At 39.2% G+C, this 72,089-nt stretch overlaps 2 protein-coding genes across 2 annotated transcripts; one reads left to right on the top strand and one right to left on the bottom strand.

Annotated features, from left to right (window-relative positions):
* The first annotated feature begins 15,954 nt into the window (after positions 1–15,954).
* On the top strand, positions 15,955–17,116 carry LOC121400433 (vomeronasal type-2 receptor 26-like). Its single transcript, XM_041583539.1, has 2 exons — positions 15,955–16,826; positions 17,044–17,116. The coding sequence occupies exons 1-2, from the start codon at positions 15,955–15,957 to the stop codon at positions 17,114–17,116; spliced, it is 945 nt and encodes a 314-aa protein (XP_041439473.1).
* An 11,186-nt stretch (positions 17,117–28,302) lies between these two features.
* LOC121400431 (vomeronasal type-2 receptor 26-like) lies at positions 28,303–45,529 on the bottom strand. The gene is made up of 3 exons (XM_041583534.1): positions 44,658–45,529; positions 29,203–29,438; positions 28,303–28,481 (listed from the first exon to the last, which is right to left on the bottom strand). The coding sequence occupies exons 1-3, from the start codon at positions 45,527–45,529 to the stop codon at positions 28,303–28,305; spliced, it is 1,287 nt and encodes a 428-aa protein (XP_041439468.1).
* Between the last annotated feature and the right edge of the window lie 26,560 nt (positions 45,530–72,089).

Raw genomic sequence — 72,089 nt, 5'->3', positions numbered from 1 at the left:
ATTTTAAAGACCTTTTTCTCTTGGAAATTTCTCACCAACCAGTAAAAAAAATTTGTCTGCTCAATCTATGCCAAGCACTTTGTGTATTGTTTTTCTCCCAATTCAACTTTCACATTTCCTTGGCTTCTAAAGAGGCCTCTGCAGCCTTTTCCTGCCATATTATTCCCCTCAAGTGGTTATTGCTACTTTTGCTTTTGTTTTGCCTCTCTCTGAGGTGCTTTAGGCAAGACCATCACTTCTCAAGCTAAGGTCTCTCAGGTTCTCTCATGGGACCATTTCTCCACAATCGCTGGTCATTATGGTACTAAGTACATTTTTTAACTCATTCCAATTATAGGTATGGGACCTGTTGTCCAGAATGCTCGGGACCTGGGGTTTTCCGGATAATGGAGCTTTCCACAATTTGGATCTTCATACCTTAAGTCTGCTAAAAAAAACATGTAAACATTAAATAAACCCAATAGGCTGGTTTTGCATCCAATAAGGATTAATTATATCCTATTTTGGATCAAACAGAAGGTAATGTTTTAATATTACAGAGAAAAAGAAAATCTTTTTTTTTAAATTTAGATTATTTGGATAAAATGTAATTTATGGGAGACAGCCTATCCATAATTTGAAGCTTTCTGGATGAGGGGTTTTTGGTGGTCTTCTCTTGTTTTAGAGGTTTGTCTCTGCCTGTACTATTTGTGCACAGCAGAAAATGCCTTGTTCTCTCCCTTGTGTGTTACTTTAGCCACTGCCCATTACTTTGACTTGGTTGGATATCTGTATGGATTTCAATTTGCAAATGTCACTATCATACTACCAGTAGTGGATTGTTTTCAAAGCTGATTCATTTTGTTCTACTGAGGGAGCTCCCATCTGCTGCTCTTTTGGCTAAGATTTTCATTAAGAGAAGTGTACACCTGCATAGGTTTCCTTCCTCCATTGTTACAGATTATGGAGTCCATTTTTAAGATGGTTCTGGTGTATCTTCTGTAAGCTTCTAGGCATCACCTTGAATTGTTCCTAAACTTACCATCCTCAAAGCAATCACTTGACTAAGAGAACTATTTAAGCCCAAAAGCAGTATGTCTACTGTTTAATACATCTTAAACCTGATAACTGCTCCAAGCTCTTTGCCTTGGGTCAAGTTAGGCCATAATTAGTGATGGGAGAATAAATTCACGGCAAATTCATCTGTGGTAAAAAAATTTTGGACACTCGTGTCAAAATCAACACACGTCAACACTATTCGGACGCCCATTAAGTTTAACGCCTTTGTCGAAATTGAAGCAATCGACTATTCGACATGCGTCCAAAATAGACGCTGCCATCAATCTTTGCACTTTACAAATTTTTCACGAGTTTTTTGGCAAAGCAAAATGGGAGAAATTCACCCATTACTACTCATAATGATTGCATCATGATCAGATAATACAGATTGTTATTATAAACTAACAACATAAACTGTCCCCATAAAGGAAGAAGCCCCTTGACTAGATGAGCAGCTGATTCATTGCCATTGTATTTGAGCACAATGACATTGCAAACAGGTCTTCTAAAGCCATCATGTGGTGATAAAAAGACTGCAAACATACAAACATGAGGATATTGATCAATATATATATATATATATATATATATATATATATATATATCTATATTCTCCAACCCAATATTTTATCAGCAATTTAATATCCATGCAAGTGCAGATCTTTTTTAGTTAATCATACATATATAGAATCATAAAGTTGCAAGCCAATATACTAACAGAAATATTTTTCCATAATCTGGCACCTCCCTGCACGGTTGCATTTCTTGGGAAAAATGTCTCCTGATCAAAGCATTGGTCTCACAGGCTGATCCTTCTCAATGTTCCCATTGTAGCTTTTATAGGAGAGACAGCTGCAAAATGACTACTGATGTCATTGACTGCTGATGTCATCATTGACAATGATTGACCAGATTAATCAAAATCCATTCAATTAATCAAAATCCATTCAATTAATCAAAATCCATTCAAGCAGAATGTAGTTTGTGCAAGATCTATTGCATTTTAATCAAGATTATTTTTTTAATATTTTGATCTCATGTGGGCCAAAGTCAAGATATTATCAAATTACATTACCAAGAAGTACATATTTTACATTAATTTTATAATTCTTGAAAATTAAAACTGTATTAGGATGGAACATTAAAGTGAAAAGAAATACGTTGAACATGATCATCCAACACTATGTAGAGTTAAACTTCAGCTAACAAAAAAAAACTAATTGCAAACACTGACAAATATGGACATTATCTGTAAAGAGCATTCACAAGGGGGCATTGTATATTTTAAGAATGATAGGATTTACAAACAGCTCAGTTAAAATATCAATGGACAGTGAGTATAATGACACACATAAATACATCTACCCTGTGGAAAGAGCATTAGCTTTTCTTTACTTAAGAGAACACATTATATGAGGCTGAAGCTGTATTACCAATGTCTCTTGTTTCATCAGTTGAACATGATGTTCTACGTGGCAGCCATATGGGTAACACTCTGCAGTACTGAGCTGAGTGGGTCAGACTCACAGTGCCATAGTCACATCACCAAGCCCAAGAATGAATACAATTATATTCAGGATGGAGATATCATCATTGGAGGAGTGTTCACTGTATACAATAATGTGAAATATACTTCTGATGAACTTATTAGATCTGCACCCATCTGCAAAGAGTCAGTGACTTTGCCTTTATTGCATAAAAAAGAAACTGATGAAAAGAAACCTTTTTAACAGACCAAAGAAAATGTTACTTAAATAAAACTGTATTTGTCTCTAATGAAGAAGTCTAAAAAGCTTTACTATTGCATTTTTACGTTTTTTTCTGGTGTTTTAGTGTATCTTTTCTATAACCCTCTTTCTTTTCTTGAAAAATACATTGCTAATCGTTATTTTATTGTAGAAATGTATTTTTACTGTACATATGTATGTCTGTCATAAGTAATAAGGTTAAGTCATAAGGATATAGTGTAGTAAAATGCATAATGTAAAGAAATAGCAACAATTTTAACATAAAGATGCATTATAATATATATTATTACATTTCAATACACAGATAAAGGGGGAGAGAGAAAGGCTGTGTTTGTTGACTCCATGTTTGTGGGACAGTAAAGTCAAAAATATTTTGTTTTTTATTTGAGATTTTATTCAAAATTGAACTTTTTTCTAATGCATCACCATTATTTATTGTTTGTGCGATGATGCGTCCAAGTTCCTTATACCTCTGTCTTCTCCCTCTAGTCACTGCCTATTCACTAATAATCATGCATGCACACTAACCTATAACACATCTGATTCCTATGATACTACAGTTCTACTAAGAAGATTTGGCCCCCTGCTCATGACTTGCTGGTGTGATCCTTTGTTAGAGGCCAGAAGCAAACTGTGACTCTCCTCAATCCTTGTAATGAGTTTGTACTTCCTTCTCTCCATGATATCCCGTATCCAACTGGACATTCCATAAATACAAAGAGAAACAGCCACACAAACAACAGCAGCTCATACATTTATTTTATAAGCAAAACAATGTTTTTGCATGTGAAATATCAATAAAACATAATCTAGGGTTTTGTACAATTTGGATTTTGGTTTCAAACAATGTCTTTGGGTTGGGATGTCACATTTTGCACTTTTCCTGCAACTTTTCCTGCACTAAACTTCATCCAGTTGCAAATACACAAACCCATGTGGATCTGATAGCTTTATTTTTTATATTTTCTGAGCTAGGTTTTTTTTTAATAGAGGAATGCTTATCCCATAAAAATGCAAATTGTAGGTGAAACAAGATTTGAGTGAGGCCAGGTTATTGTGTTGCTCTATAAGGATTTAAGAAAAACTGTGTTGGGTTCCCTTTTCTGTCACTGAGATAAGGGGAAGTTTCTTGTTTCTTTTGTTATTGTTGATTGTTTCTCACAATGTTAAGGTTATTGTTTCAATAATTTAATAAACATAATGAACACACATTTTTTAGAATTAGAATTGTTACTATATTTCTTACTGCTACAGCAAATGACCTGTAGAGTTGTTCTCTATGAGACTCAAAACTTTTTCTCTAAAGGAGGATTGCTAGTGCTGAACTGAGCAACATCACGACACAACACTAGAATTTGGATGGCACAAAACCTAAAAGGCTAAATTTCACACAGGAGATTTTGTCAGTGAATGAAGCCAGGGAAGGAGGTAGAGAAGTGGGCCTGGTGTCCCCCGCTGGCCCAGTCCAACCCTGGTTGTGTGGGTCAAAATATAATGGGACTGAAGTGTAAACAACATTAAAAAAACTAAACAACCTGTCAACACTCTCACATATTGTTATAATTAAAAATGCTCCTGTTTCTTACACAAGGTTTGAAGCATTTATGTTTCCTGAAAATAATTCTGTCCTCCTTTCTATCTATTCTATTCATATAATACTCTTTTCTGCTACTGAGTTTCTTTTGGTCTTAGATGTAGGTTTCCGATAGACTTGATTTTTATGGCCCTTAGAAGTTGTTTACTTTTTACATTTTACTCTTTTTTTCTGCTTCTTTTAAATATAGTCGCAAACTTTTTGGGGATTTATTATGCAATAAAACTGCAACAAATCCAAAATACTCCAGCTAAATCCTGTCGAAGTCATGTAGAAGTCAATGTCAGATGTCCCTTTTACAATTGGAAGATGTTTCTTGCTTTCATGGTGTTTCACGCTAGTTTTCAGGAGTGAAATCATTAAAGTTGTAGTTTTCAAGCATCAAATTGAAAAGGTTGCACAATCTGATTTGATGCTCAATTTTGTCTTGACTTTTTTGTTCAAATTTATTGGTAAATTAAGGGGATTTGGGTTTGGGAGTTTGGCCAGTTGGCCACAATTTTTATTGTTACAGTGAGAAAAAGTTGAGTTTTAGTAAATAACCCCCTAAATGCCATAGAACAAAGCTCTCTTTTATCTGTTTCACCTAAAGACACATAACTATAACACAGTTTACTAAGCAGATAAAGAACTGGAAAACATTTTATGTTTGTCTCTACTGTCCCTTTAAGTCGTTAATCTTTTTTGGTTTGTATGCAAATGGTTAACTAGACTAGTATCAAAGCGCCTGCAATTTGGTCAAAGTCTCTCCAAGCAATTGTACAATTCAATGGGCCCCACAGGGATCTTCTGAAAAGACGGGAATGAGAGGAACTGTTTGTTTTATGTTGTTGCAGCTGAGGTTTTTGAATGCCCTTACCTGTTCTTGGTGTAATAGATTAGCAGTTTGAGAGGGGCAAGTTTTAGTTATCTACTAACACACAATCTCTTCCTATAGCCCCATTATACAATATTATAAGGAAATCCGCACATTCCTGTTTGCCATTGATGAGATCAACAAGAACCCGGATCTGTTACCCAACATCACTCTGGGATATCATGTATATGATTCTTGCTTGGATCCACGCATTGCTATAGGGAGTGTCCTGCAGATATTATCCGGCCCTGGGAATGTGGTTCCTAATTATTCCTGTAGGGACAAAGGGAAAGTTGCTGGATTTATTGGAGATAAATCTTCACTCACTTCTCTGCCTATAGCCCAGCTGCTGACTATATATGGATACACACAGGTATGTTTCTTAATGTGACTTTGAACATTTAAAAGTATTTTTCTTTGAGTGGAAAAAACCAAATTAATAGAATATAAAATATAAAAAATACAGTTGTATGCTGGGGAAGAATAGCAAGCATTAATTTTGTTATCATTTGCAGTGAAAAACCTTCACTCATATTATATTAGATCCCCAAATCCAAGTGCATAAGTATTAAGGGGTTAGAAATTTCAATACACAGTGATGGGTGAATCTGACACATTTTGGTTCACAGAAAATTTGCTGAAATGTACTGGAATCATTGGGCAAATTTTTTTTACCCATTGGAGACATTGGGCTTCATTTTTGTGGCAAAACTTGGTTAAAATGATTGCCCATTACTACTGCAGATTATTACCATAATGCCCTTTAGAGTAAAAATGAAAAGAAAACATTTATATGACACTGAAAGCATAGCAAGCATGGCAGCCAATATAGGCACAAGAAGTATGCTGATAGATTAGGGGCACGCCCAAGATGGGCTTTTAGTGTCATACCAAGCAGGGAATCCAGCAGGGCATCCTGAAAGTACTGGCCGACCCATTCATCTCCAGAAGCACCTACATGCCTCTTTGCACTCTGCAACATAACTGGCACTTGATTCAAGCCACATCCATGGGCAAATACATCCTGAAAATGAAGAGCAATGCCACAGATCAGTCGGAACTCTATGCACGTGGCTTTCAACAATTGCCTGGTAAAGATGGCAGCCGTGATTTACCTTCATTTTTACCACCATCCCCCCCCCAACTAGCTCTAGATGAACTACTGGGGATATAATAGAAAACTGCACTTCTGGTACAGTGAAGCTTGAAGGATATTTAACTGCCGAGGCACGACTTTCAGAGCATATGGAGAAGAACGGCAGAGTTTTGACACTAGAGGATCAGCTTTCTCCCCTTCAAAACAAGCATTGCAACAACAACTTAAACTCACCCTGAAATAACGTATGGATTTTTGGTCTACCGAGGGACATCAACCTTAACTATTCACATTATCTTGGCTAAGGAACTATTTGGTGCAAGCACCTTCTTCACTGTATTCATAGTGGAAAGGGACCACAAAGTCCACACCAGGGACCCTACCACAGCCTTTCCTGTTTAAAGTCCTCAACTACAGGAACAAGTATGACCACCCAAAAGATTAAATACACTACAATGGCTCCCGAATCTGCTTTTATCCAGACTTCTCAACAGCAGTGAAAAAGCAAAGAGCTAGCTTCCAAGGACACCTGTGAGATGCAAAGATCTAATACAGCATATCCCCGCCAAACTATGGTTATATGGCAGGATATTTAGGTCTAAGTCAACTCCATAAGAAGTGGATGTCTGGCTAGATGCTGCCACACACAAGTCCCGTACTTCCACCCTAAATCATGACAATTTTTTTAACAGACTATATTGTCTAGGTAAAGTTAGTAGATGGGGCCCTTCTGTCACCATCATGGGATACCCAGATACAACCAACCCCAACTCTTTATGGGGTAAGTTTCTTATCCCAGTAGGCATGTAAATTGTCAGTACTACAGCTGGGATGAATGGAGCCTGCCGGTATACAAACATCATACTAGTTTGACCATATTATTAGGGACACACACCCCACTGTTACATAGTTACATAGTTAAATTTGGTTGAAAAAAGACAAAGTCCATCACGTTCAGCCCCTCCAAATGAAAACCCAGCATCCATACATACACCCCTCTCTACTTTTAATTAAATTCTATATACCCATATCTATACTAACTATAGAGTTTAGTATCACAATAGCCTTTGATATTATGTCTGTCCAAAGAATCATCCAAGTCCCTCTTATAGTCATTAACTGAATCAGCATCACAACATCACCCGGCAGTGCATTCCACAACCTCACTGTCCTGACTGTGAAGAACCCCCTACGTTGCTTCAAATGAAAGTTCTTTTCTTCTAGTCTAAAGGGGCCGATTAACAAATAAGTCTTGTTATAGGTACTAACCTCACCTTGAGAGGTGGATAGGGAGGTAAAGGAGAAAATGTTGGGGTGTTGTTTATGTGTTATAGTAACTGTCAGTCTTTGCTGACACTGGTTATAATGCCCATATAACGTCTCATAGATACCCCCTCCAACTTTGCCAATGTATAATATTATCTCATGGAATGTAAGGGGTCTTAACAACAAATGTAATTGCAGCTTTATGCCCATCTACATTAAAACAAATATATGCTATCTATACTTCTTTTGTAGGAAACCCATCTTAGGGCAAAAAGATATTTCTCTTAAGAGGCCCTGGGTGGGATGATCCTACAGCTACCCAATTTCCACACCATCAAGTGGCACAATTATCGTGGTAGTATAGCTCACTTACATCAGTACTGTCTAAATTTGCAAGATTATATTAACATAATAATAACACAATACAACACAATTAGGACTCAGCCTTACCAGGGGACAGAGTGAATATCAGCCAATAAATGAGTGCAGATTAGCAAAAGCAGAAATAATGGCTTAGCCCTCTCTCATTCGTACATACATTTTATACCCTCATCCAAACATTATTTTTTTTTATTATGCATTTTCTTTTAATCGACATTATTCTATTATTTCTGTTAATCAATATTTTTTTTTTAAAAAAAAAGAACAAATTGTTTGTTTTCCGATGTCCTTGGTACTTTCCATCTCCAAGGATGAAACAACTTATCAACAAATTCCAGAAAAAAATATTAATGTTATTTCCTATAAGCAAAATAAAAATCATGGGCAGTTTGACTTGACTGTTTTAGCCCGTTGCTTTATTCTTGACCTTAACACCTCAGTCAAGAATTTAGCACCATAATCTCCCACTAAAGTTGCATATTGTTCAGAAACAGAACATGAATTTGCGGATCGCTGGCGCAACTACGAATCTTAGTGAATTTGCCCCTAAGTCTACTAGAAAAGCATGTAAACATTAAATAAACTAAACCGGCTGGTTTGGCTTCCAAAAAGGATTCATTATATCTTAGTTGGGATCAAGTACAAGGTTCTATATTTGGATTATTTGGCTAAAATGGAGTCTATGGGAGATGGCCTGTAATTTGGAGCTTTCAGGACAACAGGTTTATGGATAAAAAGGATCCCATTCCTGTGCTAAACTCAATGCGCATTGTGATAGAATGTTTGGTAAACACATCTGAACAGGGAAGAGAGCATTGAAGCCAACTTGGAAGAAGACTGTGTTGCCGGGTGATAGACCAGTGTCTAAGAGGCCCTGGAGCACTACAGTCTCATATGAGAGTGAGTAATTTTCTCTTTCAATTGAATCTGGCCCAATATGTCCATAAGGATTATCACATGGACTAAATTCAATTCAGGAAAACTTTTCTTGCTGTTTATCACTTGAAAACTCTATTGAACTTTATGGGAAAAAAACTGGAACTGAATTTGGAGTAAAAATTTTAGACTTGAATTTAATCTTGTCCACATGATAAACCACGTGATAACTTTTTCTCATTGAACTGAATCTGACCCATTATGTGCTGCAATGTAAAGACACACACCCTGTTAATGTATTTTTGAGTGAAAATAGTAATGGAATAATTTTGGCATTTTTATTATCCCTGCTTCTTCTCTGCATATAAAACCCACTAGGGTACCATTATACAGTAAAAGCTATTATTCTCATACTGACAAACCTTCCTGCTTTTTCTGACTTGGCTACCCCATTACTCAGTCAACATCTGGATAACTGAATTCACCCATAAAATCCACTGTTTTAATTCTCTTTCCATTTGTAGCTGGGACTCATTCTCCTCACTTTATCCTGGGAGGTTTGTATCATAGACTTATGACAATTTCTGAGGTCCGTCAGAAATGTATAACCATAGGGCCTCCACACTCTCCCCAGTGCTGTCCTGGTTGTTCTTTAGCCCATGGCTTTAATAAAGTAATTCAACAACTAAAGCCTGTTCAGCTTTTTATAGAAGATGTACTTTCAACATTCAAAATTAATGGAACAATGCAAATTTTGTTAGCCAGAATTTTGGCATACATTTTAACCTCAGTGTTGGTAAGAGATATCGGGCGGTAATTCTGGCAAAGCATACGATACTTTGGAGGTTTGGGTATGACTATTATATTGGCTCTTAGCATATCTGCAGGGAAACAGCTTTTATTATGTAACAGATCATTGAAAAGAGATAGCACGTCCTTTAACTGTTTATAGTATAACATAGGAAAGCCATCTGGTCCTGGGGCCTTCCATGATTTAAACTGCTTAATTACCTCTATGTTTTCTTCTCCTGTGATATCTTTTTGGAGGGCCTGGGCAGTTTCAGAGAATAGTTTTGGTAGGTCACATTCGGCTAAATATGCTTTTGCCTTTTCAGCAGCTCTGTCTTTCCCTGGTACCGTCTTCCCATCATAAAGTTTGGAATAATACTGAGTAAATTCTCCCAAAATATCATCAGATCTATGAATAATTTTCCCTTTGGGATATCTCAGAGATCTGATAAAGGTTGATGAGGACCCACCCGACAATAGTTTGAGCAACATGGAATCTGCTTTATTCCCTTTCTCATAAATCATGCGTTTTGTATAGGTTAGAGCCTTCTCAGCGTTTTCTATCAAGATTTGTTTAAGTTCTCCCTGCTTAGAAATCAACTGCGTGCGTATGAGGGGGTCTTGATCTATTTTATGTGAAGTAACCAGAGGATATCTTCTTTGAGTTGTTTAATTCTAGAGTCTCTCAATTTTCGGAGGCGGGAGGCATGCTTCATGAGTATCCCTCTCTTGACTGTTTTGTGTGCGGCCCAGACCGTCTCCTTGGTCACCTCCCCATTACCATTTTCATAAAAGTATTGTGGAATAGCTTGCGTCAACTCCTGGATAACTTCCTCATTATTGAGTAGTTGTTCATTTAATTTCCATTCCCCTCTAGGTCTAGAGTTACTCATTTGGAATACAGACACCATGATATCATGATCAGACCAAGTACATGGGATAATTTCAGTTTTTAGTAGTTTATCTATGAGTATGTTAGAAGCTAAAATAAGGTCTATTCTGCTATACGAGTGGTGCGGAGTAGAATAAAAGGTATAATCATTACTGTCTGGGATCAGAACTCGCCAGGTATCCAGGAGTAACTGAGCTTTAGCCAATGCGCATAAACTTTTGGTTGCCTTGGGTGTAGGGTGAGGTTGCAGAGAGGAGGTACTAGACCTATCGAGACTGGGTACAAGTACAGAAATGAAATCTCCAGCCACTTCAAGTTCTCCACGCCTATGTTTGTCAATAAAGGACTCTAATTCACTGAAAAATTCAGATTGTTTTTCATTAGCGGCGTAAATAGCTACCAGTGTCAAAGGCATGTTGCCAATGGTACCCAGCAGCAGCAGAATTCGGCCTTCAGAATTTGAATGAGTTTCTGTAATCTCAAAGGGACAATTTTTGTGCAAAAATACTCCAACGCCTCTGGTTTTACTTTTAGCTGAGGAAAAAAAATTGGCACAAAAATATTTTTGTGCCAATAGTTAGGCTTCCTTTTGCGCACTAAGTGCGTTTCAGTAAGAATAAGGATATGTGTCCCTGTTGCCAACAAGTCATGACAGGCCATCATGTGTTTAACTGGAGTATTGGCCATTTTAAGATCAGACGCTGACAATTTAGAGGGTGTCACGGCTTGAAGAGGATGCAGCATGGGTGGAGATTTCAGCAGGCGAAAGCCCTACTGGGGTGGGAAGGGGAACGGGAAGGAGGAGTATAGAGTAAAGAAGTCATGGAAAACAAGAGCAAATACAATACAAATATAAAATAAAATACGTTTTAAATTCAACCTGGGAACCTCCCGACTCAAGAAAAGTCTACGAGGGGGTAGGTCTGGCAACTGACGTTCCCCCCCTAGGAATCCATCTGTAGACATGGGGGCTCCGGGGGGTGATGGTATTCCGGAGTTGTTACTCGGATGACTAAGGTGTTTCTCCAACTCCTAACATGAGGAGAAAGTGCAAGAACCGAAGTCTAACAAAACTTGAGCAGAACTTCAGGGCCCAATTCACATGTGGGTATGTCAGGGAGAACATGATGCAGGGATTGAGATTTCAAACCTGAACAACCTTTACATTACCGTCCATGGAAGTTGGGGAATCACTCAGCATAGTTGAGGTGGTTTCAGGCGGCTGGGTCTAATCGGGGATGGTAGCTCATTCAGAAGGTGTAAGGCTCATAATAACTTGTCTTGTTCTTGCAGACTTTGAATAGTGAACAGTGCTACGCAATATGTTGGCGCTATATAAATACATGTTAATAATAGTGTAGGTGCGGCCTTGAGGAGATGCTTGTAGGGAGAAGGGATATCCCCAGCGATAGACTATCTTATGCTGTCTCAGGATCTCCATGATTGGCTTGAACTCTCTCCTTCTAGCAAAAGTCGCAGGTGCCATGTCAGGGAACAGAGCGATTTTGTGGCCTTCCACTTCCAGTTCACCTGTGGGCTTAACATCCTGCATGATGTCCGCCTCGGTCTTGTAATAATGCATACGTACTATAAAATCCCGCGGTTGTTCTTCCATATCCAGTTTAGGCCGCAGAGCTCTATGAGCCCTATCCATCTCAAGCCTTTCTGGCTGTGTGTCCGGTAAAACCTCCTGAAACATGTCAGTAAGAAGGGTATTAAGATCCGTCACTGTCTCCGGTATCTCTCTCAAGCGGATATTGTTTCTGCGTGAGCGGTTTTCGGCATCTTCCTGAGTGTACTGCAAGTGCTCAATTTGTGAGTGGATGGCTGCAATATCGTTATCAACTTGGTGAAGGTAGGCCACAGCACTATCCACATGGTTCTCTAGATCATCCACACGGGTTCCCAGGGAAGTGATTTCTGCAGCAAGTTCTTTAGTGGTTTTAGCATGTTCCGCCTTAACCATTTTCTCAATGTTTTGAAAGAGCAGGTGCAAATCTTGTTTAGTTATATTCTCGGGCCTCCTCTCCCTCCACCTGTTCCCCAGCTTGGGTGCCATCTTGGTCTTTCTGGCTAGGGTGGAAAAGGAGACGCAGGTCATTGGCCATCGGTTTCTTTACCTTAGGAGCCATAAAATCAGAAGCACTGGCGTTTCAGCGCCCGCAATTAGCAGTTAGATTCGGTAATGTTGAGATAGAAGCCGAATATCTCCTCATGTAACTCGGAGCTGGTCTAAAACACCTCCGCCATGTCTCGAAGTTGGCTCCTCCCCCCACAATATCATATTTTTATTATACTTGGGGAACGAAAAAACTATTTGTAAAACAATCTCGTGTTGCTATGCATTAATGCTTTAATTTTACTGGAAGAAAGATTCAACAACAAAATTGTTTACAGCACTTTGGTTTCCCTTTTTTAACATATTGTCTTGCCCCAGTGAGGCAGATTTCTAACACATGTACTAAGTTATATACATCTAATTAACAATTAGGAATGATAAAGTTACTATAGAAAGTTAGTAAAAGTATGGGACGTGTTATCTAGCATACTCAGGACCTGGGGTTTTTCGGATAATAGATCTTTCTGTAATTTGGATCTTCATACCTTAAGTCTACTAGATAATCATATAAACATTCAATAAACCCAATAGGCTGGTTTTGCTTCCAATAAGGATTAATTATATCCTAGTTTAGATCAAGTACAAGCTTCTGTTTTATTATTACAGAGAAAAAGGAAATCATTTTCAAAAATGTGGATTCTTTTTCCATAATTCAGAGCTTTCTGGATAACAGGTTTTTGGATAACAGATCTCATATATGTACATCTGATTATTGCTATAGGTATAGGGCACTACTAAAAGTTAATGTTCAGTTTCTTATTACAGACTCTAAAATCCCAGTGCTCCCCAAACTGCCCTCGAGGCTACAGAAAAATCCCAGGGAAATCAGGGGTCACCTGCTGCTATGACTGTGTTCCATGCTCACATGGGGAGATCTCAAATATAACAGGTACTGAATAGTTACATAGTTAAGACGGGTTGATGTTTAGCTACATTTCTTGTATATCCCCATGCAGATACTCAATCACTTTGCTTTCATAGGTTTCTAATGACAGACTGATCTCTTGGTGAAGCTTCTTCCGAACTTGGATATTAAAGGGATTCTGTCATGATTATTAGGGTTTCGTTTTATCACTATAGTACATTGTGTACATTGCAAATTATTCCTTCTACCATTTTAAATGTTATTCTTTAACCTATGTGTGCGTGTATGCACAGCCATCTGAGGTCATGGTGCCTTTAGAAAAATCCAACTTACCCCAATGCGACTGCTTTGAGAAAGCTATTGTTTCTTGTATTCAGTTTTATCTGGAGGAGTCATGGGACTGTGGTTCAATTTCTCCACTGCCTGGAGCACAGGAACATTTTCCGTATTGCAGTCTATTTCTGAGTCAATGTTGACCCAGAGAGCACTGGGAAGTCACCTCAGGGTGACACAGAGGCCAGTATCGCCTCTTGGGAGGTGACATCACTATACCTTGTGGTGCAGCAGTAAAGACTGACTGACAATTACCAAAGTACATGGCTGAGGGCACTTGGGAAAGTAAGAAAATGGCCAGCCTCACTTCAAATTTCAAAACAAAATATAAAAACAAATCTCTTTGATTTATGAATAATTGATTGCATTACAGGATTGTGCTAGAGGAGTGTTACTTAATGATGAATTTTGAAACGCATCAAGAACAAGAGTATTGGGACAGATATAAAGGTTCTCTAGAGGTCCTGATATTGAGTTTTTATAAAATGTTGGTAATTGGTAGTAATAAGATCATTTTTTTGCCAGCCCTGGATCTGTGCTGAAATTCCAAATTTTGCTACCTTCACATTTTTTGGTGAAACTGCGGCAAAAATATGCCATGGAAATTTTTTCTAAGCAAAAAAAGTCACCAGAAGAAAGAATGCCCATTGACTTTAATGCATTTGGCCAAATTAAGTTCAATAGGAGCTACTGTACATGTTGTGTTCAGTCGGAGTTACAGTTCTGATCATAAATATGCCATACTTTCTTATGTTTGATGTGGTTATTATTTATATTTTAAATCCGTGGTAAATCTTCTCACTAGTTCAATGTGTAGGGCCTATTGCTAAGTATAGTTATCATTGAGTCAGTCTCTAGTCTCTAAGTAATATCAAAAATAATGCCTAGAAGATACTTAGGAAAGAGATTTTTTTATGTAACATAACATGTTTTTATTTATCCAGTTATTATTAAACCATCTTAGAAGTCTTCCCTTGACCTCTTTTTATTAATTATGCATAAATAAGCTTGAAACTAGCATTAGCGCCTCTTTGCTAATATTTCTAAACTTGGCAAAACAAAACGATGTGCATGATATTTTCACATTGCAGAATACTTTTACCAAATCTGGAGATTTTGAATTTAAAGACACTGGACAACCAGGGGACATATAGATTAATCCAAAAGGAAAACCACCAGCACACCCTGGCCTCTCAAAAAATATAGGTCCGGGGGTCAGTAAGAAGGGTCGGCACCCTCCAATGAATGAAGACTAAAAGGAAAAACACTGGCACTCAGGACTCCATGCAAGTGGGCCAGGCTCTGCGTGTTTATTGCAAAGTAGTAACATTTTAGGGGGCATGTCTGATGAAGGGGGCGTGCCCCAAAACATTACTACTTTGCAATAAACATGCAGGGCCTGGCCGCTTATAAAAGAGTTATTTTTAGGCTTCATAAAATACATGGTAGATATGTTATTGTTTTAAGTTTGTTTATAGAATCTATACTGTGGCGTATTAGAGACTGGTACTAAACAGGGACACACCACACACTATGAACAGGGTTTACAAGGGGTTAAAATGCACCAGGGTATAAAAGTGGGAGAAACAGGAACAAGACAACACTGCATAAGACTTTCTGTATCATTCTGCAAGTTCTCAACTTGGAATAACATGGTGTGCAATTGGTTGTCCCAAATACATGCAGGCAAAGGAGCATAACAATAAAAAAGTCCTTTAATTATTTCATATTCATTCTTTTTTGGTGTAAAAACATTTATATAGATGTAAATATAGGCACAGAAGGAATTAAACACACTCTGAGGTCATCTTGGAATTCTCAGGAATGTGAAGCAACACGGTATTTCCTTTTACTTGAAATATTCTACTAATATAAAAATAAAAAACAACATTACATACAATCACTTATGGCATTTCTTAAATCTGCATTTTTTAATAAAATTCTTATTATCTATTACCAAGATTTTCTATAACAAGATAAAATAAAACATCTTCTCACTCACAATGGCCCCTAAAGAATGAAATAGAAAAGCATATTAACTTTATTTACAGTATGAAAATAGGAGATATGTACATAATATATTTCTCATTTTGCTGCAGATATGGAAAAATGCCTTAAATGTCAAGATAACGAATGGCCAAATCAAGAAAGAACCATGTGCTGTGAGAAGCAGGTTGAGTTTCTTTCCTATGCTGGTGATTTCTTAACCCTAGTCTTTATTATCTCTTCTGTAATATTATTTATAACAGCAGCAGTTATACTGGGAACATTCATTTCATTTCAAGACACTCCAGTTGTGAAGGCCAATAATCACAGTCTGAGCTTTATTCTCCTTGTCTCCATCAAGTTGAGCTTCCTCTCTGTGTTTCTGTTCCTTGGCCGTCCTGTTGTTATAACCTGCATGCTCCGACAAATCTCCTTTGGAATCACATTTTGTATAGCTGTGTCTTGTGTTCTGGCCAAGACCCTTACAGTTTACATTGCATTCAAAGCCACTAAGCCTGGGAGTCCCTGGAGAAGATGGATGGATATAAAATTGGCAAACTGGCTTGTTTTTATTTGCTCATCAATTCAGTGTCTGATTAGTGTTATCTGGTTGGTCACTTCACCCCCTTATGTGGAGAACATTCTGTCTGAACCTGGAAAAATCATCATTCAGTGCAATGAAGGTTCAGTAGTTGCCTTCTATATTGTCCTCTCCTACATGGGATTGTTGGCATCTGTGAGTTTCATTGTAGCTTTCTTGGCTCGGACATTACCGGACAGTTTTAATGAGGCCAAGTACATCACTTTCAGCATGTTGCTCTTCTGCAGTGTTTGGATCACAATGATCCCGGCCTATCTGAGCACCAAAGGCAAATACATGGTGGCAGTGGAAATATTTGCTATTATCTCTTCAAGCTGTGGCCTTCTCTTCTGTATATTTCTACCCAAATGTTACATTATTTTATTCAAACCAGAGATAAACACAAAGCAATATTTATTGGGAAAATAATTTTCCAAACAAATTAATTTTAACCAATAAATAATGTATTCATCACTTTTGTGTAATATTGTAATAAACAATCATAATGCTGAAAAAATTGATATTCCTTGACTTATTAAAGTGCGCCTAGTGGTTATTTTCTTGAAACTCAATCAATATTCTAATTCTGTAAATTTACATTATATTCTTTCCCTACACCTTCAGTTGTGGTGGCAACTCTTGCTGCAGCTGTGTTGGTAGACCTCCCTTACCTACCTGCCCTAACACTGAAGGCTAACCCCCACAAATGGCACCATCCCTGAACAGTTGCACCCCCTTCCCTATTATCCCAGCAGTTAGCACAATTTAGCCATGAAGACCACAATTGATCAGCCCTTGCCTGACTGGGAACTGCTGGTAAAGCACTGACCTCCATGACTTGACTCTGCGCTAACTTGTCCCTTCGGTGCTGGTCCAAGACCCTGGCCATGATCAAACCAAATCCCATATGTTCCCCTGTAAGCCTAGTCCTATATGACATAAGAATTACAATTGTATGTCTTTTGAGGCTCCACCTGCTACAGAACCCCTGAATGTACTACCCCCTGTACTCTCTTGATGGAGGCCCTGTCTCTATGCAGTGGCTCCAGGCAGGATCTGTGCCAAAGAATAGAGGGTATTCAAGTTAATTAAGGAATAAATCTTCATCTCCACCATAAATTCTTTGTGACTATCATTCTATATACATTAAATTGAGGCATATTGTACCATTCTTAGGGACAGATTTATCAACATTTTAACTGTTACTGCTATTAACACTGAATCGCTCCTTTAAGCAGCTGAATTTTATTCTTTTCAACAGGGTGTTACAGTTACAGTTCAGTAGCAGTGCTGAACTTTAAAACACTAATAAACTGAAAGCTCACCTAAAAAATGAGCATTGCTTTAATTGTAAACCAGTAAAAGCAAATTCAATTTGTTTATAAATGTGACCAAGATGCAGAGATGATTGAATATGATTGACAAATTAGCTCTGTGTTTGTGGCACATGTGTAGAAATTGCCATAAATACAGACTGACCTGCATGGCATGCTGGGCAATAATTTGCTCCCAGGGCCACTTTTTATGAGTTGACCAGAGATACTTAAGGTTTATTCAGAAAGTCTCACCCTCAAATAAACAAACATACACCAACTATATTTAATAGTCAGACATAAAGGAAAATGAAAGAAAGAAAGAAAGAAAGAAAGAAAGAAAGAAAGAAAGAAAGAAAGAAAGAAAGAAAGAAAGAAAGAAAGAAAGAAAGAAAGAAAGAAAGAAAGAAAGATCACTTGATTTCAGTGCAGTATGGAATCAGGAGCCAGGGAGATGGTACATGACACAGGGATAAAACCCAATCAGTAACACAGTACATAGTCAGAATCGAGAGAATGGTCAGTGACAGGCAGCAGAAGTCAGGGACAGGTAAGGGCAAAAACAGATAATTGGATTTGAATCACACCAAGGAACTAAATAGAAATAGACCTACATTAGACAAGAAACAATTGCCTAATTTTACTCCATGCATGATAAGGTCACGCACCTCATCAGCATTAAAGGACACGTGTGACCGACATATGAACCAGGAATAGCAGCACGCAGATGGTGAGCATCCCCCCAGGTAGTATTACATTACCCCCCCCTCTAGAGGGGGCCTCTGGACCCCTAGGCTTGTCACAAAATTTGGCATGAAATTGACATATAAGCTGATCGGCCCATACATTAGAGGCAGAGACCCAAGATCTCTCTTCAGGACCATAACCTTTACAGTGTACCAGAGATTGTAATTTAAATCTGGAAAGATGAGAATTCACTAACCTCTGTTCTTAATATTCAGGATGACCATAAAAAGAAATTTTTAGTTAAAATGGAAGTTCCTATTGGTCAGTACTGGTAAAAATGACAGCTACAGATAAAGGACCATTGAATTTCAGTCGAACTTCAGCAGAAGCGGACTTTTAAAGTAATGTTTTTAGTAAATAACTAAACCCTATCACCAGTCTGATACTCCGGAGACACTTTACAATGCCCATCAGAGGCTCTCTTTTGGGCAGCTACTGCAGAAGATAATGACGTTTGACCCCTCTTCCAAATTTTAGAAACTGGTCAACCAAAGGGTTGACAGCAGATAGCCAAGACCAGTATAAAACTGGTGCATTATGCAAATTCAGCCCACAGAAGAAAACATACCTATTGTGATTGATTACTGAAGACGTAACATCTGAGTTATTGCTCCAAAGACTGATTTGTCCTTTCCATCTGGCCATTAGTTTGCAGATGATATGCAGAGGAAAAAGACAAATCAGTGCCCATAAGTGAATAAAAGGTTTGTCTGAACCTTGAAACAAATTGAACCCCCCTATTAGAGACAATATTCAATGGAGCTTAGATATATCACATAGGAAATGTTCAGCAAGAAACTTAGCAGTAGGGATGTCGCGGACTGTTCGCCGGCGAACTTGTTCGTGCGAACATCAACTGTTCGCGCTCGCCGAATGTTCGCGAACGTCGCGCGACGTTCGCCATTTTGGGTTCGCCTTACCTGGCGCTTTTTTTTGACCTCTCACCCCAGACCAGCAGATACATGGCAGCCAATCAGGAAGCTCTCCCTCCTGGACCACCCCCACACCCCCTGGACCACTCCCCTTCCATATATAAACTGAAGCCCTGCAGCGTTTTTTCATTCTGCCTGTGTGTGCTTGGAAGAGCTAGTGTAGGGAGAGAGCTGCTAGTGATTTCACTGATTTGAGGGACAGTTGATAGTAAGTTTGCTGGCTAGTAATCTACTTGATACTGCTCTGTATTGGAGGGACAGAAGTCTGCAGGGATTTGAGGGACATTTTAGTTTAGGTAGCTTTGCTGGCTAGTAATCTACCTTCTACTGCAGTGCTCTGTATGTAGCTGCTGTGGGCACTGATCTCTTCTGATCTCATCTGCTGACTGCTGTAATAACCCAATAGTCCTTGTAAGGACTGCTTTTATTTTCTTTTTTGTTGTTTTACTTTGCTACTTTAACAGCCCAGTGCTATTAGTCTAGCTGTGTTGGGGAGTGGGACTGGAGTGCTGCTGTGCTGCTCCTAGTAGTTCAGCAGCAGCAAGCCGAGAATTTTTTTTTTTTAATATACATATATTTTTTTTTCTTTTACTTATCTTACTGTTCTTTAACGTGTACAGTGCTGTTGCTGTTCTTCATAGTAGTGCACCAATAGTAGTGCACTTGCAGGCATTATTTGCCCAGTGTGTTCTTCAAACAACAACCATCTAGCTGTGTGAGCTTGTTCACATTCTGTCTAAATATCAATAATAATACCGTCTCTAGAAACACCACCCGAGTGACGTTTTTCAGGCAGCAATAATATATTCCGTATCCACTGCTGTAGTAGTGTATACGTTGACCTTGTAGGCCTTGTTTGCCCAGTGTGTTCTTCATTTTCAAACAACTCCCATCTAGCTGTGTGAGCTTGTTCACATTCTGTCTAAATATCAATAATAATACCGTCTCCAGAAACACCACCCGAGTGACGTTTTTCAGGCAGCAATAATATATTCCGTATCCACTGCTGTAGAAGTGTATACGTTGACCTTGTAGGCCTTGTTTGCCCAGTGTGTTCTTCATTTTCAAACAACTCCCATCTAGCTGTGTGAGCTTGTTCACATTCTGTCTAAATATCAATAATAATACCGTCTCCAGAAACATCACCTGAGTGACGTAGTGTGATTTCTGCCCTTTACAGCACAAAACGCAGCGCTGTGTCAACAATGTATTTTTCAGATACATTTTTGCCCTTGATCCCCCTCTGGCATGCCACTGTCCAGGTCGTTGCACCCTTTAAACAACTTTAAAATCATTTTTCTGGCCAGAAATGTCTTTTCTAGCTTTTAAAATTCGCCTTCCCATTGAAGTCTATGGGGTTCGCGACGTTCGCGAACCGTTCGCATTTTTGACGCAAGTTCGCAAATATGTTCGCGAACTTTTTTTCCGACGTTACGCTACATCCCTACTTAGCAGACAGAATGGTGGAAAGGGGAATAAAACTAGACATTTTACAAAATCAGTCCAGTACCACTCAAATAACAGTATTCCCTTCAGAGGGAGGTAATTCCATAATGAAATCCATGGCCTTTCAGGAATAGGAAACAACTGCAGCAGATCCTGAGGTAAAGACCTGGAAGTTTTTGAACATTTACAATCTGGACAAGACTCAATATAATTGCAAAAAACATCCTGTTTTAATGTTGGCCAGCAGATCGTGTCCAGATTTTCTGGAACAAAGAGATTGCCCAGAGGTATATTAGGAGGTAAATTAACCTGGGCTTCAGAGGAATGCAGATCCAGACTACAATCAATTCCTTGAACACGTTTACATTTTTTTTTTGAGGATTGGAGACAAAACTTTTGGAAAGGTTGTCTGCCTTAGCATTTCTTTCCCCAGGCCTGTAGGTGATGATAAAGTTAAAGCAGGTAAAAAATAATGCCCATCTGGCCTGAAAAACTTCTTTGAACAGAAAGCGCAAGGCGCACTGGAGCAGAAGTGAATGCTATCTTTAAATAGACTAGGACTTGCCCCTTTTCTGATGAGGGCAGTGATTGGAAAGTTTTTAATAAATTGTAATAAGTGGTAAACCCAAGGGATCTCTGAATAGCCCATAAAGAAAGGGGTTGCACCCAATCCAAAATGACCTGAACCTTGGTAGGCTTCATCTCCAGACCCTTTTGAGAAATACACCCAAAAAAATAAATGGAGAAAACTATGAAAATATATATTTCAATCTTGGCATACAGCTTATGTTGCATTAACCTATGTAATACCTCCTAAACATGGGCATGATGGTCTGTTAAATTAGAGAAATAGATCAGGATATCATCCCGGTACACTACAACATAGTGACCCAAAACAAATCACAGAGGATATAATTTACAAATCCTTTTTAAGATGACCGGGGCATTACATAAACCAACGAGCATTACAAAGTACTCATAATGCCCATTACAAGTGTTAAATGCATCCTTGATCTGAATTAAATTATAAGTGCCCCTTAAATATGCTTAAAAAAGATTGTGGCACCCTTAACTCTGTCTAAAGAGTTTGGAAATCAAGGGAAGGGGTAACAATTTTTAACTGTGATCTTATTCAGACCCCTATAGTCAATACAGGCCCATAGGCCACCGTTTTTTTTCTCTACAAAAAAGAAAACTACAATACGCCTCGACCCATCATTTACCTTGCCTGAGGCTATGGATTGCTGAATAAGCAGAACAATCTGGGTTGTCATAGGTAATAGCCATGGTCTTAAAAAAAGAATTGAGAGAGAGGCCCATAATTGGGGATCCCCTTAAAGTAGAGTAATAAAAATTAACTATAGACTCCTTTGTGGGAAAGGAGCAGGTAGGAACCTAAAATGTAGTTTACATGCCTCCTGGAAGGCAAAGATTTAATTACGGTTACAGGTGAATTTTTAAGGGAATGGGATCTTAAGTTCCACAATGGAGCTTGCAGAGAAAAGTGGGTAGCTGTTTATTTACAGGAAGGATTTACATAGCGGTTTCCCCTAGGTCCGCTGCCATTCCTCAACCCTGTCCCCTCCCCTTTATTCGCGCAAAATTCATCATTGGGACTGGATCAATGGGGATTTGTGCACAAGAAATTTAAAAAACTATTCTATCTCCCCTGCACCCCAGTGTTTCTGAACCAATGTGGGTGTGGTTGGTCAGAATACCGCCCCCTAAAATCCTGCCTCCCTAGGCCCAGGCCTTGGTGGTCTTTCCACAAATCCAGGCCTCCTTACAGGGACAGGAGCTGGAAAGGAGCAACAGGTTGCTGGATAACATCCAACCTTGCAGACAGTCTTTAAAGGCATTAGATGATTTGAAAATCCCCAGGTATCCCCAGATCAGCAATTTGTCAGGCTCTCTTCCACCTCCAAAATGATAAATCCCAATATAAATCATTGTATTTTTGAGGGGGAAAAAACAGAACAATATTATAGTGTAGTATTCTATTTTAAATTACCATTGCAAAAGTGTTCAAACGATCGCTTAGATCAGTGCACCCCTATAATCATCTTTATAATAATTAGAGAATTTCAAGAAAAGTGAATAGTGAAAATTGACTTAACAAAACATACAGTATGGTGATTGAGCGAGAGAGATGAGAGAAATTAGCTTATATAGTATAGTTAGATAGTACCCATGCTAAGGTTCACATTGGTTCTGGTGGTCATTTATACTCACACAAAAAACAGATGGATAATAGCATTAATGAAAGCACAGATATTTTGTTGCCGCTTTCAATTTTCATTTATCCTGCAGTATTATCGTAAGTCTTTTAATGTCTCTTTGGCGTCTTTGAGGGTCCACTATGCATGCCTTCGCTCCTTAGCAGCACGCGTTTACACTTCCTCTTAACTACTGACACTCTTCTCCTCTAAGGGTTTCTCCAAGGTCTTGGAGGAGGCCATAGAGGCAGTGCCGCTTCTCCCAGGGGGTACCACACCACCATGACCAGGGTTCTGTGGAAACGTTCTGTAAAATTCCCATATTAAGTGTGGAACATGAACATCAGTGCTTAACCCAGGAACAGTCTTCAGTATCTCAACAAATGAGATACTGTAAAGAGCAATGAAACACATGAAACCCATTGGTAATATATAGCTCAGGTAGAAGTTGATGACAGTCACAGGATAGAAAAGGGACCAATACATTTAGGACCCTATTTTGGAGAAGAACTCTTGAGGTGTATGTTTTTGGTAGATGATCAAACTTCATCTCAGAGTAAAGAAGAATTGATATATGTTTCTATTAGCATTGCTCTTTTGTGCCCAATCATTTTTATTTAGTGGAAGACAAGATTGCATACATTTGTGTCAGGCTTACCGGTGTGATCCAGGCGGAGAAGGAGCTGGAGCTGAAGCTCTTGAACTCACAAGCGCCTCACACAACCACTACCCACCTGGGATGGAACAGGGAGCAGGGTTGTGGAGAATGGCTAATGAGACTATCAAACGCGGTACAGAGGATAAGGCAAGGCCGTAGTCAGGAAGTCCGAGGTCAGGGCAGGCAGCGAGGTTCGTAACGATAAGACAAGCAGAAGAGTCGAGGCAGGCAGCAGAAATCGTAGTCCAGGTTCAGGCAGGGTCACAACAGGCAATTCAAGTAGTAAGAGATGCTAGGGTTTCAGTAATAAACCTAATAACCAGGCAATGCATGTTAGTCTGGATCTGGTTTAAATGCATATCTTTTGGCGCCAAACTGGCGTCCTCACGCTGACGTCGCGGAACTGACGCCAGCGCGTCCGTCACAGGCGTTTCCGCCTACGTCCCTGCGCCCGCGACCGTCGCCACCGCGTCAGTGACCGTCGCCGGCGTCCGCGTCACGCGCCGGCGCGCATTTCCGCACCCACGCCTGCGCCGAACGGAACGCATGCGTACGTTCTTACATTGCCCCCCATCAAGGAGCGGCCTCAGGAAGCGACAACCAGCAGGCTTACCAGGATAGGTTCCATGAAATCTGTCCAACAACTCAGGAGCGTGGATGTTGGATGCCGGTTCCCAAGAATTTTCTTCCGGACCATAACCCTTCCACCTCACCAGGTACTGGAGCCGTTTGCCTCTTAATCTGGAATCCAGGATCTCTTCCACCTCAAATTCCTCTTGACCGTCAACCACCACGGGAAGCGGTGGAGGAGCCGAACGCCCAGGAAATCGGAACATCGAGACCGGTTTTAAAAGAGCAGCATGAAATACAGGATGTATTTTCCAGGATGCTGGAAGTTTAAGCTGGAAGGCCACAGGATTGACTTGGCAGATGATAGAAAAAGGACCCAGGAAACGTTGACCCAACTTCCTACTGGGACAAGAAAGCTTAAGGTTAACAGTTGATAACCACACACGGTCACCCACCTTGAACTCTGGGTCGCCTCTCCGCCTCCGATCAGCGTAAGTCTTGAAATTTTGTTGCGCCTTCCTCATGTTTTCTTGGAGCCTTTTAAAATTATTCGATAGAAAAGTTAATCTGTCCTTGACAGCGGGAACTAAAATATCAGAAACAATGGCAGAGGGAAAAGTTACTGGATGAAGACCATAATTTGCGAAAAAAGGGGACTGATTAATTGATGAGTGATGGGAATTATTATAAGCAAACTCCACAAAAGGAAGAAGATTGACCCAATCGTCTTGGAGGTAAGAAGAATAACATCTCAGGTATTGCTCGAGAATTTGATTAGTTCGCTGGCCATTGGACTGAGGATGAAACGCAGAGGAAAGAGACACAGAAATCTTGAGTGCTTTGCACAATGATTTCCAGAACTGTGATGTAAATTGTGGTCCCCGATCTGACACTACTTCATCTGGAAGGCCATGGAGTCTTACCACTTCTTTAATGAAGGAATCGGCAGTCTCGGAGGCGGAGGGAAGTTTTGGTAGAGATTTAAAATGTGCCATCTTGGTTAAACGATCAACAAAAACGACAATGGTGGAACAATCACAGGACAATGGTAAATCGGAAATGAAGTCCAAAGAAACTGATCCCCATGGACGGGAAGGCACTGGCAGAGGTTGAAGAAGACCAATAGGCTTAGAGTGAGAGTCCTTAGATCTAGAACAAATTTCACATGAAGCAACAAATTTAAAACAGTCCTTAGCCATCCCAGGCCACCAAAATAATCTCTTGGCCAAGACAATAGTTTTCTTTATACCTGGATGACCTGCCAATTTAGAATCATGACTATTTTTAAGAACCTCCAAACGCATTGATTCTGGGACAAAAATCTTGCCTTGATGAAAAAGAAGACCTTCCTTAGGCAGTAACGATGGTTCAGAAATGTTTAAAGAAGCGTCCTTAATTCTATCCACCAGGGTTGGTTGAAGCAGAAGAAAGTTATTAGAATTTAGAATTGTCTCAGGAGCCAAGGAAACCTCGTTTTCAGAAGAAAACATTCGAGATAAAGCATCTGCTTTAACGTTTTTTGATCCAGGTCGGTAAGTAAGATGAAAATTGAATCTCATAAAAAATAACGCCCATCTTGCTTGTCTGGGTCTAAGCCGTTTAGCTGAACGTAAATATTCCAGATTCCTGTGATCAGTAAAAATGAGAATCGGATGTTTAGACCCTTCGAGGAGGTACCTCCATTCTTCAAGTGCCAGCTTGATAGCGAGTAATTCGCGGTCAGCCACATCGTAATTACACTCACTCTTGGCCAGTTTACGAGAAAAGAAGGCAACAGGATGAAGATCCTCTTGAAACCCAGTTCTCTGAGACAACACAGCACCCACCGCAAGTTCTGAAGCATCTACCTCCAGAATGAAAGGAAGGGAAACGTCAGGATGGTGAAGAATTGGACCTGAAGTGAAGAGTGTCTTCAATTTCTCAAAGCCTCCTGAGCCTGAGAAGACCAAACAAACTTTTGATTATTGCGCGTCAGTTCAGTGATTGGAAGAATGACTTGAGAAATTTTTTTTATAAATTTTCTATAAAAATTTGCAAAGCCGATAAAACATTGAACGGCCTTCTTAGAAGATGGAATCGGCCAATTAAGAATTGCAGAAATCTTCCTTGAGTCCATCTGAATACCCTGAGGAGAAATACAGAACCCCAAAAAATCTACAGATGATTGTTCAAACACACGTTTCTCAACTTTAGCATATAACTGATGAGTGCGTAGACGGGCCAGAACCTTCTTCACATGAACTCTGTGTTCTTCCAAAGAATTAGAAAAAACAAGAATATCATCTAAATAAATGATGACAAATATATCGAGGAAGTCCCTGAAGACGTCGTTAACAAAATGTTGAAAAGTTGCAGGAGCGTTGCAGAGACCAAAGGGCATGACCAGGTATTCAAAATGCCCGTAACGAGCACGAAAAGCTGTCTTCCATTCATCGCCCTCTCTTATTCGGACCAAATTGTAAGCGCCCTGAAGATCCAATTTAGAAAAGATCTTAGCCTCCGCCAATCGTTGAAATAGTTCAGGAATGAGAGGAAGTGGGTAACGATTCTTAACTGTGATCTTGTTCAAATCCCGGTAGTCTATACACGGCCTTAATGAATGGTCTTTCTTCTCGACAAAGAAAATCCCAGCTCCTGCTGGAGAAGAAGACTGTCTAATAAACCCTTTAGCCAAATTTTCATCTAAATAAGAACGAAGTTCCACAAGTTCTGACTCGGATAAAGGGTAAACTCGACCAAACGGAATCTGGGCCCCAGTAAGAAGATTAATAGGGCAATCATAAATGCGATGAGGGGGTAACTTGTCAGCCCCTTTCTTATTGAAAACGTCCAAAAACTCCCAATAAGCCTGAGGAAGAAGTTCATGAATTTCCGAAGTAGGGGATAAAAAACAGACCCTCTTTGAAGAAGAAATACAATGAGAAGAGCAGAAATTTGAAAGAAATTTTACTTCACCGGTAGCCCAATTGATGGATGGGTTGTGCTTCTGTAACCAAGGTAATCCCAGAATAACGGGGAATAAAGGAGAAGACACCACATCAAAGTTCATCATTTCAGCGTGCCCTTTATTCAACAAAACAAAAAGAGAGACAGTCTCTTGCACCACAGGGCCTGAGGTAATCAGAGACCCGTCAGCCACCCGGAGAGCTACGGGATTCTTCTTGGCTTGGAGCGGAATCTGGAACCATAGTGCTACTCTATTGTCCAGAAAGCATCCGCTGGCCCCAGAGTCAAGGATTGCTTGGAGTTCTACCCGTTGGTCTCCCCACTGTAAAGACAAAGAGACTGTCAGGAGAGGCACAGGAACATGGCAGGGGGTGAAGTCTTTTTCGAGCAACTTCTTACCCGCTGGGCGGACCGGACAACCCCGAAGCAGATGGCCTGCTTGTCCACAGTAAAGACAGAGATTCAGTCTGCGGCGTCTGATGCGTTCCTCCGGAGATAAAGCAGATTTAATAGCACCGATCTGCATAGGCTCTGGGGCTGTACTGAAGACAGGCGGAGGCATGGCTGAAGAAAAGGTGGACGGCATCCGAACCGGAGGAGGAGCAGATGGTAACATCCAGGTCTGAGATGAAAGACCCGCTTTCTCTGCCTTTTCTTCCTCTCTACGCTCTCGGAGCCTCTGATCAAGCTGAATAGCGAGGAGGATGAGGTCTTCCAAACTGTCCGGAATGCCAGTACGGGCCAATTCGTTCTTCAACTCAGAAGAAAGTCCGAAGCGGTATTGGTTTTTTAGTGCGGCAGGGTTCCATTCTGTGTCATCTGCCCACTGCCGGAACTCCAACGTATAATCCTCAGCAGGACGGACCCCTTGCTTCAGGGCACGTAAGGCAGCCTCAGCAGTAGCGACTCTGTGGGGATCATCGAAAATGACCGCCATTGCGTCAAAAAAGGAATCCACCGAAACCAAGACTGGACTGTGGCAGTCCATGAGACGAAAGGCCCAGGTCTGTGGTTCTCCCGTGAGAAAAGAGATAATAACCCCAACCCGGGTTTGCTCAGTAGGATAGGTGTGGGGCTTTAAGGAGAACAGCAGCTTGCAGTTGCTCCTGAAATTCCGAAACAGCTCCGGCAAATTTCTCTGGGAAAGCCACCTTGGGTTCAGAGATCTCCGATGTGATAACTTGAACCTCTGTTGGTGCAGGAGGAGTGGCAGCAGAAGTGGAAGGGAGAGCCGCTGGCGGATGAGATCTGATATGCTCCTGTAGCTGAGCATATCCACTTTACAGCTCCCGGACCGCTTGCGTCAGAGAGGACAGCTGCTGGGTTAGGACAGCAAACGGAGAGGCCCCTTCAGCTGGATCCATTTTGGGCCTGGTTATACTGTCAGGCTTACCGGTGTGATCCAGGCGGAGAAGGAGCTGGAGCTGAAGATCTTGAACTCACAAGCGCCTCACACAACCACTACCCACCTGGGATGGAACAGGGAGCAGGGTTGTGGAGAGTAGCCAATGAGACTATCAAACGCGGTACAGAGGATAAGGCAAGGCCGTAGTCAGGAAGTCCGAAGTCAGGGCAGACAGCGAGGTTCGTAACGATAAGACAAGCAAAAGAGTCGAGGCAGGCAGCAGAAATCGTAGTCCAGGTTCAGGCAGGGTCACAACAGGCAATTCAAGTAGTAAGAGATGCTAGGGTTTCAGTAATAAACCTAATAACCAGGCAATGCATGTTAGTCTGGATCTGGTTTAAATGCATATCTTTTGGCGCCAAACTAGCGTCCTCACGCTGACGTCGCGGAACTGACACCAGCGCGTCCGTCACAGGCGTTTCCGCCTACGTCCCTGTGCCCGCGACCGTCGCCATCGCCACCGCGTCAGCGACCGTCGCCGGCGTCCGCGTCACGCGCCGGCACGCATTTCCGCGCCTGCGCCGAACAGAACGCATGCGTACGTTCTTACACATTTGGATCTCTTGGACATTGGCTACTGGAACATCAGAAATGAGGAAGTCTTGGGGAAAGGCTAGTGGTTGCTGACCATAGACAAAAACCATGACCTTCCAGTAGAAGAACGAGAAGCATTGGGCAAACTCTGCCCAAGGAAGGAGATCGGACCAATCATCCTGACGGAGAGACACATTTGATTTCAAAAATTGCTCAAGAGTCTGGTTAACTCCAGAGTCTGGCTCCATTAGACTGAGGAAGGTAGACTAAATAATATTGGAAAGTTATTCCAAGAGCTTTACATGAATTTCGAGGAAACTTGGAAATAAATTGAGAACATTGAACACAATTTAACAAAGACAAAAAATATGAAGAATAAGGAGTTGAGAGAGTTCCATAGATGATGATACATTGCGTAGAGGAATAAAATGTGCCATCTACTACTACCCATATGATGTTGTTCCCTTTGGAAGGTTTCAATTCAATAATAAAGTCCATGGCTAAATGGGTGCAAAGACAAGAGAGAACAGGTAGAGATTGAAGAAGATCACACAGCAAGGCGTGACTGGGTTTTGAAGTAGCACATACAGTACAGAATGTGATAAAGTCTTTGATGCCTTTCTGCATAGATGGCCACCATAACAGTTCCAGAGTCTTTTAAATTCCCAGATGCCTGGCTTGTTTAATGCAGTGTGAGATGTTTGGGCAAGTGCATTTCCTCTGGTCCACTGCGCTACTGGCATCATGTTGAATGCTCGCAAATGTGTGGCATGATGTTTCCATGGCAAATTTGGTGTGCATGTGCAATGTGCTTAAATAGACACGGCAGCTTTTAATTCCTTACAAAGTGATACTGTAAATGCCTACCAGTGTGACTTTAAAGTGTATCTTTATACATGTATCCTAGACTCTCTGCCTGTTACTTCTCATGTTGAATATTCCTGCTGCCTGTCCTGACTCTGGCTCATCCTTTAAATACAATTTAGCCTGACGTACTTGTACATTGTCTGGAAGTGTTGTTGCCATAGCACTTCTAACACTCCTCAATGTGGCTAATCCTGGCTCACCTTCAGGTACTGATCCATTGTGGGAGGTGCAGGAGAAGCATTTTCTCATTTGGTTTCAGTAAACTGTGAGTACCTCACAGCATTCCAATCAGCCATTTTCTGGGAATTAAGTAATCTTTTTTAACCCCTGCCATTAGACTGCCACTTATTCTTCATTGTTTCAGGCAGTCTCTACAGCCAATGTTCAGAATACAATAGCATACTTGCTAGCACTGCAATTCCCTTGGCGAATCTACATGAGGACGAGGAGCAGATACATGAAAAGGGGAGCATGAAAGACAGACAAAAAAGTTCTGATTGAAGACCTTGGTATCATTAAGTAGGGGAGAACATTTTCTTTCAGAAAGGGGTTGCCTATTCCAGTTCCTTTTCCTCCAATATAGAGATGACATACATATCCCCATTTATCACACTCAGAAGCATAGTGTGAGCTTTGCAGATCAAATTGTATGAAGCACTTTTTCACAAAGCCAAGGCCTGAGGATCCCCATTTTAGCATGGAGGTGGCAGAATATGGGTTTCTTTGCCTTTTGCTGTGGAAGGTGAAAAAACATCAGTAGAACAGGGAAACAGACACAGTCAAATATATGGTATCTGAAGGGTTAAAGAAGCTCAAGGGCAAAAGCCAGGGCAGGTAGAGTTCTCTCAGAATCAAAGCAGGAGAATCAGGAACCAAGAATCATGAACCTAGAATCATGTCATAAAAAAAAAATGAGGTGCACCCAGGAACTCACAGAGTAAGACCTAAATTCAGGCATTGAACCTGGGTATTCAGCGTCTATTTATGTCTCAACAAAGTGCAACGTGATGATGTCAAATGGCAGGGCATCATAACATGGTGGGTTGGTGGGTTGTTCTGGGCATAGGTCCCGCTGTGATTGGATATGAAGTGGAGAGCTCCTAGTCTGAGTGTATCTGACACAGGTAATTAGACTAGAGGAACAAGCCACAAGATGTCAGATACCATAAGGATTAACACAAGTCCCAGAACATCTACAGTGTCAGGACATAGCTCCATATCCATTTCTCCAAATTAATGATCTATAGATCTTCTGAGCTTTGCTATTGCCCATAGGTGGCAGCTGACATTGACAAGCAGGACGCATTTGGATATCACTTGTATATTGTATATATCAACAAAACTATATACATACTGTATACTTTGCATCCTATTGGTGCATCACTATTAAGTTGCATTAGACTCCTCTTGGACTCCATCTAAATAATGGACCTTGCACATGTTTTGGTATGTGAACACTATAATAAGATGAATCAGATGATATAATCATTTATTCTTGATTATAGCACTGTTTCACAACAAATCAGTTTTACAATACCTGAAGTTTTAATAAACCAATGGCATAAGATGGGCAAACACAGGGACACCAGACCATCATTGAATATTAGGTCACATTCATATTACAACTAAGGGATCCAAACACAAAATTCGGTTGTTATCTTACAACCAGTTTAATTGAAATCCATAGATCCAGTCTGTAGTCTCAACAATGTCCATTCAATGCAACTGGATTTTGGTTGGGCCAATCAGTCATGAGCTCATCTTGACCAAAATGACCAGTTGTGTTGCTGTGCATAAATTCATATCTATAATGAGTTTTTAATTCTGTAAATTACATTTTTATATGATTAAACTATTAGGGGCAGATTTATCAAGGGTCGAATAGGATACTATGACTTCAAATTTACAAGTAAAAATCATTCGACTATTCGACCATTTGATAATCGAAGTACTGTCTCTTTAATCTCTTTAAAAAAACTTAGACTTCAATACTTTGCCAACTTAAACCTGCCGAAGTGCTATGTTAGCCTATGGGGACCTGCCAGAGCATATTTCTATGTTTTTGGGTTTCGAAGGAAAATCGTACGATCTTACAATCATACTACAATCAGAATACGATTGTACGATGAATAAAATCCTCCTTCTTCAAATTTGAATGTGGGATTAATGGTTTACATCCCAAAGTATTTTCTTTTTCTGGTTCTTTATCTTCTGTACCCTCTGTCAATTCTTCTGTCAAACTATTTGCTAAGATTTGGTCTGGGGTGCACGACTCTCTTTCTGCAGCTACGGCCGCTCAAAAGAGAGCAGCCGATAGGTCTCGTAGAGAGGCACTCAAATATCAGGTAGGAGACTCAGTTTGATTACCGACAAAAAACATCAAAATTTAGGTTCCCTCACTCAAATTGGGTCACAGGTTTATTTGTCCATATCCCATTATTGAAATAATCAATCCTTCTTCTGTTCGTCTCAAACTACCTGATAATTTCAAAATCTCGAATACTTTTTGTGTATCTCTTTTAAAACCAGCCTCACAGGTCCGTCAATGGTCTTTTCCTCCCCCAGTGTTGGTAGAGGGTCAGCCTGAGTTTGTAGTCTAAGAACTCCTTGATTCTCACCTTGTGAGGGATAAGTTGCAATATCTAGTAAAATGGAAGGGCTATTGTCCTGAGGAGAATTCCTGGGTTCCTGTTTGTGACATTAGGGCTGATTGTCTAAGGAAACAATTCCAGCTTAAGTTTCCTGAGAAACCTGGGGGTCCGGTGGCCCCTCCTTGAGGGGGGGGTAATGTAACATACTGTGGTGGTCTAGTGGGAGTACAGCAGGGACGCCCGCCGCGAGCTGGGTCCTCTTCCGCGTTGTGAATCCTAAGGGCATGTGCAGCGCCTCTGTCTTTCTTGTAGGCACATTCGCACTGGCGTCCTTTAAAAGTACTTAAAGGCACAGTTTGGATTTTCACACTGCTTTTTATAGGAGTTTGTTCCTGGTGCTTCTGAGCGTTTTTGCTATCTGTATATCTTATTCTGAATTCTGTTGTGATCCCTGCCTGGCTTTTTGGCGATTCTGACATCTGAATCCTGACCCCTGCCTGATATCCAACTTCACTTAAGTCTTGAGGAGAGTACTCACATAAAAATGGTTGCTCTTTGTTTGTATTGAGACCAGAATGGTCACCTCCTCAGTCCAAGTGACAGGTAAACTTCCCTGGCTTCATTATAAAGAAAGTCACAATCAAGTGTCTTGCCAATCCAGTCATCCTAGCGCTTACTTTGTTGAGACAGCACAATCCATCTCCTCTTCGTAGACTTAATTATCTCCAGATTTCAGTCATCACTGTTCCAATCTCTACAGAAGAGATTGGAACAGTGATGACTGAAATCTGGAGATAATTAAGTCTACGAAGAGGAGATGGATTGAGCTGTCTCAACAAAGTAAGCGCTAGGATGACTGGATTGGCAAGACACTTGATTGTGACTTTCTTTATAATGAAGCCAGGGAAGTTTACCTGTCACTTGGACTGAGGAGGTGACCATTCTGGTCTCAATACAAACAAAGATCAACCATTTTTATGTGTGTACTCTCCTCAAGACTTAAGTGAAGTTGGATATCAGGCAGGGGTCAGGATTCAGATGTCAGAATCGCCAAAAAGCCAGGCAGGGATCACAACAGAATTCAGAATCAGATATACAGATAGCAAAAATGCTCAGAAGCACCAGGAACAAACTCCTATAAAAAGCAGTGTGAAAATCCAAACTGTGCCTTTAAGTACTTTTAAAGGACGCCAGTGCGAATGTGCCTACAAGAAAGACAGAGGCGCGCTGCACATGGCCTTAGGATTCACAAGGAGAAGAGGACCCAGCTCGCGGCAGGTGTCCCTGCTGTACTCCCACTAGACCACCACGGTATGTTACATTACCCCCCCTCAAGGAGGGGCCACCGGACCCCCAGGTTTCTCAGGAAACTTAAGCTGGAATTGTTTCCTGAGACAATCAGCCCTAATATCACAAACAGGAACCCAGGAATTCTCCTCAGGACCATAGCCCTTCCATTTTACTAAATATTGCAACTTACCCCTCACAAGGTGAGAATCAAGGAGTTCTTAGACTACAAACTCAGGCTGAACTTCTACCAACACTGGGGGAGGAAAAGACCATTGACGGACCTGTGAGGCTGGTTTTAAAAGAGATACACAAAAAGAATTCGAGATTTTGAAATTATCAGGTAGTTTGAGACGAACAGAAGAAGGATTGATTATTTCAATAATGGGATATGGACGAATAAACCTGTGACCCAATTTGAGTGAGGGAACCTTAATTTTGATGTATTTTGTGGATAACCAAACTGAGTCTCCTACCTGATATCAGCTGCTCTCTTTTGAGCGGCCGTAGCTGCAGAAAGAGAGTCGTGCACCCCAGACCAAATCTAAGCAAATAGTTTGACAGAAGAATTGACAGAGAATACAGAAGATAAAGAACCAGAAAAAGAAAACCATTGTAAACCATTAATTCGACATTCGAATTTGAAGAAGGAGGATTTTATTCATTGTACGATCGTATTCTGATTGTAGTATGATTGTAAGATTGTACGATTTTCCTTTGAACCCCAAAAACTTAGAAATATGCTCTGGCAGGTCCCCATAGGCTAACATAGCACTTCGGCAGGTTTTAGTTGGCAAAGTATTGAAGTCTAAGTTTTTTTAAAGAGACAGTACTTCGATTATCAAATGGTCGAATAGTCGAATGATTTTTACTTGTAAATTTGAAGTCGTAGTATCCTATTCGATGGTCGAAGTATCCAAAAAAATACTTTGAATTTCGATTTTTTTTTACTTTGAAAATTCCCTCAAATTCACTTCGACCCTTGATAAATCTGCCCCTAATATTTTAAACATATAAAAACATAATTTACAGAATTAAAAACTGCACAGCAACACAACTGGTCATTTTGGTCAACATGAGCTCATGACTGATTGGCCCAACCAAAATGGAATGGACATTGTTTAGACTACAGACTGGATCTATGGATTTCAATTAAACTGGTTGTATGATAACCACGGAATTTTGTGTTTGGATCCCTTAGTTGTAATATGAATGTGACCTAATATTCAATGATGGTCTGGTGTCCCTGTGTTTGGCCATCTTATGCCATTGGTTTATTAAAACTTCTGGTATTGTAAAACTGATTTGTTGTGAAACAGTGCTATAATCAAGAATAAATGATTATATCATCTGATTCATCTTATTATAGTGTTCACATACCAAAACATGTACAAGGTCCATTATTTAGATGGAGTCCAAGAGGAGTCTAATGCAACTTAATAGTGATGCACCAATAGGATGCAAAGTATACAGTATGTATATAGTTTTGTTGATATATACAATATACAAGTGATATCTTATAAATGTGTCCTGCTTGTCAATGTCAGCTGCCACCTTGCCAATGTTAGATGGGCAATAGCAAAGCTCAGAAGATCTATAGATCATTAATTTGGAGAAATGGATATGGAGCTATGTCCTGACACTGTAGATGTTTTGGGACTTGTGTTAATCCTTATGGTATCTGGCATCTTGTGGCTTGTTCCTCTAGTCTAATTACCTGTGTCAGATACACTCAGACTAGGAGCTCTCCACTTCATATCCAATCACAGCGGGACCTATGCCCAGAACAACCCACCAACCCACCATGTTATGATGCCCTGCCATTTGTCATCATCACGTTGCACTTTGTTGAGAAAATTCTACATACAGTAAATAGACGCTGAATACCCAGGTTCAATGCCTGAATTTAGGTCTTACTCTGAGTTCCTGGGTGCACCTCATTTTCTTTTATGACATGATTCTAGGTTCATGATTCTTGTTTCCTGATTCTCCTGCTTTGATTCTGAGAGAACTCTACCTGCCCTGGCTTTTGCCCTTGAGCTTCTTTAACCCTTCAGATCCCACATATTTGTCTGTGTCTGTGTTCCTGTTCTACTGATGTTTTTTCACCTCCCACAGCAAAAGGCAAAGAAACACATATTCTGCCACCTAAATGCTAAAAATGGGGATCCTCAGGCCTTGGCTTTGTGAAAAAGTGCTTCATATAATTTGATCTGCAAAGCTCACACTATGCTTCTGAGTGTGATAAATTGGGATATGTATGTTATCTCTATATTGGATGAAAAGGAACTGGAATAGGCAACCCCTTTATGAAAGAAAATGATACCAAGGTCTTCAATAAGAACTATTTTGTCTGTCTTTCATGCTCCCCTTTTCATGTACATGCTCCTCGTCCTCATGCAGATTCGCCAAGGGAATTGCAGTGCTAGCAAGCATGCTATTGCATTCTGAACATTGGCTGTAGAGACTGCCTGAAACAATGAAGAATATGTGACAGTCTAATGGCAGGGGTTGTCTGATAAGATAAAATATTACTTCATTTCCAGAACTCTTCCTGAACGGCTGATTGGAATGCTGTGAGGTACTTCAAATGAGAAAATGCTTCTCCTGCACCTCCCACAATGGATCAGTACCTGAAGGTGAGCCAGGATTAGCCACATTGAGGAGTGTTAGAAGTGCTATGGCAACAACACTTCCAGACAATGTACAAGTATGTCAGGCTAAATTGTATTTAAAGGATGAGCCAGAGTCAGGACAGGCAGCAGGAATATTCAACATGAGAAGTAACAGGCAGAGAGTCTAGGATACATGTATAAAGATACACTTTAAAGTCACACTGGTAGGCATTTATCACTTTGTAAGGAATTAAAAGCTGCTGTGTCTATTTAAGCACATTGCACATGCACACCATATTTGCCATGCAAACATCATGCCACACATTTGCGAGCATTCAACATGATGCCAGTAGAGCAGTGGACCAGAGGAAATGCACTTGCCCAAACATCTCACACTGCATTAAACAAGCCAGGCATCTGGGAGTTTAAAAGACTCTGGAACTGTTATGGTGGCCATCTATGCAGAAAGGCATCAAAGACTTTATCACATCCTGTACTGTATGTGCTATTTCAAAACCCAGTCACGCCTTGCTGTATGATCTTCTTCAATCTCTACCTGTTCCCTCTTGTCTTTGCACCCATTTAGCCATGGACTTTATTTTTGAATTGCCACCTTGAAAGGGAACACCATCATATGGGTAGTAGTAGATGGCACATTTTAGTAGATGGCACATTTTATTCCTCTACGCAATGTATCATCAGCTATGGAACTCTCTCAACTCTTTATTCTTCGTATTTTTTGTCTTTGTGATGTTTCTACAGAAATTGTGTTCAAGGTTCTCAATTTATTTCCAAGTTTCATCAATCTTCATGTAAAGCTCTTGGCATAACTTTCAAATATTATTTAGCCTACCTTCCTCAGTCTCATGGAGCCAGACTCTGGAGCAATTTTTGAAATAAAATGTGTCTCTCTGTCAGGATGATTGGTCCGATCTCCTTCCTTGGGCAGAGTTTGCCAAATGATTCTCATGCTTCTACTGGAAGGTCATGGTTTTTGTCTATGGTCAGCAAACCCAAGACATTTCTGATGTTCCAGCAGCCAATGGCCAAGAGATCCATATGTATGCAATCTTGACTTCCAATAAAGAAAAAATATTTGGCACAAAAGAGCAATGCTAATAAAAACATAGATCCATTCTTCTTTACTCTGAGATGAAATTTGATCATCTACCAAAATCATACACCTCAAGAGTTCTTCTCCTCTATCCTGTGACTGTCATCAACTTCTACCTGAGATAGGTATTCCCAATCTGTTTCATTGCTCTTTACGGTATCTCATTTGTTGAGATACTGAAGACTGTTCCTGGGTTAAGCACTGATGTTCATGTTCTCTGTCAGGATGATTGGTCCGATCTCCTTCCTTGGGCAGAGTTTGCCAAATGATTCTCATGCTTCTACTGGAAGGTCATGGTTTTTGTCTATGGTCAGCAACCCCAAGACGTTTCTGATGTTCCAGCAGCCAATGACCAAGAGATCCATATGTATGCAATCTTGACTTCCAATAAAGAAAAAAATATTTGGCACAAAAGAGCAATGCTAATAGAAACATAGATCCATTCTTCTTTACTCTGAGATGAAATTTGATCATCTACCAAAATCATGCACCTCAAGAGTTCTTCTTCTCTATCCTGTGACTGTCTTCAACTTCTACCTGAGATACGTATTCCCAATCTGTTTCATTGCTCTTTACAGTATCTCATTTGTTGAGATACTGAAGACTGTTCCTGGGTTAAGCACCGATGTTCATGTTCCACACTTAATAAGGGAATTTTACAGAACATTTCCACAGAAACCTGGTCATGGTGGTGTGGTACCCCTGGGAGAGGTGGCACTGGCTTCCTATCCAAGATGGCAGCACCCATGGCCACAACATCATGCCTTTACATCATGAAATATATTTTCATACCCTGATCAAAACATCATTAACATTTTTTATTATATATTATATGATTATGACCATATTTCAAAACAATTTCATAGGTTAGTGTTAATCACATGAATATCTGATGATTGCATTTTTTTCTCTTAGTCTAAAGTTAATTTTTTTATTACTCTACTTCAAGGGGATCCCCAATTACGGGCCTCTCTCTCAATTCTTTTTTTAAGACCATGGCTATTAACTATGACAACCCAGATTGTTCTGCTTATTCAGCAATCCATAGCCTCAGGCAAGGTAAATGATGGGTCGAGGCGTATTGTAGTTTTCTTTTTTGTAGAGAAGAAAAACGGTGGCCTATGGGCCTGTATTGACTATAGGGGTCTGAATAAGATCACAGTTAAAAATTGTTACCCCTTCCCTTGATTTCCAAACTCTTTAGACAGAGTTAAGGGTGCCACAATCTTTTTTAAGCTTATTTAAGGGGCACTTATAATTTAATTCAGATCAAGGATGCATTTAACATGCATTTGTGATGGGCATTATGAGTACTTTGTAATGCTCGATTGGGTGCCCCGGTCATCTTAAAAAGGATTTGTAAATTATATCTTCTGTGATTTTTATGGGTCACTATGTTGTAGTGTACCGGGATGATATCCTGATCTATTTCTCTAATTTAACAGACCATCATGCCCATGTTTAGGAGGTATTACATAGGTTAATGCAACATAGGGTGAAATATATATTTTCATAGTTTACTCCATTTATTTTTTTGGGTATATCTCTCAAAAGGGTCTGGAGATGGAGCCTACCAAAGTTCAGGTCATTTTGGATTGGGTGCAACCTCTTTCTTTATAGGCTATTCAGAGATCCCTTGGGTTTACCACTTATTACAATTTATTAAAAACTTTCCAATCACTGCCCTCATCAGAAAAGGGGCAAGTCCTAGTCTATTTAAAGATAGCATTCACTTCTGCTCCAGTGCGCCTTGCGCTTTCTGAAAGAAGTTTTTCAGGCCAGATGGGCATTATTTTTTACCTGCTTTAAAGGGAATCTGTCGTCATTTTAAAAAAAACACACATGCATAAACTCTGTCAGGCAAATAAAATGTTAATCCACAAATCCATGCATGAATTATTTTAGTTTGTATTTTGTCATGGGGGCTTCCATTTGTGCTCATTACACATTTATCCTGTGCTGCTCTAACAGCAGGCACAGCATTACCTGTGTGCTTGGAGGCAGCCACTCTGTAATGAAAAGCCAGGTCCCTGCACTACGACATGAGAATCCAGCTGTACCCTCCCCCTCCCCTCTCTGCCCATGCCTGTGATGTTTGGAGGAGAGAGGTCACATGGTTTGCATGGAAGCAATTACTTTCACTTTCCTACTTCCTGCTCTACAGCTGCAGTAGCAGCCCCTCCTCCCACAGACACTATCAAAGCTCCTCCCCTTCTGTAAGTTTGTTCTCTGCTTTCCTTTGGAGGGGAACTTTCTCTCCTTGCTGCCTTCCTAGTTAGTTTTACTGGTTACTAGATGAGCTAAAGGAGCTGTGAGTTCCCTCTGCTCCACCTCACACACACTGCGCTCCTTTCCTGCCTGCAATACTTCTTTTTTCATTAACTACTTACTGCCTCCTTTCTCCTGAGCTATTTTAACCCTTTCTAGACTTCCTCCTAAGTTTTCCTGGTTTTCAAGTATGTCCTTATTTTATCCTTTTTGTCTATTCCCTGTCATCAGTCCTGGGAGTGTACTCCTGTGTTTCTGCCATTCATTTTTGTGTAAACAAATATAATGAACTATCTATATAAAATATTTTTTCCAGTGCCCAAAATGAATTGTGTGTATATATATAAATATATAATACACAAAAGCCATGAATATCTTGTAAATTATATCCTTATAAACGGTGAGTAGTGATGTCATCAGTTATAAACGGTGAGTAGTGATGCAATTTCTGTCACATGACTCACTAAAATTTGTGTATTATAATTAATAAAGTACCCCCAGTTGTAAAATATGAGGATATTAGAAGTTACCTCGGAGTTCCATGACCTGTATAAAAACACTCGGCCTTCGGCCTCGTACTTTTATATGGTCATGAAACTCCTCGGTAACTTATAATATCCTTATATTTTACAAGAGGGGGTACTTTATTCACTATATATTTAGTGTTTTAAACGTAAGTGGAGGCAGTGATCACAGGACTATCTTCAGTCCTTCTGAAGTGGTGTCAGTGGGAGCTTATCTTGATTCCTGCCTATTGTTCAATTGCTCAGCAGACAAGGCTGTATTTACATTACAGCAGCTTGTAGGAGGGAGGGGTAATGACATCACTCCAACTTGCAGCGCAGCAGTAAAGTGTGACTGAAGTTTATCAGAGCACAAGTCACGTGACCTGAGGGCAGCTGGGAAATGTCAAAATGTCTAGCCCCATAGCAAATTTTAAAATTAGATATAAAAAAATCCAATATTGTTTTGAAAAACGGATTTCAATGCAGGATTCTGCTGTAGTAGCACTATTAACTGATACATTTTGTAAAAAACATGTTTTTCCACGACAGTATCCCTTTAACTTTAACATCACCTACAGGCCTGGGAAAAAAATGCTAAGGCAGATAACCTTTCCAAAAGTTTTGTCTCCAATCCTCAAAAAAAAATGAACCTAATGTGTTCAAGAAATTGATTGTAGTCTGGATCTGTATTCCTCTGAAACCCAGGTTAATTTACCTCCTAATATATCTCTGGGCAAACTCTTTGTTCCTGAAAATCTGGACACGATCTGCTGGCCAACATTAAAACAAGATGTTTTTTGCAATTATATTGAGTCTTGTCCAGATTGTAAATGTTCAAAGACTTCCAGGTCTTTACTTCAGGATCTGCTACAGTTGCTTCCTATTCCTGAAAGGCCATGGATTTCATTGTGGAATTACCTCCCTCTAAAGGGAATACTGTTATTTTGGTGGTACTGGATCGATATTGTAAAATGTCTCGTTTTATTCCCCTTTCCACCATTCTCTCTGCTAAGTTTCTTGCTGAACTTTTCCTATCTGATATATTTAAGCTCCATTGAATATTGTCTCTAATAGGGGGGTTCAATTTGTTTCAAGGTTCAGGCAAGCCTTTTATTCACTTATGGACACTGATTTGTCTTTTTCCTCTGCATATCATCTGCAAACTAATGGCCAGATGGAAAGGACAAATCAGTCTTTGGAGCAATAACTCAGATGATACGTCTTCAGTAATCAATCACAATAGGCATGTTTTCTTCTGTGGGCCGAATTTGCATAATGCTACCAGTTTTGTACTGGTCTTGGCTATCTTTGGTTGACCAGTTTCTAAAATTTGGAAGAGGGGTAAAACGTCATTATCTTCTGCAGTACCTGCCCAAAAGAGAGCCTCTGATGGACATTGTAAAGTGTCTCCGGAGTATCAGAATGGTGATAGGGGTTAGTTATTTACTAAAAACATTATCTGTAGCTGTCATTTATCCCAGTACTGACCAATAGGAACTTCCATTTGAACTAAAAATTTCTTTTGATGGTCATCCTGAATATTAAGAAAAGAGGTAAATTACAATCTCTGGTACACTGGAAAGGTTGTGGTCCTGAGGAGAGATCTTGGGTCTCTGCCTCTAATGTATGGGCCGATCAGCTTATATGTCAATTTCATGCCAAATTTTGTGACAAGCCTAAGGGTTCAGAGGCCCCCTCTAGAGGGGGGGGGGGTAATGTAATACTACCTGGGGGGAAGCGGGCACCCGTGTGGATGCTCACCATCTGCTATTCCTGGTTCATATGTCAGTCACACGTGTTCTTTAACACTGACTTGGTACATGACCTTATCATGCATGGAGTGAAATTAGGCAATTGTTTCTTGTCTAATGTAGGTCTATTTCTATTTAGTTCCTTGGTGTGATTCAAATCCAATTATCTGTTTTTGCCCTTACCTGTCCCTGACTTCTGCTGCCTGTACTGAGCTTTGCCTGTCACTGACCATTCTCTCGATTCTGACTATGTACTGTGTTACTGATTGGGTTTTACCCCTGTGTCATGTACCATCTCCCTGGCTCCTGATTCCATACTGCACTGAAATCAAGTGATCTTTCTTTCTTTCTTTCTTTCTTTCTTTCTTTCTTTCTTTCTTTCTTTCTTTCTTTCTTTCTTTCTTTCTTTCATTTTTTGCATTAAAATACAATATTTCATTGTCCAGATGTAATGGAATTCACTCCTTTATGTCTGACTATTAAATATAGTTGGTGTATGTTTGTTTATTTGAGAGTGAGACTTTCTGAATAAACCTTAAGTATCTCTGGTCAACTCATAAAAAGTGGCCCTGGGAGCAATTTATTGCCCAGCATGCCATGCAGGTCAGTCTGTATTTATGGCAATTTCTACAAATGTGCCACAAACACAGAGCTAATTTGTCAATCACATTCAATCATCTCTGCATCTTGGTCACATTTACAAACAAATTGAATTTGCTTTTACTGGTTTACAATTAAAGCAATGCTCATTTTTTTAGGTGAGCTTTCAGTTTATTTGTGTTTTAAAGTTCAGCACTGCTACTGAACTGTAACTGTAACACCCTGTTGAAAAGAATAAAATTCAGCTGCTTAAAGGAGCGATTCAGTGTTAATAGCAGTAATCAACAGTTAAAATGTTGATAAATCTGTCCCTAAGAATGGTACAGTATGCCTCAATTTAATGTATATAGAATGATAGTCACAAAGAATTTATGGTGGAGATGAAGATTTATTCCTTGATTAACTTGAATACCCTCTATTCTTTGGCACAGATCCTGCCAGGATCCAATGCATAGAGACAGGGCCTCCGTCAAGAGGGTACACGGGGTAGTACATTCAGGGGTCCTGTAGCAGGTGGGGCCTCAAAAGACATACAATTGTAATTCTTATGTCATAAAAGGACTGGGCTTACAGGGGAACATAGGGGATTTGGTTTGATCATGGCCAGGGCTCTGACATAATGGGATGTTGTAGATGAGGAGTCTGGTTATGGGTGCAAGACCTTATTTTGAAAAAAAAATTGGCATTCTACTTGTTGGCAGGATCTTTCATCCTGGAGCCAAGGTGAACAATGGGTTAATGTGTGGAGCTCCCTGGAGGAGGGCCCTGCTAACATAATAGTATGGGGCTCCATGTTTCCAGATGGCAACCCTGGGTATGAGACCCCTTCTCCCAGGAGCTATGGTAAGGTTGCCCAGGTAATCCCAGACTGCAACACAATGGGTGGGGAGGTAGCAGCTGCTGTCTGTTGTGTGGCAGTCCAGTATGTCTGCTATTTTCCTTTTTTTTTACAGAAAGTCCCTAGGAATGAACTTTGCAGGGAAAGAGGTGTTCATCAGCTGTGAGGGACCAGCACCGAAGGTACAAGCTAGGGCAGAGTCAATTCATGGAGGTCAGTGCTTTACCAGCAGTTCCCAGCCAGGCAAAGGCTGATCAATTGTGGTCTTCATGGCTAAATTGTGCTAACTGCTGGGATAATAGGGAAGGGGGTGCAACTGTTCAGGGATGGTGCCATTTGTGGGGGTTAGCCTTCAGTGTTAGGGCAGGTAGGTAAGGGAGGTCTACCAACACAGCTGCAGCAAGAGTTGCCACCACAACTGAAGGTGTTGGGAAAGAATACATGGAAAGTGGAGGTGGTGGTGGTATAGAAGCCAGTACTGCTAACTGACTCAGCTTATGGCTATGCTTATATTTCTTTCAAAGGCCCTTATCTTCTAGTATAATATTCCCCTTATCGAGAACAGCAAGCCAAACTTATGTCACTGAATAGCACCTCCCACACAGTATGCCCACCCTATACACACTAAATAACAGCTCATTCCTCAATTGCGAAGTTCTGGTGGTACAACACAATATGAGTGAAGAAGACAAAGAGTGGAAGTAATAGAAAGGGGTGAGACCCAGACACTTCTTGGGCTTTTAAACAAAAATTACTTGAGAAAGGTATGCTAAATATAGTGCTTCCTTCAGTTAAAAGCAATATATTATCTCTTTCAACAATGTGCAAAATGTACATTTACAGAATTAGAATATTGATTGAACAACAACAGGAGTTTCAAGAAAATAACCACTAGGTGCACTTTAATAAGTCAAGGAATATCAATTTTTTTCAGCATTATGATTGTTTATTACAATATTACACAAAGTGATAAATACATTATTTATTGGTTAAAATTAATTTGTTTGGAAAATTATTTTCCCAATAAATATTGCTTTGTGTTTATCTCTGGTTTGAATAAAATAATGTAACATTTGGGTAGAAATATACAGAAGAGAAGGCCACAGCTTGAAGAGATTATGGCAAATATTTCCACTGCCACCATGTATTTGCCTTTGGTGCTCAGATAGGCCGGGATCATTGTGATCCAAACACTGCAGAAGAGCAACATGCTGAAAGTGATGTACTTGGCCTCATTAAAACTGTCCGGTAATGTCCGAGCCAAGAAAGCTACAATGAAACTCACAGATGCCAACAATCCCATGTAGGAGAGGACAATATAGAAGGCAATGACAGAGCCCTCATTGCACTGAATGATGATTTTTCCAGGTTCAGACAGAATGTTCTCCACATAAGGGGGTGAAATGACCAACCAGATAACACTAATCAGACACTGAATTGATGAGCAAATAAAAACAAGCCAGTTTGCCACTTTTATATCCATCCATCTTCTCCAGGGACTCCCAGGCTTAGTGGCTTTGAATGCAATGTAAACTGTAAGGGTCTTGGCCAGAACACAAGACACAGCTATACAAAATGTGATTCCAAAGGAGATTTGTCGGAGCATGCAGGTTATAACAACAGGACGGCCAAGGAACAGAAACACAGAGAGGAAGCTCAACTTGATGGAGACAAGGAGAATAAAGCTCAGACTGTGATTATTGGCTTTCACTACTGGAGTGTCTTGAAATGAAATGAATGTTCCCAGTATAACTGCTGCTGTTATAAATAATATTACAGAAGAGATAATAAAGACTAGGGTTAAGAAATCACCAGCATAGGAAAGAAACTCAACCTGCTTCTCACAGCACATGGTTCTTTCTTGATTTGGCCATTCGTTATCTTGACATTTAAGGCATTTTTCCATATCTGCAGCAAAATGAGAAATATATTATGTACATATCTCCTATTTTCATACTGTACAATAAAGTTAATATGCCTTTCTATTTCATTCTTTAGGGGCCATTGTGAGTGAGAAGATGTTTTATTTTATATTGTTATTGAAAATCTTGGTAATAGATTATAAGAATTTTATTAAAAAATGCAGATTTAAGAAATGCCATAAGTGATTATATGTAATGTTGTTTTTCAAGTAAAAGGAAATACCGTGTTGCTTCACATTCCTGAGAATTCCAAGATGACCTCAGAGTGTGTTTAATTCCTTCTGTGCCTATATTTACATCTATATAAATGTTTTTACCCCAAAAAAGAATGAATATGAAATAATTAAAGGACTTTTTTATTGTTATGCTCTTTTGCCTGCATGTATTTGGGACAACCAATTGCACACCATGTTATTCCAAGTTGAGAACTTGCAGAATGATACAGAAAGTCTTATGCAGTGTTGTCTTGTTCCTGTTTCTCCCACTTTTATACCCTGGTGCATTTTAACCCCTTGTAAACCCTGTTCATAGTGTGTGGTGTCTCCCTGTTTAGTACCAGTCTCTAATACGCCACAGTATAGATTCTATAAACAAACTTAAAACAATAACATATCTACCATGTATTTTATGAAGCCTAAAAATAACTCTTTTATAAGCGGGCCAGGCCCTGCATGTTTATTGCAAAGTAGTAATGTTTTGGGGGCACGCCCCTTCATCAGACATGCCCCCTAAAATGTTACTACTTTGCAATAAACACGCAGAGCCTGGCCCACTTGCATGGAGTCCTGAGTGCCAGTGTTTTTCCTTTTAGTCTACATTCATTGGAGGGTGCCGACCCTTCTTACTGAGCACCGGACCTATATATTTTGAGAGGCCGGGGTGTGCTGGTGGTTTTCCTTTTGGATTAATCTATATGTCCCCTGGTTGTCCAGTGTCTTTAAATTCTAAATCTCCAGATTTGGTAAAAGTATTCTGCAATGTGAAAATATCATGCACATCATTTTCTTTTGCTGAGTTTAGAAATATTAGCAAAGAGGCGCTAATGCTAGTTTCAAGCTTATTTATGCATAATTAAGAAAAAGAGGTCAAGGGAAGACTTCTAAGATGGTTTAATAATAACTGGATAAATAAAAACATGTTATGTTACATAAAAAAAATCTCTTTCCTAAGTATCTTCTAGGCATTATTTTTGATATTACTAGAGACTGACTCAATGATGACTAAACTTAGCAATAGGCCCTACACATTGAACTAGTGAGAAGATTTACCACGGATTTAAAATATAAATAATAACCACATCAAACATAAGAAAGGATGGCATATTTATGATCAGAACTGTAACTCCGACTGAACACAACATGTACAGTAGCTCCTATTGAACTTTATTTGGCCAAATGCATTAAAGTCAATGGGCATTCTTTCTTCTGGTGACTTTTTTTGCTTAGAAAAAATTTCCATGGCATATTTTTGCCGCAGTTTCACCAAAAAATGTGAAGGTAGCAAAATTTGGAATTTCAGCACAGATCCAGGGCTGGCAAAAAAATGATCTTATTACTACCAATTACCAACATTTTATAAAAACTCAATATCAGGACCTCTAGAGAACCTTTATATCTGTCCCAATACTCTTGTTCTTGATGCGTTTCAAAATTCATCATTAAGTAACACTCCTCTAGCACAATCCTGTTATGCAATCAATTATTCATAAATTAAAGATATTTATTGTTATATTTTGTTTTGAAATTTGAAGTGAGGCTGGCCATTTTCTTACTTTCCCAAGTGCCCTCAGCCATGTACTTTGGTAATTGTCAGTCAGACTTTACTGCTCCACCACAAGGTATAGTGATGTCACCTCCCAAGGGGCGATACTGGCCTCTGTGTCACCCTGAGGTGACTTCCCAGTGCTCTCTGGGTCAACATTGACTCAGAAATAGACTGCAATACGGAAAATGTTCCTGTGCTCCAGGCAGTGGAGAAATTGAACCACAGTCCCATGACTCCTCCAGATAAAACTGAATACAAGAAACAATAGCTTTCTCAAAGCAGTCGCATTGGGATAAGTTGGTTTTTTCTAAAGGCACCATGACCTGATATGGCTGTGCATACACGCACACATAGGTTAAAGAATAACATTTAAAATGGTAGAAGGAATAATTTGCAATGTACACAATGTACTATAGTGATAAAACGAAACCCTAATAATCATGACAGAATCCCTTTAATATCCAAGTTCGGAAGAAGCTTCACCAAGAGATCAGTCTGTCATTAGAAACCTATGAAAGCAAAGTGGTTGAGTATCTGCATGGGGATATACAAGAAATGTAGCTAAACATCAACCCGTCTTAACTATGTAACTATTCAGTACCTGTTATATTTGAGATCTCCCCATGTGAGCATGGAACACAGTCATAGCAGCAGGTGACCCCTGATTTCCCTGGGATTTTTCTGTAGCCTCGAGGGCAGTTTGGGGAGCACTGGGATTTTAGAGTCTGTAATAAGAAACTGAACATTAACTTTTAGTAGTGCCCTATACCTATAGCAATAATCAGATGTACATATATGAGATCTGTTATCCAGAAACCTGTTATCCAGAAAGCTCTGAATTATGGAAAAAGAATCCAATTTTTTAAAAATGATTTCCTTATTTCCTATAATAATAAAACAGTAGCTTGTACTTGATCCCAACTAAGATATAATTAATCCTTATTGGAAGCAAAACAATCTTATTGGGTTTATTGAATGTTTATATGATTATCTAGTAGACTTAAGGTATGAAGATCCAAATTACAGAAAGATCCATTATCCAAAAAACCCCAGGTCCTGAGTATGCTAGATAACACGTCCCATACTTTTACTTACTTTCTATAGTAACTTTATCATTCCTAATTGTTAATTAGATGTATATAACTTAGTACATGTGTTAGAAATCTGCCTCATTGGGGCTAGACAATATGTTAAAAAAGGGAAACCAAAGTGCTGTAAACAATTTTGTTGTTGAATCTTTCTTCCAGTAAAATTAAAGCATTAATGCATAGCAACACGAGATTTTTTTTACAAATAGTTTTTTCGATCCCCAAGTATAATAAAAATATGATATTGTGGGGGGAGGAGCCATGGCAGAGGTGTTTTAGACCAGCTCCGAGTTACATGAGGAGATATTCGGCTTCTATCTCAACATTACCGAATCTAACTGCTAATTGCGGGCGCTGGACAAAGTGAAGAGCCAGTGCAGCTGATTTTATGGCTCCTAAGGTAAAGAAACCGACGGCCAACGACCTGCGTCTCCTTTTCCACCCTAGCCAGAAAGACCAAGATGGCGCCCAAGCTGGGGAACAGGTTTTGGGAGAGGAGTCCGAGAATATAACTAAACAAGATTTGCACCTGCTCTTCCAGAACATTGAGAAAATGGTTAAGGTGGAACATGCTAAAACCACTAAAGAACTTGCTACAGAAATCACTACCCTGGGCACCCGTGTGGATGATCTAGAGAACCATGTGAATGGCCTACCTTCACCAAGTTGATAACGATATTACAGCCATCTACTCACAAATTGAGCACTTGCAGTACACTCAGGAATATGCCGAAAATCAATATCCGGGATACCAGAGACGGTGACGGATACCATTCTTTATACCATTCTTACTGACATGTTTCAGGAGGTTTTACCGGACACACAGCCAGAAAGGCTCGAGATGGATAGGGCTCATAGAGCTCTGCGGCCTAAACCGGGTCCAGAAGAACAACCGCGTGATGTTATAGAACGTATGCATTATTACAAGACCAAGGCGGACATCATGCAGGCTGTTAAGTGTTAAGTGCTGGAAGTGGAAGGCCACAAAATTGCTCTGTTCCCTGACATTGCACCTTTGGCTAGAAGGAGAGAGTTCAAGCCAATCACGGAGATCCTGAGACAGCATAAGATAGTCTATCGCTGGGGATATCCCTTCTCCCTTCAAGCGTCTCATCAAGGCCGCACCTACACTATTCGAAGTCTGCAAAAACAAGACAAGTTTTTACGAGCCTTACACCTTCCTTACACCTTCCTTACACCTTCCGAATGAGCTACCATCCTCGATTAGACCCAGCCGCCTGAAACCACCCCAACTACGCCAGAGAGCTGAGTGATTCCCCAACTTCCATGGACGGTAATGTAAAGGTTGTTCAGGTTTGAAATCTCAATCCCTGCATCATGTTCTCCCTGACATACCCACATTGGAATTGGGCCCTGAAGTTCTGCTTAAGTTTTGTTAGACTTCGGTTCTTGCACTTTCTCCTCATGTTAGGAGTTGGAGAAACACCGAGTAACGTCCGAGTAACGACTCCGGAATACCATCACCCCCCAGAGCCCCCACATCTACAGATGGATTCCTAGGGGCACGTCAGTTGCCAGACCTACCCCCTTGTAGACTTTTCTTGAGTCGGGAGGTCCCCAAGTTGAATTTAAAATGTATTTTATATTATATTTGTATTGTATTTGCTCTTGTTTTCTATGACTTCTTTACTCTATACTCCTCCTTCCCGTTCCCCTTCCCACCCCAGTAGGGCTTTTGCCTGTTCAAATCTCCACCCATGCTGCATCCCCTTCAAGCTGTGACACTAACCATGGACCCTCTAAATTGTCAGCGTCTGACCTTAAAATGGCCAATACTCCAGTTAAACGCAGGATGGCCTGTCATGACTTGTTGGCAACAGGGGCACATATCCTTATTTTTACTGAAACGCACTTAGTGCACAAAAGGGAGCCTAACTATTGGCACAAAAAAATTTTTTTTTACCTCAGCTAAAAGTAAAACCAGAGGCGTTGGAGTATTATTGCACAAAAATTGTCCCTTTGAGATTACGGAAACTCATTCAGATTCTGAAAGCCGAATTCTGCTGCTGCTGTGTACCATTGGCAACATGCCTTTGACACTGGTAGCTATTTGAAATGAAAAACAATCTGAATTTTTCAGTGAATTAGAGTCCTTTATTGACAAACATAGACGTGGAGAACTTGTAGTGGCTGGAGATTTCAATTCTGTACTCAGGCCCGAATTTGTTGCGAGGCCACATAGGCCCGGTCCTAAGGCGGCAAAAAATAAGGGAGGCATGCCGCCCAGCCGCATTATGGGGACATGTGCATCCCCATTAAATTACACCAGCTGCGCCGGCGCGCTGGGAAGGGGAAGTGTAGGCGGGCGCTAGGACCGCGCGGCCTAGGGGTGGCCGTCAAACAAATCCGGTGCTGTCTGTACTTGTACCCTGTCTCGATAGGTCTAGTACCTCCTCTCTGCAACCTCACCCTACACCCAAGGCAACCAAAAGTTTATGCGCATTGGCTAAAGCTCAGTCACTCCTGGATACCTGGCGAGTTCTGAACCCAGACAGTAATGATTATACCTTTTACTCTACTCCTCACAACTCGTATAGCAGAATAGACCTTACTTTAGCATCTAACATACTCATAGATAAACTACTAAAAACTGAAATTATCCCATGTACTTGGTCTGATCATGATATCATGGTGTCTGTATTCCAAATGAGTAACTCTAGACCTAGAGGGGAATGGAAATTAAATGAACAACTACTCAATAATGAGGAAGTTATCCAAGAGTTGACGCAAGCTATTCCACAATACTTTTATGAAAATGGTAATGGGGAGGTGACCAAGAAGACAGTCTGGGCTGCACACAAGTCATGAGAGGGATACTCATGAAGCATGCCTCCCGCCTCCGAAAATTGAGAGACTCTAGAATTAAACACTCAAAGAAGATATCCTCCAACTGGTTACTTCACATAAAATAGATCAAGACCCCCTCATACTCACACAGTTGATTTCTAAGCAGGGAGAACTTAAACAAATCTTGATAGAAAACTCTGAGAAGGCTCTAACCTATACAAAATGCATGAGTTATGAGAAAGGGAATAAAGCAGATTCCATGTTGGCCAAACTATTGTCGGGTGGGTCCTCATCAACCTTTATCAGATCTCTGAGGAATCCCAAAGGGAAAATTCTTCATAGATCTGATGATATTTTGGGAGAATTTACTCAGTATTGTTCCAAACTTTATGATGGGAAGACGGTACCAGGGAAAGACAGAGCTGCTGAAAAGGTAAAAGCATATTTAGCCGAATGTGACCTACCAAAACTATTCTCTGAAACTGCCCAGGCCCTGGATAGATTGGCACAAGTGTTGCCACAGCTGATCCACCCTGATCAGGTATGCTTTGTATTGGGAAGAGATGCCGCGGATAACATCAGATGGACATCGCATCTACTCCACCATGTCGAAAGCCTACAGATCCCTAGTATTTTCCTCTCCTTAGATGCGGAAAAGGCTTTCGAAAGGTTGGACTGGATATTTTTGAGAGCGGTTTTAGACTCTATGGGCTGCACTATTCAATTTAGAGAGGCTATTATGGCTCTGTATGATGGTCCCACAGCCAGAGTTTGCAATGCGGGGCACTACTCTGAACCCTTTGCTATCCAGAATGGAACGAGACAGGGATGCCCTTTGTCACCCCTGCTATTTGCTCTCTGCATGGAACCCCTAGCTCAAAAAATCAGGCTCAACCCAGATATCTTCTGGATCAATGTGGGGGCTGACTCCTATAAAATTGCAATTTTTACAGATGATACCTTACTCTCTCTTACCCGCCCACAAACCACACTACCCAACTTATTTCACGAAATTCACAAATATGATGCAGTTTTCGGGATTTAAAGTTAACAACTCAAAGTCTGAAGCACTGGCACTTTCCTTAACTAAACCTGTTCAAAAATTACTGGAACTAAACTTTAATTTTAGCTGGCAGAGTGAGACTTTTAAATATCTGGGAATTTTCCTAACACCCAAAGTTACTGACTTATATTTCCACAATTATGTCCCGATGATTAAGAAACTTAGTTCAACTCTTAGATCTTGGCACAACAAAAAAACAATCTCATGGCTGGGTAGGCTACATTCTTTGAAAATGGTTATAGTACCTAAGATACTGTACCTATTTCACACTTTACCCGTACCGATTTGTAAACCAGATATAGATAGGCTTCAATGAGCAATGTTTACTTTTTTCTGGGGTAATAAATGCCCAAGAGTATCCCAAAAGATTCTCATGCAATCTATAAAACAGGGTGGCCTAAACTTTCCTAACCTTTATCACTACTGGTGTGTGGCCCAGATGGCCCAATTGGCCAAACTTCACCTGTCTCCAGATACGGTTAGATGGGTCTCCTTAGAGGCACAACTGTTGTCACCCTTACCCCCTAAATGTTTTTTGTGGTATCCACGAGATGTTAGACCCCCAGCAGCGTATACTAACCCTATATTGAAACATACCTTCATGTTGTGGGATAAACTAAAACATAAACATAATGAAGGGCTTTGCTCAAATCCGTCTCCATTCACTCCACTATTTTATAACCCGATTTTTCCTCAAGGACAAAATTTGCTTTCTTTCAGATGGTGGTTAGACAATGACAGAGGTAAAACATCGATTCCAAAGACCGTTTTCGAATATCTCTGCGCTCACCCCCATGATAAGGGACAAATATCCTTGATTTATGCTCATTTTCGCTCTTATGCCACTCCAGACAAGCATAAATATATGGAACGATGGGAAACGAGACTTAATAAGGTGCAGGAGAAGGCACAATGGGAACTGGCTCTTGACAATATCAGGAAGGCGTCCATTAATTCAATTATTAAGGAAAATGCTTATAAGCTATTATACGATTGGTACCTCACTCCAGCAAAACTCAGCTGAATATGTCACTCTGAACCAACCTGCTTTAGAGGCTGTGATGTAGCGGGAGATGAACTGCACATGTGGTGGGAATGCCCGCTAATTTCTGAAATATTTGCTCTCGTGAGTGATATACTCAATAAACCTATAGCACTGGACCCTTGGCTTGACCTTCTTACCTTTCCGTCGACATCCCTTACTAGGAAAGAATTTAAGCTCTGCTCCCATATATGCTTAGCAACCAGATGTTGCTATTGCCCGTAAATGGAAAGGTGGTACCCCTACAATACCAGAAATTAAACGCAAAATATGGTGAGTGTCCTCCATGGAAAAACTTACAGCAATGATCCAACATAACATGGACAACTACAATGCAATTTGGACCCCATGGGTGCTTTGGTGTGAGACGAACTTACGATTTCCTTCAAACTTACCTGCAAATGCCATGTGAATTCTCCCTTACAGTCTCTCAAATTGTATTTACAGTTTTCCATGTGTTTTCTATACAGATTGTAGTACTGCATTATTCCTATGCTTACTTGATATATGGTGTCAATTGGCGAGAGTTGCACCCTCTTCCCACCCCTCCTTTCCCCCTCTCATTATTTTCTTTTTCTTTCTATTTCCTTAAATATTTATCTTTCTGTAACAATTATATTTTGACATTCCAGATATCTACATTTGTCATAAACCACTGAGTAATTTTCTACCTTGTAACTCTCTGATCTCTCTTGTAACTCATTTACCATACTATAAGAATGGACTGTTGAAAAGATAAATAAAAAGTTAAAAATCCACAGATTTTTTTTGTCAGACTTTGGCTTATGGGACATGTGACATTTTCTATAGTGGAAACTTACTTGCTTCACATTGTAACAAAAAACATGCAACTAAATGGTAGAGTGATTAACATTATGAGAAGAGAAAAACCAGAGGCAGTTCTATAGTAAGAGTTGCATGTAAAACCCCACTCTCGCATTTTCAATTGATTCCAAGTGGCTTCAGTTAAGACATTTTTTGATTTTTGTACTTATTTAGCATGGGAAAAAGAACTGAGCATGAACAAACTCATTAAACTGCATCAGTTCAGTTACCAATCTCAGATAAGAAATTTGTTTTGTTCTCTCTACTCCAAGTTCAATAAAATTAAAGACCTTATAGCTTGTACAATGTTCTTATGTACAACATGTCAGGTTCCCTTAATTATTTAGAAAAATGAAATATTTAATTGGAAATATAATAATATAAACTAAAAATGGAAAAGTATATACTCTGATTTTCTTTTTTGTACCTGATTTTTAGTGTCCTTCTTCCAGATTATTTTTTGGATGTTAATATCAATATAGGATTTGTCTTCTGTCAACACAATGGTTCCAACAAAATTATCATGAAAGCTATAATGAATTATACACTCATTCAAAATCTGGTATTCTCGTAGAACTTCTCTGAATTCCTTATAATGTGTCTCTCTCCCCCAGGGGTCGATGAAATGCAAGTTTTTCATATAGTGATGTAGCTGCAAAAATGAATGAGATATAAACAATGACTTTTAAGTGAATATAAACTCCTTCTATTGACCAAAACCTTTCTTTAGAATTTGTTGGACACAGGTGGTATTATGTATGTATATGAACAAGTTGCTAACTAATAGTGATGGGCGAATTTGTGCCATTGCACTTCGCTGGAAAATTTGTGAATTTCCTGCGAAATTCGCAAAACTGCGTCCGTTTTTTTGATGCTGGTGCACATTCGCCTGTGAAAATTCACCGGTGTCCTTTTTTTTATGCCGGAGAATTTTCGCGGCCATTTCACGAATTTATTCGCCAGCGGCGAATCGCGCAAATTCCCCGAATTACTAACTAATCATAATAGTTAATATTAATATGTATCTAGTGAATACAGCTGTTATAATGTATACAATATATGGTGGCTTAGCAGCCATAGAAATTGCCTTTTTTAAGATACTACAGAGTGTACAGAGTGCAATAGCAGTAAGCATGTTGTAACTATGCACCCTATGATTAGTGATGGACGAATCAGACCTGTTTTGCTGAAAATTTGCTAAATGGCACAAATTTGGCGAAATGCATTGAAGACTATGGGCAATAAGTTTTTTTTTAATCTTGACAATTGTTTTTCACCTGTTGGAGTTTATGGTGGTGTTTTTGCTTGGTGGGAAATTTTGCTCATCACTACCTATGACCTTTTTCACATTCAACAGTGTCCAACCAACATCTCAAATCATGGTGGTGATGAACAGGGATGTGTTTCAGAAAAAAACTTTCAACTTCATGTACCACGGTCTACAGGGAAGGATGTAGTCCCAAGTGACATGTCACGATATGCCTAGTCCAGATCAATGCCAAAGGGCAGCCAGCTTAATAACTATTGCATTTTTGAAAATATAATTTAAATTTGTGAGTTTTTGTTCAAAAACATTTCTAATTTCAAATCATCCAAAGAAATAGAGACAGACTACACTGGACTCTATTTATTTGGATTGTTTGCACGCAGCGGCCAGAGCGGTCTTTTCGGACACACCGATTTGCAGATTCCCCGTATGTGGGCTCACGCTACATAAATACAACGGTTCCTGTTTTCACTATTAATTTCAAATCATCCACTTAGTGAGGACAGACATATTACTCAATTTTTAACCACTTTACCTAACACTGATTTTTTTTTAATTAAAAGCAAACTTAGAACTGGCCAGGTGCACAGAGGCCAGGCAATATAAAGTTATGGCAATATGTGTACAGCATTGTAACTATCCACAGGGTACGCTATAGGCGCATAATGTAACCAAGACCAGAACACTGTAAATAGGCAAGGGAACTGTAACTGGGCACAAAGTGCATCACAACAAGGGTAAAGGTAGAATAACCAAACCATAAAGTTGTACACGGGGTACGGCCTGTGACCTCGACTACTCTCTGTCATATGATTTGTTACTGCATTGTCCATCTGGTATTGACCCTGCCTGTTCCACTTCTTGCTGACTGCTCCCCCATCCCTTCTGCATACGTTTGGTTCCCTAGCTTGCTCAGAACTCCCTCCTTGGTCCTCTCATGTCATCTAAATAGTGGAGGGCTCCTCTTGAACCCAAAGGCAGCTGCTGTATGCAAAAGAGTGAGCCATGACCAGGTCCTTTGAGTTAGTTCTGAGTTTGGGATACCTTATATTACAATAGGTTTGTGTAAATACACAACGTGAGCTCCCAGTTCTTATTGAGAGATAATACATGTGTTCCTGAGATTTGAACAAGGGTTCATCCCACAGAAGTACAGGGTTTGGTACAATGCAGTAACCAGATAGGCTGTTCTGGGTACTTTTGGTGATTGCTCTAGATACTGATTAAAAAGCTGAACAGCACACTCCAGTGTTTGAGGAGAATTATCTCATACCCAGTAAGATAATACACTATTTCAGAAGTCCTCCATTGTTCCACCTGGCTAGCCTCCACTAATCGAAGGACAAACAAGTGATGGAAATGAAGCATTGGTTAGCTTGACTAAAACATTAAAACTGAACGGACGCTGGTGAATTTCTAAACCTAGGAAAAAACAGGAGGCCATTTATTTGCCAGAGCTGCTCAGCCTTTTGGGGTTGAAGTCTGGACCAAGGAGGACACTAGATCCTGGAGAACTGGCAAAAATCATGTACACTAAGGGGCACATTTACTAAGGGTCGAATTAACCATCGATATTCGACCCTCGAAGTAAAATCCTTCGACTTCAAATATCGAAGTCGAAGGATTTACCGTAAAATCGAAGGAAAAATCGTTCAATCTAATGATTAAATCCTTCTAATCGAACAATTGAAGGATTTTAATCCATCGATCGAAGGATTTTCTTTTGATCAGAAAAAGCTTAGCAAACTTATGGGGAAGGTCCCCATAGACTAACATTGAAGCTCGGTAGGTTTAAAGTGGCGAAGTAGGAAGTCAAAGTTTTTTTTAAAGAGACAGTACTTAGACTATCGAATGGTCGAATAGTAGAACGATTTTTAGTTCGAATCGTTCAATCCGAAGTCGAAGTAGCCTGTTCGATGGTCGAAGTACCCCAAAAAAACCTTTGAAATTCAAAGTTTTTTTACTTCGAATCCTTCACTCGAGCTTAGTAAATGTGCCCCTAAAAATTTTAAAATATATCAAAACAAATAAAAATATGCTTATAGATTTGTTATATTGTATACAGTTTAGACATTTACCTGTTTCCTATATCTATTATTCGGGATGTATTCATTCTTGTGTGTTGCAGAAAGCATAGAATGCAGGGCATGTGCTATTGTATAAACTGATTTGTACACTTCATTTTTGTGCAAAAAATACAAGTCCAGGTCTTTTAAAGCTTTTCCCTCAGTGCAATTTACTATGTAAGTTTTATTGATATCCTCTTGAGTCCAACAGGTAGGATAAGCTGCCAGCAGATCTTTAAGCAATGTGGTGTTTTCGGTGACTGAATTGACATAATTGTTGAACTGAACATCTAACTCTTTACTTGCTTTATATGTATGTATGAAACTCAAACTGCAATTATATAATAATGCACAAGTACGGCTTTCTTTACTCCATGATGTTAAAAACACTAAAGTCTTTTCATGAGTCACTTTTTCCAGAGTACATAGTGATATGATAATGGACTCAGATGGTGTCCCACACAAAATAATAACCTCTGCAGTTGATATTTGTATTCTTTCAAATTTTTGCATATTTTTGGATGTATCTTCTGTAATAAAGATAATGATGTCAACACAAGCGCCATGTTTGATGATCTCATTTTGAAGGTTCAGGCTCTGCTTCTCTCCGCTGTCATTAGCAGTTGCCACAATGATCACCCAGGTCCATCCTAACTTTTCCACCAGTTTCACCACAACAATGTGCTGAATATCATCATCCAACCCTGTATTTACAATATAAGGAAAAATCTCTCTGACATTCAGTGTAGAGTCTGTGGCATCATAGGTCAACTGAAAGGAAAGAAATACATTCATACAGTCAAAGAATTTGTGCAAACATTTACCTTTAGCCTTCTCATAAGACTCACAATTTAGAAAATACGACTATAATATCAGTTAAATAGTTTTGGTTTAGTGGATTGATTATTCAATGTTATATGGGTTTTAACTCAATGGAAGGGGTTTGCTCTGTTATGGATTCGTGTGATGGGAGATGATAGCTTCCTTCCTACATATGCATTAGATGCCATTATATACATACACCATGAGAATATTTTGGCAAAGAAAATATTATTCACCTTGAAATGGTTCTTCACTGTGATGGTGGTTGGAATATAGAATTCCCTCCCTGGTTCCCTGGTTGTATATACAAAAGGGACATGGATGTCCTACTACATCTAAGGCCAATTTATTGATTTTTAATTGAAGGTGTTCTTTAAAAATTTTAAAGAAACACAATTTGCATTTACCATCACAATTTATATCTGAAAAATGTGATTGTGCAGAGTCACTGAAAAAAAAAAATAAAGATCACAACAAAATTTGCATTGTTCCATTAATTTTGAATGTTGAGAAGGTTCATCTTCCATAAAAGCTGAACAGGTTTTAGTTGTTGAATTACTTTATTCAAGCCATGGGCTAAAGAACAACCAGGACAGCACTGGGCAGAGTGTGGAGGCCCTATGGTTATACATTTCTGACGGACCTCAGAAATTGTCATAAGTCTATGATACAAACCTCCCAGGATAAAGTGAAGAGAATGAGTCCCAGCTACAAATGGAAAGAGAATTAAAACAAGGTTCAGTGGATTTTATGGGTGAATTCAGTTATCCAGATGTTGTCTGAGTAATGGCCTCATGTCTGAGAAACCCTAGTGGGTTTCATATGCAGAGAAGAAGCAGGGATAATAAAAATGGCAAAATTATTCCATTACTATATTCACTCAAAAATACATTAACAGGGTGTGTGTCTTTACATTGCAGCACATAACGGGTCAGATTACGTTCAATGAGAAAAAGATTCAATTCAAGTCAAAAAATGTTACTCCAAATTCAGTTCCAGTTTTTTTCCCAATAAAGTTCAATAGAGTTTTCAAGTGATAAACAGCAAGAAAAGTTTTCCTGAATTGAATTTAGTCCATGTGATAAACCTTATGGACATATTGGGCCAGATTCAATTGAAAGAGAAAATTACTCTCTCTCATATGAGACTGTAGTGCTCCAGGGCCTCTTAGACACTGGTCTACCACCCTGTTTCTCTATCAGTCAGGTGACACAGTCTACTTCCAAGTTGGCTTCAATGCTCTCTTCCCTGTCCAGATGTGTTTACCAAACATTCTATCACAATGGGCATTGAGTTTAGCACAGGAATGGGATCCGTTTATCCATAAACCTGTTGTCCTGAAAGCTCCGAATTACAGGCCATCTCCCATAGACTCCATTTTATCCAAATAATCCAAATATAGAACCTTGTACTTGATCCCAACTAAGATATAATGAATCCTTCTTGGAAGCCAAACCAGCCGGTTTAGTTTATTTAATGTTTATATGCTTTTCTAGTATATTCAAATTATGGAAAGCTCCATTATCCAGAAAGCATCATGTCCTAAGCATGCTGGATAACAGGCCCCATACTTATAAAACACAGCGTTTCTATCCATATTTGTATTTAGATTTAAATTCTCCTTTAAGTCCTGTGATCCAAATGTTACATCTACAATTTTCCCATATAAACATGGGTAGACACTTTGCCACATATACAATTCAATGAAACTGAGAAACTCACATATTTCAGTACATGTGATCCAGCGGTGTTACATTTACTTATTTGTTGTTGATGGGGGTTCAAGTATTTAACCCTTTTATGGTCAAAAAGAATTTCATGCCAAAGGGCAAATTAAAACCACTACTACTGCACCTAACACAACTTGCTCTACTAAGACCAACACATCAGGCCATTTGAAAGGGACAAAAGCATTTTTCAAGGTGCTTGCAACCCATTCACCGAAGTTATCTAAGAATTTCACTTCTTCTTCTATTGTCATACAGTAGCTGTTATTGTAACACATGTTCGGTTTATATGCTCAACTTTCTTTATGATATTCTACTAGAAATATATAATTCTTGCCCACAGTAAGTAAGTCACGCTTGGCTTTAACTAAACACTTATTCAAATTGACCTTGGCAACAATTTTCTTCCCTAAAAGATATAATGATACTAGGGGACCACAATCCAAAGCAAAGTGTTGCAATTTAACCATTTCTTCTTTCATGGGGTTGATCCCCTGGCTTACAATCATCATTCTTGTTTTGTCAACTGTATCTCTCTCTCTCTCGCCCAGAATAGTATTTGTGCAGTGTGTATTGCAGAGACCATTTGTAATTTTTTTAGCATAGTCCTATGGATATTTGTAACAGGAGATAACAGATGTATTCCTTGTTCTGAAGAAAGAACCATAGCAAATAGAATGGCCTTTCACACAGAGTTCTGAAATCAAATGCAGCAATTCTCTACCAGGGTTTTGTTCTAAAATTCTTTGTAATACTTATATAAATGTTTGAAGTATTCATCTAAAACACCAGTATCTGCAACCTGTTGAGGTGGCAGCAGTCAGTGTCCCTTTTTATACAGATGACAAGAAAAAGAAGAGGAATTTGGAGGACCTTAAAGATTCAGGAATCTAGGAGCTAAGATTAAGGAAACGGTGTTGTAATTATTTCTGTTTCTGAACAATATGCAACTTTAGTGGAAGATTATGGTGCTAAATTCTTGACTGAGGTGTTAAGATCAAGAATAAAGCAACGGGCTAAAACAGTCAAGTCAAGCTTCCCATGATTTTTATTTTGCTTATAGGAAATAACATTGATAATTTTTTCTGGAATTTGTTGATAAATTGTTTCATCCTAGGGGATGGAAAAGAAATAATAGAATAATGTTGATTAAAAGAAAATGCGTAATAAAAAAAATAATAATGTATGTACGAATGAGAGAGGGCTAAGCCACTATTTCTGCTTTTGCTAATCTGCACTCATTTATTGTCTGATATTCACTCTGTCCCCTGGTAAGGCTGAGTCCTAATTGTGTTGCATTGTGTTATTTTTATGTTAATATAATCTTGCAAATTTAGACAGTACTGATGTAAGTGAGCTATACTACCACTATAATTGTGCCACTTGATGGTGTGGAAATTGGGTAGCTGTAGGATTATCCCACCCAGGGCCTCTTGAGAGAAAGATCTTTTTGCCCTAAGATGGGTTTCCTACAAAAGAAGTATAGATAGCATATATTTTTTAATGTAGATGGGCATAAAGCTGCAATTAAATTTGTTGTTAAGACTCCTTACATTCCATGAGATATTATACATTGGCAAAGTTGGAGGGGGTATCTATGAGACGTTATATGGGCATTATAACCAGTGTCAGCAAAGACTGACAGTTACTATAACACATAAACAACACCCCAACATTTTCTCCTTTCCCTCCCTACCCACCTTTCAAGGTGAGGTTAGTACCTATAACAAGACTTAATTGGTCAACAGTGGGGGGTGTGTCCCTAAGAATATGGTCAAACTAGTATGATGTTTGTATACTGGCAGTCCCCATTCATCCCAGCTGTAGTACTGACAATTTACATGCCTACCGGGATAAGAAACATACCCCATAAAGAGTTGGGGTTTGTAGTATCTGGGTATCCCAGGATGGTGACAGAAGGGCCCCATCTACTAACTTTACCTAGACAATATAGTCTGTAGAAAAAATTGTCATGAGATAGATAGATTGTACAACTCACAAAGGGACATGTCTATGAGCAATGATCCTGCTGGGTCCCAGCTGTCATATAGAGATGGTGGTCAGTGTGGTTTAGATGGTTTACCATAGTGTGTGGCAGCATCTAGCCAGGCATCCACTTCTTATGGAGTTGACTTAGACCTAAATATCCTGCCATAGGACCATAGTTTGGCGGGGAAAGCATGCTGTATTGGATCTTTGCATCTCACAGGTGTCATTGGAAGCTAGTTCTTTGCTTTTGCACTGCTGTTGAGAAGTCTGGATAAAAGCAGATCCGGCAGCCATTGTACTGTATTTAATATTCTGGGTGGTCATACTTGTTCCTGTAGTTGAGGACTTTAAACAGGAAAGGCTGTAGTAGAACTTTGTGGTCCCTTTCCACTATGAATACAGTGAAGAAGGTGCCTGCACCAAATAGTTCCTTTGCTAAGATAATGTGAACAGTTAAGGTTGATGTCCCTCTATCTTTTTGGTAGACCAAAAATCCATACATTATTTCATTGGTGTCTTCTTTCCAGGTCATCAGATTTGTCTAGGGTGAGTTTAAGTTGTTGTTGCAATGCTTGTTTTGAATGGGAGAAAGCTGGTCCTCTAGTGTCAAAACTCTGTCATTCTTCTCCATATGATCTGTAAGTCGTGTCTCGGCAGTTAAATATCCTTCAAGCTACTGTACACTGTAACAAAAGTGCAGTTTTCTATTATATCCCCAGTAGCTCATCTAGTGTTAGTTGGGGGGGGGGAATGGTCTGACTGTGGTAAAAAGGAAGGTAAATCACAGCTGCCATCTTTACCAGGCAATCGTTGAGAGCCATGTGCATAGAGTTCCGACTGATCTGTGCCATCGCTCTTCATTTTCAGGATGTATTTGCCCATGGATGTGGCTTGAATCAAGTGCCAGTTGCTGCAGAGTGCAAAGAGGCATGTAGGTGCTTCTGGAGATGAATGGGTCAGCCAGTACTTTCAGGATGCCCTGCTGGATTCCCTGCTTGGTATGACACTAAAAGCCCATCTTGGGCGTGCCCCTAATATATCAGCATACTTCTTGTGCCTATATTGTCTGCCATGCTTGCATTTTAACCAAGTTTTGCCACAAAAATGAAGACCATAGTCTCCAATGGGTGAAAAAATTAGTTGTGCATCAAAAAAATTGTTGTCCATTGAGTGAATTTTCGATGTTCCGCGAATTTTCTGTGAATCAAAATGGGTCAGATTCACCCATCACTGCGTATTAAAATTTCTGACCCCTTAATACTTATGCACTGGGATCTGGGGATCTAATATAGATATAAATAATATGAGTGAAAGTTTTTCAAAGCAAATGATAACAAATCATCTTTCCCAGCATACAACTGTATTTTTGATATCTTATACAGTATTCTATTAATTCGGTTTTTTCACTACCACTCAAAGAAAAATATTTTTAAATGTTCAAAGTCACATTAAGAAACATACCTGTGTGTATCCATATAAACTCAGCAGCTGGGCTATAGGCAGAGAAGTGAGTGAAGATTTATCTCCAATAAATCCAGCAACTTTCCCTTTGTCCGTACAGGAATAATTAGGAACCACATTCCCAGGCCCGGATAATATCTGCAGGACACTCCCTATAGCAATGCGTGGATCCAAGCAAGAATCATATACATGATATCCCAGAGTGATGTTGGGTAACAGATCCGGGTTCTTGTTGATCTCATCAATGGCGAACAGGAATGTGCGGATTTCCTTATAATATTGTATAAGGGGGCTATAGGAAGATATTGTGTGTTAGTAGATAACTAAAACTTGCCCCCTCCCAAAACTGCTAATCTATTACACCAAGAACAGGTAAGGGCATTCAAAAACCTCAGCTGCAACAACATAAAACAAACAGTTCCTCTCATTCCCATCTTTTCAGAAGATCCCTGTGGGGCCCATTGAATTGTACAATTGCTTGGAGAGACTTTGACCAAGTTGCAGGTGCTTTGATACTAGTCTAGTTAACCATTTGCCTACAAACCAAAAAGGGTTAACGACTTAAAGGGACAGTAGAGGCAAAATATAAAATGTTTTCCAGTTCTTCATCTGCTCAATAAGCTGTGTTATAGTTATGTGTCTTTAGGTGAAACAGATAAAAGAGAGCTTTGTTCTAGGGCATTTAGGGGGTTATTTATTAAAACTCAACTTTTTCTCACTTTAACAATAAAAAATTGTGGCCAACTGGCCAAACTCCCAAACACAAATCCCCTTAATTTACTAATAAATCTGAGCAAAAAAGTCAAGACAAAATTGAGCATCAAATCAAGTTGCAAACTTTTATGATTTCACTACTGAAAACTAACGTGAAACACCATGAAAGCAAGAAACATCTTCCAATTGTAAAAGGGACATCTGACATTGACTTCTACATGACTTCGACAGGATTTAGCTGGAGTATTTTTGGATTTGTTGCAGTTTTATTGCATAATAAATCCCCAAAAAGTTTGCCACTATATTTAAAAGAAGCAGAAAAAAATAGTAGAATGTAAAAAGTAAACAAACAACTTCTAAGGCCATAAAAATCAAGTCTATAAGAAACCTGCATCAAAATGATCACAAGACCAAAAGAAACTCAGTAGTGCTGAGACAGGTTGTATAGTTTTTTTAATGTTGTTTACACATCAGTCCCATTATATTTTGACCCACACAACCAGGGTTGGACTGGGCCAGCGGGGGACACCAGGCCCACTTCTCTACCTCCTTCCCTGGCTTCATTCACTGACAAAATCTCCTGTGTGAAATTTAGCCTTTTAGGTTTTGTGCCATCCAAATTCTAGTGTTGTGTCGTGATGTTGCTCAGTTCAGCACTAGCAATCCTCCTTTAGAGAAAAAGTAAAAATTCAAATTCTAAAAAAATGTGTGTTCATTACGTTTATTAAATTATAGAAACAATAACCTTAAGATTGTGAGAAACAATCAACAATAACAAAAGAAACAAGAAACTAACCCTTATCTCAGTGACAGAAAAGGGAACCCAACACAGTTTTTCTTAAATCCTTATAGAGCAACACAATAACCTGGCCTCACTCAAATCTTCTGTTCCACCTATAATTTGCATTTTTTTTAAAAAAAAACCTAGCTCAGAAAATATCTGATTATTTTGTGTGCAAATCTGGTATGAAATAGAAAGACATCCACATAAAACAGAATCCACATGGGTTTGTGTATTTGCAACTGGATGAAGTTTAGTGCAGGAAAAGTGCAAAATGTGACATCCCAACCTAAAGACATTGTTTGAAACCAAAATCCAATTGTACAAAACCCTAGATTATGTTTTATTGATATTTCACATGCAAAAACATTGTTTTGCTTATAAAATAAATGTATGAGCTGCTGTTGTTTGTGTGGCTGTTTCTCTTTGTATTTATGGGATTGTCCAGTTGGATTCAGGATTTCATGGAGAGAAGGAAGTACAAACTCATTACACAAAGGATCACACCAGCAAGTCATAAACAGGGGGCCAAAGCTTCTTAGTAGAACTGTAGCATCATAGATGTGTTATTGGTTAGTGTGTATGCATGATTATTAGTGAATAGGCAGTGACTAGAGGGAAAAGACAGAGGTATAAGGAACTTGGACGCATCATAGCACAAACACTAAAACAATAAATAATGGTGATGCATTAGGAAAATGTTCCATTTTGCCTAAAATCTCAAATAAAAAACAAACTATTTTTGACTTTACTGTCCCTTTAAGTCTTGCTCTGTGAACTAATATAACAGTGGTACCACAAACATGGAGTCAACAAACACAGCCTTTCTCTCTCCCCCTTTATCTGTGTATTGAAATGTAATAATATATATTATAATGCATCTTTATGTTAACATTGTTGCTATTTCTTTACATTATGCATTTTACTACACTATATCCTTATGACTTATCCTTATTACTTACGACAGACATACATATGTACAGTAAAAATACATTTCTACAATAAAATAACGATTAGCAATGTATTTTTTTTATAAGAAAAGAAAGAGGGTTATAGAAAAGATGCACTAAAACACCAAAAAAAACTTAAAAATGTAAATTAAAGCTATTTAGGCTTCTTCATTAGAGACAAATACAGTTTTATTTAAGTAACATTTTCTTTGGTCTGTTAAAAGGTTTCTTTTCATCAGTTTCTTTTTTATGCAATATAAAGGCAAAGTCACTGACTCTTTGCAGATGGGTGCAGATCTAATAAGTTCATCAGAAGTATATTTCACATTATTGTATACAGTGAACACTCCTCCAATGATGATATCTCCATCCTGAATATAATTGTATTCATTCTTGGGCTTGGTGATGTGACTATGGCACTGTGAGTCTGACCCACTCAGCTCAGTACTGCAGAGTGTTACCCATATGGCTGCCACGTAGAACATCATGTTCAACTGATGAAACAAGTAATTGGTAATACAGCTTCAGCCTCATATAATGTGTTCTCTTAAGTAAAGTAAAGCTAATGCTCTTTCCACAGGGTAGATGTATTTATGTGTGTCACTATACTCACTGTCCATTGATATTTCAACTGAGCTGTTTGTAAATCCTATCATTCTTAAAATATACAATGCCCCCTTGTGAATGCTCTTTACAGATAATGTCCATATTTGTCAGTGTTTGCAATTAGTTTTTTTTTGTTAGCTGAAGTTTAACTCTACATAGTGTTGGATGATCATGTTCAACGTATTTCTTTTCACTTTAATGTTCCAGCCTAATACAGTTTTAATTTTCAAGAATTATAAAAGAAATGTAAAATATGTACTTCTTGGTAATGTAATTTGATAATATCTTGACTTTGGCCCACATGAGCTCAATATATTAAAAAAAAATAATCTTGATTAAAATGCAATTGATCAGAATGGATCTTGAGCGAACTACATTCTGCTTGAATGGATTTTGATTAATTGAATGGATTTTGATTAATCTGGTCACTCATTGCCAATGATGACATCAGCAGTCAATGACATCAGTAGTCATTTTGCAGCTGTCTCTCCTATAAAAGCTACAGTGGGAACAGTGGGAAGGATCAGCCTGTGAGACCAATGCTTTGATCAGGAGACATTTTTCCCAAGAAATGCAATTGTGCAGGGAGGTGCCAGATTATGGAAAAATATTAGTACTGTACTGTACTGTTAGTATATTGGCTTGCAACTTTATGATTCTATATATGTATGATTATCTAAGAAAGATCTGCACTTGCACAGATAAATTGCTGATAAAATATTGGGTTGGAGGATATATATATATAGCGCACATAAGAACCAAAAGTGCGCGCCGCGCACACCCTAAGGCCCAGTATTGCGAACGACAGAGGAGGAAACACCATACGGCTTGCGTTCCTGCCGACCCCCTAGACCACCAGGATGAGTGTTTATTATACTGCAACAATGAAGGAAGGAAACCTATGCAGGTGTACACTTCTTTTAATGAAAATCTTAGCCAAAAGAGCAGCAGATGGGAGCTCCCTCAGCAGAAAAAAATGGATCAGCTTTGAAAACAATCCACTAAAGTTATTATGATAGTGACATTTACAAATTGAAATCCATACAGATATCCGACCAAGTCCAAGTAATGGACGACTGTGGCTAATGTAACCCAAAGGGGAGAGAACAAGGCATTTTCTGCTATGTACAAATAGTACAGGCAGAGACAAACCTCTAAAACAAGAGAAGACCACCAAAAGTACAGATATGGGATCCGTTATCTGAAAACTCCTCATCCAGAAAGCTCCAAATTATGGATAGGCTGTCTCCCATAAATTAGATTTTATCCAAATAGTCTAAATTAGGGATGGGCGATTTTTTTCGCCTTGTTTCGCCACAAAAATGACACCCATAGACCTGTATGGGCGTAAAAAAAAAAAGACGCGTGTCAAAAAAAATTTCGCTGTGCTACAAAAAATTTTTGTACAGCCAAGGAGTCAAGGAGTAAATGGTTTTTAAAGTCCTGTTTGCTTTGGCCAAACTTAACATTAACACTTTTAGATCTGGGTCTTAAAAGCAATATTGAAAATGAACTTAGCACTTCCAGCTTTCTCTATCTACAGGTTTCTTTTCATCTGCCTCTTTTTTATGCAATGAAGGTAAAGTCACGGACTCTTTGCAGATGGGAGGAGATCTGATATGCTCATTAGAAATATATTTCACATTATTGTATACAGAGAACAACCCTCCAATGATGAACTCTATCCTGAATGTAATTATATTCATACTTGGGTTTTGTGATATAAATACAGCACTGTAAGTCTGTAAGTCTTTAACTTTTTGTTAAAGTTTAACTGTACATAGGGTTGAATGATCATTCGCAGCTTGTTTCTTTTCACTTTAATGTTCTAATTTAATTAGATTTAATTAATTTCCTAGAATTATAAAAGTGATGTAAAATATGTACTTCCTGCACAAAGGCAGATCTGTAATTTGATCTTGACTGTGACCCACATGAGCTCAAACTAATCAAAAAAAAATCACCCCAATTAAAATGCAGCTGAACTAAATGGATTGTAAACAAACTATAATGTGCAGCATGAATGGATTTTGATTAAATTGGTCAATAATTGCAACCAGTGATTACTTCTGCAGTCATTTTGCAGCTGTCTCTCCTATAAAAGCCAAGGTCAAACTGGGAGACCACATAGGGTTGCCACCTGTCCGGCTTTGATCTGGACAGCCCAGTTTTAAAGTATAAAATTTCTAAAACTTTTAATGAGGCTTTAATGCTTGCTTCAGTTCTATAAAATAATAATGGTCTTATCTAAGTTCAATGCATTGCTATATGCTGTTTATTTGTATCTGTATTGTTGTCCAATAAAAGTGAAAAAGATTTTGTGGCCCTTTTGTGGCGATTGCTGCAAGGCAAGTTTTGCGACCAACAGCTCCCAATTACCAATATCATAATTCTTCTTAACAATGTTCTTAAGAACATTTGTAAATACACCAACATATTCAGGGTGAACATACAAATGGCATCAGGGTGAATCAAAACAGATGGCAGAGCAGAAGGTCTGAGCTTTAAGTGAACATGAAACTTTAATTGCCTTATGGGAGCAGCAATCCTTATGGAGCAGCTAATCCATTAATTAATCATTACACAATACTGTAATGATTAATAATGTATATACAGTAGCTACGATACAGCCTTTAAAGGAGGAACTAGTAGGAAAAATGTTTTTATAATACTAAAAATATAAAGGCTATGCAAAGATATGATAATATATTGCATTTCAAAATTTGCACTGTAAGATTTTATATAGTATAATATTAAGTATACAGTTACAGTTGTTTTGAGCAAGCAAAGAATCCAAAAAATTAACGGTCAGATATATCAATGGTTGAATTTCGATTTTATGTGAATTTTTTTTTTCTCTAATAAATTTGAATATACTCACAACTCGAAGGGGAGGTTATTTAAGAAACCCATTGAATGTCTAATATTCGATCGAATAGTCCCGACCTGAAAATTGTAATCAAATTCGAAAATTCAATGAACTACGGCAGGTTTTAGGTGGCAACTATTCAAATTAGAACTGTTTCCATGGACGAAGTGTTCTAGTTTACTGTGACTATACAGTCTACATGGTTACCACAAGGCCCTTAATGCATCTCTCTGGGTTATCTGTTGGCTCCTGCTCTCATCTTCTATCCAGTCTGACCAGCTCCAGCTTCTTCACATGCAAAAGGCCCACATCACATAGCTACTCTGTCTTCTCCCAGGCTGCTTCCTTTCTCCCTCTCTTCATATCCTGTGTCCACCTCATATCCTGTGTCCATACAGGGTTGTTGATACTTGCCCCCAACTGAACAGATAGCTATCCTTTGTTGAGCAAGTTTCTAGCAAAAACAAATACATAGCACTTCCAACTCATATGCACTTGGGTTTGATGCTGCCAGCTGAGAAAACTTAGATCAGCTTCCAGTGACCCTCATAGAGATGCAAATGATACAAGCAGATATAAACTTGATAACAATAAAGTCACTCACAGTCACTGATGCAGACCAGGGAGCTAGAGATGTTGTACGGCTGGGGCAGAGAGGTTGCCTCAATAATTTCCCATTACATATTTTTCTATATAGTTCATGATAGTTCCTCTTTAACTATAAGGTATTCCACTAAGATAATGGGGTGTCTCATGTGGACTGTTAGGTAATCATTAGATTTTATGGCTAAAATGGCCAGTAAACATCACTTACATAACTGTACAGATCATTTATGACAATAAAGAAGATCATGAAGTTAACAGAATGGGCCACATACATTCATACAAATTTACACATCATTTATATAACATGGAAACATTATATAGAGAATAAAGTACCCCCTCTTGTAAAATAGAAGGATATTCTAAGTTACCGAGGAGTTTCATGACCATAGAAAAGTACAAGGCTGAAGGCCGAGTGTTTTTATACAGGTCATGGAACTCCGAGGTAACTTCTAATATCCTCATATTTTACAACTGGGGGAACTTTATTTATTATAATACACAAATTTCAGTGAGTCATGTGACAGAAATTACATCAGAACTCACCGTTTATAACTGATGACATCAGAACTCACCGTTTATAAGGATATAATTTACAAGATATTCATAGCTTTTGTGTATTATATATACATATTACTATGGGATACCAAACTCCAGGTATACAGTTCATGGAGTGTCAAATAATTTACAAAATTCACCTATCAATCTCACCTTACTTGAAAAGGTATGAAACACAGGTCCAAATCTTAGTTTCTGTTATCTCTTTTTTTCTCTAGTCCATCCACATTCCTTCTCTTCTTTAATTTCCACCATATCTTGAACAGACACACAATTTACCATGTAGAATAGGACATGTGCAATGCTGGATAATAAATATAGAAAAGTGTTGTGGTTATGTCAGCAGACCCTTGTGCTTTGAGAGATGTCTGTTAACTATAGGTTTACATAACAACTACTTTTATTTGTGCCCCCATCCACCTTGTCTAGCTATGCCCATCTTATATATAGGATTTATGTATAAAGAATGTATAAAAATAAGGAAGACAACTACAGATCACCTTTGTATGAGGGTTTGTGCTAAACATTCTTTTTGCCATTTTTTCCATCATTTTATAAAAAAATCTATAACTTAAGTTTTTTCTGGCACTAAACCAGCCCGCAAAACCAGTTCCTCTTTAGCACTTCCTGGTCCTGCAAAGTGGATGGAAAGCTCATAACATGAATTACCAATCCACTGAGAAGCCCTCTGATAATGAGCTGCTCAAAAGCTTAAGCTTAGGGAAGGGAGGCGTTTGTTAGATCAATGAGAGATTGATAAGGAGGTTTGAACAAATTGTCCTGTTAATAAAAGAGGGGAATTTTGTGGGGGGGAAATAATTTTCGAATAGCGCTTTATAATGGCAATTAAGGAAATATGGATTTTCTAAATTAAAAGAATATGTAAAATGAACGTCAGTACTTTTTACTGTGCACGTTTTTTGCAAGCTTGTGTATACTGTCCCTTTAACATAATATTGGAAAATATCTGTAGTTCAGTGTATAAAACATTTCCTTTTTAAAAATTTTTTTATAGTAAGTCAGGAAAGTTAAAATAACATAAGCCAATATAATGTATATAATTTAATGGAGTTTAAAACTGTAATATTCTTAAAACAGAAAAAGAAATCCCTCAGTGTGTGGCTAAATTGTGTCAAAATTATTCCCTTTGTTTTATAAAATGAGGGTTGGAAGAGCCATTCTTTAACTCTCTGTCTTGTATTGGGATTTACTGTAGTGTTTGTAGGTGCAATGCTGGGGTTCAAATGTAAATGTAAACCCGTAAAAATGCTGATGTGTCTGTTAGTTCTGTGCATAGGACCCTGTAGATCTGGCATTCAGTCCTTCAACCCTGCTTGTCATCTGAGAATTGCTGAAATACTTGAAGACTTTGAATACATTCAGGATGGAGATATCATAATTGGGGGGCTAATGACTGTGAATACATATGCAGATTCTGAGAGCCTTCCATGGGAACAGAACTACAAGACACTGTGTGTTAAGTAAGTCCACACCCTTAGAGACAATAAACACTGGGTTCAAATATGAAGTCTTAGATGTAA

This window comes from Xenopus laevis, chromosome 1L (assembly GCF_017654675.1).
Source record: "Xenopus laevis strain J_2021 chromosome 1L, Xenopus_laevis_v10.1, whole genome shotgun sequence".
Classification (NCBI taxonomy): Eukaryota; Metazoa; Chordata; class Amphibia; order Anura; family Pipidae; genus Xenopus; species Xenopus laevis.
This window is presented reverse-complemented; position numbering and strand designations above follow the sequence as displayed.

What these genes read in the sequence shown, in the direction of transcription:
- LOC121400433 (XM_041583539.1), top strand. Translation starts at nt 15,955, where the DNA reads ATGGAAAAATGCCTTAAATGTCAAGATAACGAATGGCCAAATCAAGAA. An exon ending in AAACCAGAGATAAACACAAA is followed by an intron (nt 16,827 to 17,043) that starts GCAATATTTATT and finishes CTACACCTTCAG; the next exon opens with TTGTGGTGGCAACTCTTGCT.
- LOC121400431 (XM_041583534.1), bottom strand. Translation starts at nt 45,529, where the DNA reads ATGGAAAAATGCCTTAAATGTCAAGATAACGAATGGCCAAATCAAGAA. An exon ending in AAACCAGAGATAAACACAAA is followed by an intron (nt 29,439 to 44,657) that starts GCAATATTTATT and finishes TACCTTCCTCAG; the next exon opens with TCTAATGGAGCCAGACTCTG. An exon ending in TGTCCAAGAGATCCAAATGT is followed by an intron (nt 28,482 to 29,202) that starts GTAAGAACGTAC and finishes CTCATCCGCCAG; the next exon opens with CGGCTCTCCCTTCCACTTCT.